The 72,089-nt window shown below is 40.8% G+C and overlaps 3 long non-coding RNA genes across 3 annotated transcripts; all 3 read left to right on the forward strand.

Annotated features, from left to right (window-relative positions):
- The first annotated feature begins 23,742 nt into the window (after positions 1-23,742).
- On the forward strand, positions 23,743-28,464 carry LOC138067152 (uncharacterized). The gene is made up of 3 exons (XR_011140864.1): positions 23,743-24,371; positions 25,314-25,493; positions 28,312-28,464. It is a non-coding gene; the product is annotated as an uncharacterized lncRNA (long non-coding RNA).
- Positions 28,465-30,437: 1,973 nt separating this feature from the next.
- Positions 30,438-41,850, forward strand: LOC138067153 (uncharacterized). Its single transcript, XR_011140865.1, has 3 exons — positions 30,438-30,512; positions 32,188-32,302; positions 41,736-41,850. It is a non-coding gene; the product is annotated as an uncharacterized lncRNA (long non-coding RNA).
- Positions 41,851-47,844: 5,994 nt separating this feature from the next.
- On the forward strand, positions 47,845-52,822 carry LOC138067151 (uncharacterized). The gene is made up of 3 exons (XR_011140863.1): positions 47,845-47,932; positions 50,006-50,144; positions 52,761-52,822. It is a non-coding gene; the product is annotated as an uncharacterized lncRNA (long non-coding RNA).
- Positions 52,823-72,089: the final 19,267 nt, after the last annotated feature.

A 72,089-nucleotide genomic window follows, 5' to 3' on the forward strand; every position in this document is an offset into this window, starting at 1 on the left:
TTTTTATCTTGGCATATTGAATTTGTGGCTCCAGAGGATTTTTCATTCCAGCTGGGCTTCAGTTATTCTCTGATTCCCCCAGGGCTCCATTTTGAGTCCTACTGTGATTAGCATTTGTAGACTTTCAGTGGGTAAACATTATAGCTTCTCAGGCTCTGTACTGCCACGTCCTTTCGGATGGCACTCAGCTCCTGCTGATCCTGTAAAAAAAAAAAAAAAAAAAAAAGCATGATGCTTTGCATAATATTCTGCATGACATTCCATTATGAAGATCTTCACGTTTAAAAAAATGTAATTGAGAGGAGAGCGATTGGCTGCTATTAATTAGCTGCCCAATACACAGGACTCATGTTGATAGTAATGGTTCCCTGTGGTTATGGCTTTATTCATCCATAGGAAAGCATGCCTTTACAGATACTGAGCATTTGTTTTAAAGGAGTACTTCCAGCTTGAAATTTGGAGTTTACTTTTTTAGTTTATTAATGTCTAGCTAGAACAGTTTTAAATAACGAGTTGTACGTTTTAAGGTGTTCATTTCCAGCAAACTTTAAGATAGCCTGTTCATATGTTTGCCAGTGCGTATTTGTGCACACCAGGACTGGAATGAATAACGTGTGAGGTCCGTTGCACCTATTTCTGACTGCCTCACGTCTGCTGACTGCCTCTTCTTCCTCCTCTCCTTGTGTCATCCTTGTTTTAAAATCCAGATCCATAATTCCCTGATGAGACCCTCTTACCTGCCCTTGTACAGATGGGGCACTACTCTGAAAATGGTGACATCTAGATGGGTAATAAGCAAAATAAACAAACTTGAAGGAGTGAAAACAGTTTTTTTTTTTTAAATCTTTTTGCAAGAGTATTGTATCAACATGGTATGGGAATAACAGAATCAGCTTTTCAACTGGAAACACTCCTTTGAAGTTATGCTGTATATCAAGAATATACTTACAGAGTGTTTTGGAACACACAAACTATCATCATAGGTCTAACAAAAGATCTTTCTAGGCCTGTGTCTTGCTAAAACTGTCGGTCATGGAAAGACTGGAAGATAAAAAACCAAATTTAGAATCGTCCTCAGCAGAGAGGTAGATCTTTGCTCCAGGTGTTACATTTGAATCTCTTTGCTTCCAAGCAATGAGGATCTCACAGATTCATCCGTTGCCATAAATGCATGCTATTGGTCTCATTTAAGGAGTAACGCAGAGTGCCCGGGTACACAGACCTGAGGGAACTGAAGCCCTGTACTCAGAGGCAAGTGTCCCTTCCTGGCAAGCTTTCAGTGAAGGCTGACTGATAGTGTACTTTTTTGCCCATGCTGATGGGCAAAAGCCATTGTTTTCCAGTATCATCACACATCATCTTTCTTGAAAGAGCAGCAGCATCTACAAGGAATTTCGTGCTGGACTCACAGCTTTAAAAGTGAGCAAATGTGAGAGAGAGCCACAACCCAATAATCTACTAGTCTTCGAAAAGTGGTAATTCATCACAACGCCATCTGTTAAGAAACGTTATAAATCAAATGCCTTCCCTGAACCTATAGCGATGTCTACAGCAGACTGGTGTTTTTAATCCATTAAAAAGAAATTAAGGAAGATAACAATCCAGCAATCTTATCAGTTTCAGAACTGCATTCTCTTAGACACTAAACATCAATTAATTAAATAATACAGGTGCAGTTTGTCATTACTATAATACATTTTTAGTGCAATCAGTGTTTCCTTTTTATACGTTTCTAAGGACTGTGAGGGTTGTTCTTCTAATGATACTGGCCCATTAAGGGCACAAGGAGATGTTTGTCAGAGCACAATATACTGCTACGCTATCACTCTGGTGTTTATTCTACTTTTTTGAAAGAAAATGATTTTTATAGTGATTCATTTTGTGCCACAGCTCAGCTACTATTTTTTCAGATTCTTCTGGCCTTTTTATTTTGTATCTGCCAATTTTCACACCTGCATTTTTGCGTGCTACTAAATGATAAGTAGTTATACTGCTTATGTTCATTAGTTCTAGAAGTACCCTTAATATGTTGGATGTTCTGCATAGGAAGGCAGTTACAGTCGTATATGGGTGATACCCAGGAGTTAGATTTGTAGAAAAAATGTATACATTTATGCTCATTAGTACTCGTGTGAGTTACAAAGACAGAAGCAGTTTCTGAAAATTACTCTCTTAAGTGTTTCTAGATCTCCTACTTCCTTTCCTTCGTGGGCTTGAGCCTGCCATTTTCGGGCAGCCTCCTTCTAAGGGAGACAAAAGGCAGCTTCTTCTGAACCTTGCCAGTGCAGTAACTGTCGTCTTTCTGCCTTGCTCCATCCATTTAGCAGGAGTCAAATCGGTCCGTTCTCGAACATGGTTTTGTCTGAGTTCATGATTTTTCCTTCCTTTCTTTAAGCTTTGGTCTAAGAAATATCTTTTACTTAAAATTTAACAAAATGATGATACTGTCCAGGTATTGACAGTTTATCTCAAAGGTCAGTCTAGCTGGCAAACTTTAGTTTTCAAGTCGAACTCTCCCTACGTTTGGGATAATTAAACCTGAGACTTTGATTTTTAATGATTTTCGATTACTTGGAAGCCAACTGGAAAATTCAGATATAAGCTTTCCTAAATGTGGGAGTTTCCAGCTATAGTGTTCTCATTCAAGCAAGTTTGAAGTGAGTAAACTTTCTTCAACAAACCTCACACTCTCACTGACTTTCCCGCGTTCAGTACATTTGTGTCATATTGTACTGAAACACCTTTAACGCGTTTTATTCTGGAATTCAGGTATGAAAGTTTGGGACTTTCCCAGTGTGGATGAGAAAACAGCAAACATCCATATTTGAAATGCAGTAAATTGAAATACCTCCTGATATGTCAAAAAATAAAAATAGACACTGACAGTGAGGTCCTGAAGATCTTGTTAAGGCTGTTACATACTTTGCCTGATTTTTGAAGAATGGAAAGTGCTTGACAGCTTGTGTGGAATGACATTTAACAAAAGAATGATGGAAAGCGGTAGAAAGCCAGTGATTTTCTGAAACGCAAATGGTGATTGCTTCTAACTGTATATTTTGAGAAACTGGAGGGAGTCACTCTTTGCATTTCATTTTCTGAAATATGACATTGATTTTAAATGTTAGATACAGAAGAGAGTTGTAGAATTTTCTTGTTTCAAACTTAAAGATGCTCTGTTGCTTTTTAATTAAATGCAGTGCTAAACTGCTTTTGTTCCAAAATACCTGTTCTACCAAGAGGGCAGCAGCAGCTACGTTTTCTTTAGTTTACATTGAGCAACCTAGCTGAGAACAGGAGAAGGCTTTGTGCACGAGACACAAAGATGGGTCAAAAAGGCGAAGAGTAGCCTGCCCCTGCAGTAATTTCTGTAGAGATGAAATTTGGAAGACTTGAAAATATTTTTCAGAAGTGATGGCCGTGATCGTTTCTCAAAAGCAAATGCGTGCAGTTTTGCTGTGGTCGAAAGGAAAGGAGTCTGTCTAGCTGCTGGGTTTTAGGGAGAGGGTTAGGAAGGGTGTGAGGTTGTTTTTTCGTTTTTAAATGAGGATGTGCTGTTTAAATAATGGAGAGTATGAGGCACCGTTCTGTACTTTTCCATCTGTGCCAGCTGGTATCTGTTTCTGGGAGGGGAGTGGGAAAGATGTTTCTTTAGTCTAGCATCGCATGCGGTGTTATAGATTGGGAGAAACACAGCCTCATTATAGCAATGAATGAAAGCAGACATTGAGTGTACCTGTGAATGTTGGGTGTTCTCTCACTAACCGAAACAAGTGGCAAATTTTTCACAGTTGTCTCATCTTCTGTTTTTGAAAGCACTTTTTTGGGAAATTAAAAGTGAAAAGCAGTCTAGATTGATGCCTCTTTGGCGTTTACAGTAGAGAAGACAAAGAGTGGGGCCAAATCCTGCGCACCATCCTTGGAGAATTACTGCTCTGCAGCTTGGCCATGCAAGGCATGTCCTAGTATATGTTCCTCCACCTATAGCACCGTTTTCTTCTCCTAACAGTTCAGCCTGGGTAGGTGTTCAAAGTGGACTCAGGGCCCAAGAGCTGGCTTGTTAGCAGAGCTGGGTGTGTGGCTCCCCCTTACTTAAAGTTAAATTTTTCATTTAAAATAGAAAAAAAAGCAGTAACCCTTTCCTCACGGCCTGAGGGCCTCTGAAGTTCCAGAAGTAGGTGATATACTCCATGGTGTATTGCAGGCTATATACATTGTTTTCTCCTCTTTGTTTCTAGCAGATAAAATGTATTAAGAGGCATCTAAATAATCTGCTGAGAGACTTTCCTGTGTGATGACTCGCTACATACTTGCCCTGGGGATTGCCTTTTGCTTATGTGAAAAGCAGAAGCACTTTGAAATGACAGATAGGAAAGCTGAAGTCTCTTGAGTGCATATCCTGAGATAGCCTCTCTCCAGCTTAGGCGATGGGACCATAGAAGTTAAGCGTGGTGCTGGTCGGCGAGGACGAGCAAAGATCATTGCTCTCGAGGTCTGCAAGCAGTCCTGCAGGTTTCATTAGCACTGCTTGCCAAGCAGGGCAGAATTCAAAACAAGGCTGTGAAAATATACAACAGTCATGCCAAGAAGAAACGCCTGTCAGTAGTTCATTAACATGTTGTGGAAAATGCATTTGAATCCAGGCTCTGTGTTGGAAAACGAGAAAGCACGAAAGTGAGAGACTACGAGATTTAGGAGTGGGATGAGGAATGCAGAATTATCATCATCGTCGTTGTTTTGTAAAAGCGGAAGAGCTGATGGGCTTTTGGAGAGAAAATGGAGAACATTTACGTGGGGGATGCTCTGTGAGCTGCTATTTGACGTACACAGCAAAAATCAAAAAATGGGCTTGTGTTTGTCAAACTCGTGAAGCTTTTGTGACACAGCCTTACTAATTAAAAGACCTAAGAGAAACTAAATGAGGTAGAGTGCTAAGGCTACTGATCATAATTCACATGCAATCTGATGCCCTACAGTCAGTAAGCTACAGATGAAAAACTGCTGTGCTCTGTGCAGAACTTTCGTATGGAAACAATGAAAATGAGGCAATGTTTCTGCTATTTGTGAAAACTTGTTTGTGGGAGTTATCCACGAACACTTATGTGTTCTTTGCATATAATTACTCTCATAATTCGAAGTGTCTTGCATTAAGTATAGTTTAATAGTTGAATTCCCCCTGCAACTCCATACAGACGTTTTGGGGGCAGGAACATACACTTCACGAGACAGCTTAAGTTTCATCCTCTTCGTTTCCTGTAATACTTGATTTGCTTTCTTTTTCAGTGTTCACTTTTTATCCTTTTCATTGCAGTACTTAAGAATTAATTCTTAATTAATTCTTACTTATCCTTAATACTTAAGAATACTTTGGAAGTACTGCAGAGATAATAGTGTTCCAGTGGCACAAAAGAGTTCCAAAGGAAAGGAGATGAACTTTGTATACTTAGAGCATCACTGCATGATCCACCCTCTGGTTATTTGATTATTGTGAAGTTCTTATTATGGTGGAAGGCTGGTTCGTGGCACTGGCTTCCTACTGCTGCACTGAAACGGATGGGAGAATTTGCAAAGTGTGCTGATACTCCAAGATGCACTCCTTGGAGGAGTTTTCCTATTAAGAAAACTTGGAGTGTTTCAAAATCTATGGAAGCTGAAGTTTTATGCTAAGGTTAGGCTTACACTAAGAGCTGTAATACCAGCTCAAATTTGAACAAGTGAAATATCTATCCATAGCTAAGTTAACACCTAATATATTTCCTTTCATTAACTTTACATATTATATGGATTGAGACCCAAATCTTTAAAATTTCTCTATCTGAAGAGAAAGCAGACAAAAAGATCATTTGTGCAATCTGTTTGAGAAAGGTACAATAATTCTTTCCAGCTTTTCTCTCCCTACCTCTTGTTTCTCATTCTTCATTTAAAAATCAGTAATAGAGTGGAAAAATTGGTTCTCCACTTCAGATCTTTTTGATGCTTTAGCGTTCGTTGCGTACAGGCATTATTTGGGTTAAGGTTCTAGCAGCTATTTGCCTCCATGAACATTCTCTCCTTCCTGCCTTCATATTAAATATTGAATTCAAAACTGAATATTTTGTGAAGTACTGAAGCAAAGGAGGGAAAGGATATTTGTGAATCTAAAGACCTGAATTCTTGGGCAAGTCTTTACCATAAGTCAACATAAAATCAAAATACTTAGTCTAGACGCATCAAATTCTTGGTGAAGACGTGATGCCTTTGATGTGTTCTAAGATATTTTTTTCTGTAATTCTGAGAGGGTTATTTATTTTTTTACTGTATTGATCCTAATTGCTTCAGGACTTCCTTGGGATTTTCGTGTCTACCTCCAACTTGGGCAAGACCTTAATGTCATGTGCATCCGATAAAATACTCTAAGAAAGTCCCTTTTCGCTCTGTTCGCTCACCATTTAAAAACCTCTCTTGAGCCTCCAAATTCCTCTGACTGTCCTGTCTCTGGCCACTCTGAAAGGTTACAGCAGTGCCTCAGAAACTGGGAAGTTACTGACTGAGGTAATTTATCTTTGTTTAACACTATAGTGCTGGATCTATTGTTGTTTTCAAATGGCTGTGCAAGCTTGTCAGATGAATCCAAGGAACTCGTACAATGCCAGCGTGATGGTCTGAGCTGTTGTCCTCTGCTCAGGCAGAAGGAAGCTCCAGAGCGTCATGTCCTTCCTTCATGGCCTCTCCGCAGCCCCAGGGAAGTCCTGAGCAGGAGCTGTATAGGAAAGTGCATCGTGGAAGCCGTGATGGAAAGCATGCCACTCTGAGGAGCTCGTCAACATGATAATATAAATAATCTTGAAAGCGTAAAGCTACAAGAAGCACAAGTTAAAAGAGCCAGTATTTTCTGCTCTAGAAGACAGATTCATTTCTGATTCCTTCTACTAACTGTAGGTGCAGAAAATCTTTTTTCTTTGGCAGCTGGTCAGAAGTCCCTTGCTGTAATCCTGCTGCGTTTGTTCATTTCACCTAATTCTGGCTGTGGAATGTGATACCTTCACGGCCCAAAAGCTCCTGTCTTCACTACAGTTTGTCTCCCAGGTGACTGGGAGGGGTGTATCTTCAAAGACTGATCTCTTCTAGCAGGGACACAGAGCAGAGAAGTGTCAAGCTGCATTTAGTAACAGAGCAAAGCAACTGTTTTGCAGATACTGGCTGGTCACTGATTACCCCACAGTGCTGGCTGTAAGGAAGAACCAGAAAAGCAGGAAGAACCAGAAAAGCGGGAAGAACAGGAGCAGTTAAAAATCCCCAACCAGTGATACCTTCTGCAGTGTGAAAGAGTGAGTGACGGTTGTACCAGGCCGGGAGTGGGGAGGCACCAGGATTTAGGCCTTTTTGGGCGGAGAGTTTCAGACAGCAAACCGAGGCAAAGCACTGTGGACCTGCTGCTGCAGCCCTCTTCCACGTACCTTACACAGCAAGTGATCCATTAAGAACTGTCGGAAATGGATTATGTGTATTCCATTAAAAACATCAGTTGGGTTTACTCTTTAGAGAAAAGCAGAAGCAATAGAACTCTATTTTCTTTCAATCCAGCGGCAAAATGCTCGTTGGCCTCCTTGTGAGCAACATCAAGCCCCTTTTCTTCAAATATTGAATCATGGCATTGCAACACAGAGCATCTGTGTGTCTGATGTATTTCGTGGAGAGAGACATTCTAATTTCTGGGGTAAGCACCTAACCCTTTCTGTGAGAAGCTGAATAATGCTGCCTGTCAGGAGCATATCCCGGTTAAGCACTCATCGTGCTGGCAAGAGCACTGAGTCTCTCTGGATGTCAGTAACTTGTGTAACGCATTTCCTCACACTGCTGCTTTGACTAAGTAATGCATTATATATATCTTCAGGTATGATGGTTAGTGTAATGTTTATGCATACAGGTATCGGTGAGAGTAGCCTTGAGCACGACACAGTCTGCGAAGAGCAGATAAGCAGCATTAGTGCCTACAATGAGTGCAGCACGCTTAGAGGCACTTTACTGCAATTCAGCATCTAGACTTTATGTAAGAAGGTATGAATGGTGTAAACTCATTCAGCAGTTGGTTTCCTGATGGTTCTTCTAATAAGTAAGTGAATTGGAAGGAAGAAAACATGTATTGTGGAGTCTCACCTAAAATGCATACTTCTAGACTTGAGCAGAAGTAGGTCTGCTAGAGACATGAATGTGATTATTTGAACCACTTGAACTCTCTTCACCTCCTAGCAGTCAAGAAGAGTGGTAAAATGGCATACAAAACCAGTGCTGATAAATGTTTTTTCACACTTAGCAATCCTAGCTATGCATACACAGTGGAGAGCTCTGAACTGGCTGTTACCACTCAGGAAAGACATCTTGAAGTTTTAATTGGTATTCTGTGCAAACATTAGCTCAGTAGCAGTCAGAAAAACAAATCGGCGCTTGGAAATTGTTGGCAGAGCGATAGAGAACAAACAGAGGATATTTTTATGCCACAAGTGCATGGTGCTTGCACGTAACAAGTGCTGTACGCAGTTCTGGTTTCCTCTCTTTGCCATTTTGAGGAAAAAGGTATAGACAGGTAGGATAAATGTGGTCAAAAGCATGGTGGGCTTCCCTATGAGCAAAGAGTAAGCGCTAGGATTTTTCACTCTGAAAAAAAGAGCTAACGGGGGTGGGAGGGTGGTGTTTAAGAGTGGTGGAGGGAGCGGGGGTAAAATGGAGTTCTACAGTTCTGAAAGTGTCATGGAAATTTAACAATTTAACATTTTTCTTTGTTTTTCATTTCATAAGGACTACAAGGCATCAAATGAAATAATTAGAAGGCTCTTTGAAAACCAGCCAAAACATGCAATCCTTTTTTTCACATGTAGCTTAACAGTAAATTCTTTGCCGCAGGGCCTTGTGGATGCCCAAACTCTATATGGTTAAAAATTGGTTAGATAATTTATGAAAGAAAAGAATGTTTATTAAACAAAAAATTCCACCTCAAGTTCAGGATGTCCCTGTCTTGCAGATTGCTGCAGGTTGGGACAACACTGGGGAAAGCGTCATACGGTAGCCTTCATAAATTCCTCCAGAAACCTCAGTTCCCGGCCACAGTTGGAGACGGGACACTCGGCTTTGGTCTGGCCCTGTACGTCGTTCACGTGCTCTTGCGTAATTACCCTGGCCGTAGCGCTGAGGGTCAGCTGCCAGCAAATCCTATTTTTGGACCCCCTGCTGAAGACGCAGGCCTGTGAGTCCATAGGAGCAGCTGCCTAGTGATTGCCGCTGCTCCCCTGAGCCACAGCGTGGGAGGGAGGGAGGGATTGTTGCGAATGATGAGGAAGACCAGGAACCTGAACAGCAGAGGTGGAGCAGCAGCGAGCTCAGAGCAAGCTTAGCTCTGCCCTTTATTCAGGGCCGCAAGGACGGTTTGCGATCTGAGCTGAGCCCCTCTCTTAGGACCACCTGAGCTGGCTAGAGCGGGTATAGCTGTACGCAGAGACACAGCTGCTGCCGTCCCTTTGACCGTTCGGACTTGATGAGAAATGGAGTTCGCTGCGATGCTGCAGGAGGGTAGGCAGAGAAAGACATGGTGTCATGCAGTTCATTCGCTACCCCTTCACTGCTTTATTTAATTACTTAATTCCAGAAATCTTTCTTCAAAATGTAGGCTGAGCATTGTCAGGATACAGGGATGTTCTTACAGTGGCATTTGTAATGACAATAAGCGTTCCAGTCCTTTGAAAACTCACCTCCAGCAACAAAGTGCACCAAGGCACTGAACAGCATGTGGCGTATCGATTTAGAGCTGAGGCACCTCCATGGCTCCTTCAGCTCCTCAGGCTTTTTCTGAAGTCTTCTGTGCAGATAATGAAGAGGTCCAGCCCTCCTGAGCTTATGAGTCCTGGTGATTTTATGGTATGAGTCAAACCTAGCTTAAGGCTCAGCCTTGCTATTCCAGCTTCATTATTGCTATGTATTTTGGTGTGCATGTAAAAGACCTAATCTTCAGCTGTGTTGTTCTCAGGGTAGAATCAATACTGGCTTGATCCTGTTTAGTAGAACAAGGGTCAGCACTTCTGATGTGAATGAAGCAAAAAGAGACTTGCCCTTTTAGTTAAAGAAATGAAAAGAGGGTAGGTTTGCTTTTAAAAGTGGGGGGGGGGGGTTGTGCGTTTATACCAACTCCCGAGGTTAGTGCTTTTTTTCTTTCATAACACAGAGCAGTTTTTCTTCCCGATCCATAGCACAGAAAATAAAAGAGGATCACTGGCTATAAGATGGGTGGTTACCTGCCTGCCTTCAGCCGTTTTCTATACAAATATCCTATCGCTGCGCCTTAATGCAATGGTAGGAGGGAATCCTGTTGTCTCATGCGTGGTGAGCTGACAAGCCGTACCTCCTGAAAATCGTCCCACTGAAATCGGGAGATTCACTCACGTCAGTGACGGCCCACCACAATAAGAAAGGCGTTCGGGTGATGGCCCATGATAATTATTGCCATCTATCCACTTGTTAGCCAAGTAATTTTTGATTTCACAGTGTTCTTTTTCTTACTACTAGTTTTAGCCTAGCAACCATCTTGTTGCAACAGTTTTCTCCTATTTTTGCTGTACGTTCTACAGTCTCCTGCAATCAGGTGGGACTGCGTTTAGGCACTGACGTTGCGATCACAAGTGGTTTTTGCTAACAAGGAGTAGCGGTCGTTCAGTCTGCTGTCTGCTTAATGCTGGTGGTGCTTCTTTCATTGTCTCCTCGGCTCTTTCCTGCGCCGCAACGGTGCCGTTATTAGCTTGGGCAGATAGAGAGGTATACAATTGTCTGTGACGGTGGGCAAGAAAAGGCTGCTTTTCCCTTTCTCAGAAGTGACTGTTTTCCATATGAACGGGTGTAAAAATCCCAGAGGCCTGTTGAAGAGCAGGAGGCAGGCGCAGTGACCACGTTCTGTGGCTGGGCCTGCAAGAATACACCGCTCTTAGCAGGATGAGTGTTTAACAAAGTATTATATAGAGATTCAGAGAGCAGGGGATGTTTTAGGAGTGGGCCATTAAACACTGCCAATAATTGGGCTTTCTGAGCCTGCACACCATTACGCTGGCTTAATGGTGGTGAGACCCCAGTGAATACCTATAACAACACTGGCATCAAGCAAGTAACAGTGCTGGCGTGGGCCTTAGAGTTGAAATCTGGCATTCACTGAGGTTAGTGGGGGTCTTGCCATTAATATCAATGGGATGGGGACTTCAGGAAGACTTTTTTCACCCTGAAGCACTATGCTGCTTTTTTCCTTTCCCTCCACATCTGCCTTTGATATTTTTCTCTCCTTCCTTTGTTGCCTTCCCTACCCTCCCTTTCACTGCCGTTTTCAGGTTTTTTTTCTTCAAGGGTTTACATCTGTTTCTGCAGAGTATGCACTGCTACCTCCTTTCGGCTCTGTGGGGCAGGACTTTAGCTCTCTGCAACCCCGCATCACTGCGGCTTCCCAGAGCGCCCGCTGTGTGCTGCGGAGAGCAGGGAGGTTATCCGCCTCCCCTGGCGTCCAAAATGAGCCTCGCTGAAACGGGCCGCTCTGAGTAGCGCAGGGACTGACATCCTTAGCTTACTCCCAGTGCACCAGTAGCGAGGTTTGCCTGGAAAATCTGTCAGGCAAAATTTGTTAGGTTTTTTGCAGCTCTGATTTCTCTATCCCCGAGAGTGTCTTTGCTAAGAGAAAGCATTGATTTTTGCCATCCAACACACACACGTATGAATATGATTCACTCTATTTCCGAGAATAACTTTTGTGAGCTGTTATCCCTGCTAAAATGAGCCTTTTCACCGTTCTGTATTTCCACCTAGTACACATACGATAAAATTACCGGAAGTGAAAAAACTTTCCTTGACCTGGAGTAAAATGTATGAACTCGCTCTGAAGTAATAACAGTTAACCTTATATTACCTTAATTTATATGTAAAGCTAGCACTGTACTTATTTGGTGTAAATACGGAGTCAATTAAAACAAGCATCCACAATTGGACTGCAAGGTCCATCTCATAGTGTTATAGTATACTAAAGTAAAAAAAAAAATCTATCAAAAGGCCAGATGCTACCACGCTGACTAGAATTTTCAAAATCTGCCTTAAAAACATAAGGGTTTAGTCAATGCTAGTAATACTGTGTTTCTTTGCATTTGGATTTTCCTAAGTTTCTACTCATTTACATTTGGTTGATAGACTAAAGTGCAAGTAACATTTAGGTAGACTTTTTTAAGATGCACATATTTTATGTATTACAGTGGTGATCAGAAACGTACACTAAATAAGTAGGACTTCTGCAAAGCGAAACAAAACCACATCTAAAATTAAGCAGAGGAAGACGAAATAAGGAAATGCGTGTATATTTGTCTGGAAAAAAGTAGGTAGAAGTAAAAATCCCATAGTTTGCAGCCATCCGGAGGTATGTCAGGGTTATGATCCTGCATTAGGAGACCTTACTGTGCGTGCACTGCTTCATTTCTGCTTTCCCTCATTTTCTCAGCTTCAGACTGAAGCGGCTGCAGATTCATGGGAAATGAGAAGTGGCTGGGACCTCAGCTGGAGCCCTACCTTGTTCCCCAAGGCTGGATCAGCTGGATCTGTAGCATCCATTTATCTCACTTTCTTTTAAAGTCTTTCAGTGAGAAGACTCTGAAGCCTTTTTATTTAGTCCTGATACCTCCCTGTCCTTACAATTAGGAAATTTTTCCCTAATGTCTACCCTCAGTCTCCTTTGCTGCATTTTTCCCTGCCTCCGCATATAATGAAAAAATGACTTTGTCTCCTTCTTTGCAGGGGTCTTTTTATATATTTTAAGAGTTTTAGTGCTTTTCTCCGGGTTACACAGACCTGAGTGCACAGGTATTCTTGTAAGCTGTATTACCTAGACATCAGATCATTCTTCTTTGGGCTTTCTCTGTTCATCCACTTCTTTCCTGGAGGAAGGATGTTCAGAACTGAGAGGACTTCTTTCCAGCCAATGCTACAAGTGCTGAGTATACTAGCAGGATTATTCGTTATATATTGCAAGCCACACTATAGAATAACCTGAGTAGCATTTGCCTTTGCAAGAGTAGAACACACTGATTTTGATTGACTGTTTTTCTGAAGACTTGCTGTCTAGCTACCCTGTGTCTATGCACCTTACCTCTACTGCCTAAAATTAGACCTGAGCAGTATATGTATTGATTCATATACAATACCTTCCATATCGCTTCTCCAATTTGTGAAACTGTTCTTGGACCAAGACATTCCAACAACCTGCTAGGCTGATGATTTGAAACGATCGGGACCGCCTAAGTACACTTTAATCTGCTGCTGCTTCATTTGAGATCATGACAATCTTTCCTCTTTTTCACTGTGTTAACAACTTGATCTCAGCTGCCGTTTTGATTAAAAAAAAAAATTAAATATTTTGACTCTCCTCCCATGATTTGTTGATAGCTTTACTGTTTAGTAGTGAACCCATACTGATTTTGGATTTACTTTTATCATGGATACTTCTAAACAATAACGTCTTTTAGATTTGCTTATAATTTGTGCCTTTGGATAACATGCTCTATCGTTTTAAACCTCCCCTTAGTTATGTGGGCTGCTTACCGTGACTTACATGCTTCCTCAGTATTCTGAGGATCCATGAATGGCTCGTGTTTTGGCCAACTTTGTGTCTCATTAGCTTTCATTTCGGGTTTTCAGAATGGATTAAATTGTGTTTGCGCCCTTGATGCGGTTTCTTCAGGAAACTGCCTACCCTCTGTAATTCTCCCTGCTGCTAGATTTCTCTCTTAGGAGATCTCATCTGGTAACGTTTTGGGATTACTGAAGTTTGCGCTCCTGAAGCCAGTTGTTTTGATTTTGCCTTCCTTTCTCTTACCATCCTAAAAAGTATGAATAAGATTATGTCATGGTCATTTTCAGCAAGCTGGCTTCTGCATTGCTGCTCTTAAGCTTCTTTCTACTCGTTAGAAGCATATTGATCAGAGTTTCCGCCCTGTTCTCTTTCGCCATTCTGGAGCAAAAAATCAGAGCTAATCTGATCCTGTAGCCTCCTGGGTAGCTAGTGTCCTTTTGCGCTGTTTTCACAAGAGATGTCCTTTTACAACAAGTTCTGTGCTTGTGTGATTCTGATAATTCACAAAAAGCCTTGTCTACTGTACCTATCTAGTTCAGCACTTTGGTTTTTTATTCCTTTTTTAACGAATCCCTGACTGTGCTATCTGCCAAACCTTTAGAAAGTTGAAATTACAGAGAAGGAAGGCTTTGTGATGTGCGTTTTTAATGCAACTTGTCCAGCAGTACAGAAGACAAATTTTCTTCCATCAGTTCAAATCACAGATACCTAATCTAGCTCAGCTTTTATATAATCGACCCAAGCTTTGCTTAGGTTTTGAATGTTTAATTTCATTTATGTATTCCTGTTGTAAAACTCAAGAAGACACATAACCTTGATTATTCAACAGCATCAGTTCTTGAAGGAGCACACCCTATCTTAAGAACTTACACATTGCACAGCAAGTGGACAGATGAAGCTGGTAGGTTTTTAGTTTTATTTCCCATGTATCACCATTTATGTGAAATTCAGTGTTAAACATGCAAAACCACTCATTCCTACATACTCTTATGTCATCAAGTAGATTTAATTCAAGTTTGCAAATCTTCATTCTCAAGTAATTAATTATTTTGTCTGTGATTGCGAACTACTGGATGCCTCACTATCTTATTGGGAAATTAAGAACTGAAGTCAGGATGTCTCGACACAAGAGAAACGTTTAAGTAGAATTAAAACCAGACAAACCTCACTTCAGATGAGAGACAGCATTCTTGTAGGTTTGACAGTAAGCCTGATATATCAAGACATCCAAGATAGGCAGGGAAGGAAAAGGTGAAATAGCAGATAGGGAATATGTTTGGGCAGGCTAAGAATGGTAACGGGAAGATGTACAGGCTGCAGTCTCTCATTCTGCTTTCTATCTAGAAGTAAGACTTAGGCTGTAATAGGAAAAACTGTTAAAGGCTGAGGAACCTCAGTTCCACCCAGAATAGGCAATGTAAGGCAATGTACAATTTTCTTCTTTTTCATTAGGGAAAACAAATTGTTATTAAGTGAATTATCAGTTATTTAGACATGGGAGTTGCAAGAAAAGGGATGAAACGGGAAGACAGCAGATGAGAATCTGTCTAGCATGAGGGTTGGAAGCCCTGCAGAAATGTCATTAAACCAATAATCCAAAGCTTGCATTACACAGAGGAGAAATAAATAAAATCTACTGTGAAATGCGACAAGCTTTTCTGAACGAACAATTAACCTATAAACAAGCTGTTCTGACAGAGCAGAAATTCAGAGGCAAAGACCGCTAAGGACATGGGCTACTGAAGAAATCCTCTAACACTGATTCTTATACTGGATGGAGACCTGAGTCATGAGATGTGGTCTTATCACAGTATCTCTTATTCTTTCAGCAGAGTTAAACCTGCAAAGGATTTAACTGTAGAGTTTTAATTAGTTTAGAGAGAGCTTCATGTACCAAAGGTGCCTTAAAAGGTGTTTGTTCCGTCAAGCTGGGCTTGCTGTCGTTATTAAAGAAAAAAGTTATGACTCGCTTGATTCAGAAATCTTCAGAGAGAAGGATATTTCTTCAGCGTAAAATCTGAAATGCTAGAATAGAGTATGCGAAAGTGAAGGGGTGAGTCATGAGCAAGGGAAAGAAAAGCAAAATGACTTTGGGCATGTTTTACTGAAAACGTTAGGTTCTGTTAGAAAAGGTAAAGCTAGACTCTCTGTTAGCTTGTTAGAATTATTGATTACATTGGGGTCTTGTTTGGTGAGAAACCTGAAGAAATAAGTTGAAGGAAGACACTTTTTAAAGGTAGATTGATAATTAATTATCAAGGTTTATCTTTCTGAATAATGAATAGAGAGGTAAACAGAAAGGACTGTGGTGGCCCTAAAGCTTGTGTTTTGACTGAGAACAGTATGCCTCAGGATATAAAACAGAAAAATGGTGTCTCTTCACTGGTTAAAAAGCTATGGTATGCAGTATGCAAACTGTGGGCAATATTGCAATGGGTATGGCTGGATAGACACTGGTAGCAAAATAGCAGTGGAGCGGAGGGTAAGAGCAGAGTGGGTCAAGATCTGAGCACTGAAAGAGAGCGCAGCAGAGCTGCTTTTTGCAGTCTGCCAGCTGGAAGCACCAGAAATTATGGAGTGTGATGACAGCTGGGAACATGAGTAGGGAGCTGAAGATTTTGGTAGCATACACACCAATTCTTTTACATATATATTCAAAAAGACAGCGTGAATGAGTATGAACAACAACCCTTGTATTGTATCCTGAAATCCTGAAACATAAACCTGACACCTTGTGATCTTCAATTTCTCTACATAATTTCTAACCTGTTCTGTACTGACAGTTGTGGGAAAGGATAACATCAAATGCTGGCTGTGGGCCCACCTGGTTACAGTAGACCTTTGCGGTGCGAGCCAGCGGAGTAGCTGCAGTGCCCTCCCAGGGAAACGCAGGAGCATACGGCTTGGCAGGGAGCCTGCGCCGCTGACAGCGAGGGAGCATGTTCCAGCAGCATCTGGGGTCTTGTTTTTGAATGACAGTACATATTTCATTTAACTTTTAAGCAGGTGTTGGGAAGAGGTGCTTTCATAAAGGATGACTGCTGCGTTCGGGAGAAACACTATAGATGAAAGCACATTTAAAGGATGAAGCTTTAAGCCATTTGCATTCATAAAAGGTTGATACAAATTATTTAATCAGCTTAACAGTACTTGTCCCCTTAACTTCAGCGCGGTCTGATCAAGATTTTTGTTTGGTGTCACTCCTTTCTACAGAAGAAATGTTTTCTAGGTACAGATTTAGAAGGAAAAAAGGCTGTCTTCTAAATTATAAATAAATGCTGCAATTATCACAAAATAGAAAAGCAGTAGGCCTGTTACAGTAGTTCATGGGACGCATCCAGACATGTAAATATGGAATGAGTGGGTTAGTCTTTTGGATAGTGATGTGAACTCTGATGTCAGATTTTGATTGCAGGTATGTGATTTGTGATCTGACTGCAGCAATTTGAAAAGGCAAAGAAAGGTTGCATGTATCTAAATAAATGGAACGACGCCACACTGATTATCTTCGTCTAACCGCTGCAATACGTTGAGGGTGAATTTCCAGGACCGAACAGTCCTGAATAATGCTCTGGGGAAATAAATCCTCAGTTTGATGGGCATTCCCTGCTAGGGAACATCCATCTTATATCTCCCATGCTTGGCACAGGCAGGGAAACAGGGAGTGGTTATTCTCTTGCAATATAATGTTCACTAAGGCAAGTGTAAGCAGTGGTAGAAGTTGAAATAACTTGCCGGTAGCTCAGACCCTCATGGGAGCTATGAATTTGGGTACAGGTGGAAATCAATCCCAGTGTCTTTTCCTGTATTCAGTTACAGGAATATGAATAGCTCCAACTGAGCTGAAGGTGGACACCCCTCTAGGACTGGGACTCATTTTTTATTCCTGGGTAGAGGGCTGTCTTTGGAGGACTGCTTGGTTAGATGAGGCTCTTGCTGATAAGACGTATGTTTGGTGCTTGGGAGACAGCTGTTCAGTTTTCACATTTGTCATTGAATTTCAGCGTGACTTTGAACCAGTTCATTGTGAGCTCCATCAATGAAATAGCTCATCATCCAAAGTAGGAAAGGGTAAATGATCGTTCAGCAAATTCAGAAGATGGATGCAAATACTCGGATAGACAACGCCAGGCGTTATATTACTACGTTCAGGCAAGATGGGGGATAATACGAAATAACAGCCCATCAGTGATATTTCAAAATCTTACTGTTAGTTTGGTAGAAATGTTTTGTAGGACAGTTTGATAATACATACACCTACCAAGTACCACATAATGAGGTAATACCAAGTGCTGTGATGTGTTGCATAAAAAGAGAAACTGAATCTTACTTATCTGCCTGAAGAAAGTCGAGGGGAAACGAATTGTATCCACAGAAGCCTGGGGGTGTATGTAACTTTGCAAAATCTGTAGCAAGCAGAGTTTTTCCAAGTTTTTTAAGATGAGCAAAAATGAGGTTTAACTCCTGTTGATTTTCAGTAAGATTTACGTTTTCAACTAACATGAGACTCGAATCCAAGAAGAACTTTTCAGTTTATTTTTGCGGTTTTTAAATTACTGGCTTTCAATGTTTCCTCCTTTAGTACCTGAAGGAAAAGGGGCGTAGTATCTTGGAACAACATTCCCTGAAAGGAACCGAATGCGAAACACAGCACAGTGTTGGACATGGAAAAAGCAGAGCCTCCTTTTTTCATATTGCAGGACATGTTTACTACCAAATCCGTTAAATATAATTTAAAAACCTGAAATCAGATTTTCAGCTATGCAGGGCTCTGCCTGAGAGGGATGACGGGGATAAAAATATGGCTCTATATCTGCTGCTGTTGCCTGGTATCTGCACTTTCCTGAGCATGATTCCGACTTAAACTCTGCTGTTGCTCACTGCAGAGTGGTCTAGCCATATTAATGCTGACGTTTTCATTATTTCCCTCTCCAGAATTGCATTATAAGACAGTTAAAATACTAAGATATCAAAAATGCAGATTAAATACCTCAGTAATATAATGCAATCAGTTGCTGCTGCTGTTAAGGTGGGGTGTAATGTATTGCAGAAAGGAATGAGAGACGCTCTAGGAGAGTATTTCCTTGTGAAGCTGTGGTGTGCAAATTTATGAAAAAAAAGACCTGAGAACCACTTATTTCTGGTAATATTGCATTTGCTGATCTCTGTTATCACCCCTTAGCAAAATTGTATTTCTCCTTTTGGTCCTAAGTAAATGGTCCAACCTTATCTGTTTTCCTTACTTGCTACAAAGTATCCCAGATTCAGAACAAGAGATGGTATATCATATATCAGTTGGAATGCTTATCTGTAATCTCCCAAAAGTTGAGACTGGCTCTATGTCGTCATAGATGGAACTTTGGAGAAAGAAAAAGCAAATCGGTTCCTCTCATCCCTGTGAACATGGGATAAAAGGATAGCAAGAAAATCTGGGAACTCCGGTTCGTTTCCCTACTTGGCAAACTCACTAAATATGGCACACAGCAATCAGCAGTCCCAGAGCTGGAGACATCCAAGGTTAAAATGACAGACGCATAGAAAGTTGGGCTTGCTACATCCTGCTAGCGAACAGTGTGCAGCACCTACCCCAGTCACTGTTTTAGTGCTACGCGTTTCTGAATGCTAAAATTCATCAACATATATTTAAGCAGGTATTTGACTGTTTGCCTCTGACGTTTCTAGGAAAAAGGGGTCTTCAGAGGGGCAAATAAGGAGCAGTGAACTCTCACTCAGCAGTCTGGGCAGTGCTGTATTTCATCTATTTTATTTGAGCTCTCATCCGTTTTGACAACCTCTTACATATGCCTGTCTTAAAGGTCAAACCTGCTTCTCAGTAGTGATAACTGACAAATGAAAATATCGGTGGTTTAGAAAAATGACATCCGTAATAGGTTAATCTAATCTTTATCAACTGAACTTGATAGGATGCTCTTGAGAAGTGATTGGGGATATTCACCATAAGCATTTCAGAGTCTGTGAAAAGCTCAGTTTAAGCTTCCCTTATAACAGACTGTAAAACCGATCAATGTGATATCTGAAAAATATTGGTGGCTCGAGGGAGATGCCAAGTTTTCACAGTCATTTAGGCTTACTCTATCAATGAATTTGACTGCATAGCTGAGTCTGCAAAGGTGCCCTCCAGAACAAAACGGAACAGTTTTTCAAGGCCCTCACTGTCAAAGAACTCAGAAGTACAGTGCTGTTTTTCTCATGTGCCTGCCTGGAACTGAATAATACGCAAAGGAATTTGAAAGCATCTTGAAAAAGGCCTGAACAAACTCAGTATGTTTTGTTGATGTCTGTAGTGGCATTGCAGGTTAACGTAGTGTGTTCTGTATAGTGGAATTAATATAGCTACAAAGATTGAAAAGAAGGATGATTGGGATAAGGAACCAGGAGAACTGAATGGGCTAGGAACGTCTGTCTGGGGAAAACAGTGCACTGTTTCCAACAGTGTAAGAAATAAGGGTCGTCAGCTAAAATTATGATGTGAGGAGTTAAAGATCGAGAGGCAGTTGACCCCCAGAACTTGCCACCACAAACCGCTGCCAACGCCAGACGTTGACATGGAGTCAAACAGCGATCAGACATCTTCAGGGGCGGGGAGAGGGGAACTATCAGTACTTGCTAAAGGCAAATCGCCGCTGTGACCCAGTAAATTCTAATAAAAAGGTGCCTGAGGCTTGGAGAGTGCCCTGGCCAATCATTACAACAGGGTGGTTCTAGCCTTACGCTCCCCAGATGTGTCTTACTGGCCGCTGTTGGAGGGGGCGTACTGGGCTGAGGGAGACCCAGCAGTGTGGCTACACTTTTTTTTTTTTTTCCCCCTTGTTTCTTGTGGCTGCATTTCATTGTTACCACTGACTCTTCCAAAGGTAGCTGACGTTTAGGTAATTTACAGCTGTTATGTATGAAAATGTATTTCTTTTATGCTGAGTGGGAAATAGTCTGTCCCTTGGGTCTATTTCCCACTTTAAAAAAACACTTTTTACATAAGCATTTCTGAAGCCTGTCTCCTCTCCAGCATGGTGGTGTGACTTCCAGCAATGACAGCTGTGATCCTCAGTGGCCAAAAGAGTCCGGCAAGCTGCTTACCCCTTGCCATTTTCAGAATGGAACGTGAATCTAATTTTATTTAAACTTTTAAAATCAGCTGATAGACCATCCCTGTCCCTTTCCACAGCCTGACGTTACATGTCTTTTTCACATCCAATTTTTGTAAGAACCTGAGGTGCGATCACAGCGCACCTCAGCAGGCTTTCTTCCTGTGACTGGGAACCAGAGTGGCAAGAGTCAAACGCAAACCAAGAGCGATTTCTCTCAGAATGTCAGCATACTCTTAGAGGTTCCAGAAGAGCAGCATTTTAAAACTACATCCACCCTTGGTATAATCTTTCCCTGATTCAGAAAAATGATGAAGAATACGTTCAATTTGAAACGCGCCCGTTGCTTTTCAGCAAAGAGAAGAAACGGAAGCACCATGAAATGCTAAAGAAGATACCTGCACATACAGTGGTACATTTCTAACTGTCCTGGAATACGTCTACCCTTTTCTTCAGAAACGGTCTTAAAATTGGCCTCAAAAGGGCAGACAGTACTTTTGTATCAAACTGGATTTGGGTTGCCTACAAAGACAATGTGGTGCTGAGTCTTGGGAGTGCCTTATGCTTTACGCTGTTCATAGTTCAGGTCAGCTCAGGGATGATGTAACACAGGATACTGTCCAAAATAGATTGGATTTTAAATTTGAGAAAGAAAATGCAAGATTGAAAAAAATTAGTGAAAGTAATCCAGTTCCCCAAAGGATCAGTTTTAAAAATGGTATGTAGAAAAAATTAGCTATGCCACTACTTCTTGAAATAATATTCAAGAAAGCGTACAGTAACTTGAACTGCTGTCTGAATCTAGTTCAAAAAGAGTTACTGTCAGAGCTGTAGCTTTCTGCTGCAAAAAACAGTCATTGTAAATGCTGTAAAAATGCTGAATAATACAATTTATAGATCCACTTTGATTATGTTAAGGTGACACTGAAGTGATACCATGATAATTAATTACAGCGTAAAAGCCGTCTGTGACTTGGCTTGGCTTTGTTGATAGAAAAGGTGTGTTGAAGGCTGCAGTAATGTATGGGTAGCCTCATTCACCACTATATTACTCCAGTTTTAGATTGATGTAACATCATGTTACAGCAGCATAACTATGAAGTACCACAGTGGGGAGTCAGGCCTCTGGTCTGCATTATTCCAGAGCAATAAGCACATGACATATGGGTAATAGCGTTACGTTCAGTAGGAAAGATGGTAAAATGTAAAATTAGAAACAGCATCTGAGCAATTCCACTAAGTTTAATTTAAAAGGTGTGATCTTACAGCTCTCCAGCAGATGCCCACTAAATATTAGAAAGGCAAAAGGTTGAACTCCAAGTCGCCTTCCTCGTAATTAGATAGTACCTCTGAAGCGAGTTCCTATCCTTGCTTAAGTCAATACCAAAGTAGGGGGCGATTCTGCTGTGAGAATCAGTTCAGCCTCAAAGTACTCTTCTGTGTATTCCCTCACAATTACTCATAGTCTGCCTTTCCATACTGCTTAGATGTGTGCCAAAACTAAAACCTTGAAGAGCAAACCTTAATCTACTTAAATTGGCTTAATCGTCTCCCCCTTCTTTAATTTGTGAGGCTTGGAGAAAATCCTAATGAACTTGGTTTTTACATAACCAGAACTCATCCAGAATAGGTCTCCTCAGGCCACTCTCAGTCCTTGTATAGGTCATTCATACAGCACTTCGGTGCCTGCCCCCCCCGGCCCGATCTCGGCCCCAACTGGTAAAACAAATGAACGGAACAAGAGAGATTGTGAGTGGCTCTCACTGAAGGCCAGTTGCAAACTGCCCCGCAATCACCTTGGAAACAATGAGACAGAAGATTGCTCAAAAGATAAGAGATTGAGCTGATGACGATGCCGTGTGAGGAATGTATAAGGAATTATTATATATAGAAACCAAGAGAGTACTGAGGATGGAACACAAATATTGACTATATAGATTTTCCCAAAACATACAAAGAAGCATTTTCTAGTATTATTAGAGTCTGTTAGCATTGTTATTTTATTATCGCTGTTGTTATAATTTTCACCTCAGGCCACAGGTCAGCCACAACTGCAATCTCTACAAGGGTGTCAGGATTGCTGAACATTGCCTTTTCTGCTCAGTGATGCTGAACGCTTATTTCTGGTCAAAATAATTTCAGTGGAAACTGTGACGCATAAAAATAATGAGCCCAATTTTCATAAAGACAGCTTTCCCTCATGAATGCAATGTGCAGTCACAGCAGCACGGTGGATGCAACTCACCATTTGTGCTTCCAAATCAAAAAGTATTAATGGTGCTGAACAATGGCCTGGTTAAGTTTGGGTACAGTCAGGTCACCCTTGTCCAGGAAAGACGATTTCAAACTAGAATATTTGCAGAGAAGGGCTTCTAGGATTTCAGGTAGAAAAAAACAGTCTGTCATACTAAAAGACACTCAAAACGTGGCACGTTCAGCTTGGTAGAGGAAGGCTAAAAAGGGCTACGCGTGCTTTTTTTACGTATGTTGTAGGAAGAAGTATACAAGATGAAAGACAACCTTGGCAAATGAACAACTAGCTATAAAACACTTTGGGTTGAAAATTAGAAAAAGACTTGCTAGGGTCTGTGTCTTACCCTCTGGACTTCTGATTTCAGTGATGAGGGAGAATATTTTAAGCTAGAGGTTACAAAGTTGCTGACTGGAACGACGTGACGCAGGTGGTGCCTGATACCTGTGGGCTGCCTCTGGCAGCCGAGAAGCTGCTGTCCATTCCTATGTGCTAGAAAACACAACTGGCTGTAAAGATTGAGTAGCTAGACGTGTACATGCTCGGGTAAGTGGCTGTGTTTGACTTCTGGCCAAGCTCCGTAGGGAACCTGGGACCTGGTCCTTCTAAAATGCTTTTTTCAATTAGAAATTGCCAAACAGTACTGTTCTTCAGGAGGTTTTTAAAAGGAACCGTTCTCTTCCTTCCTTTCTCCCAGAGACCTAAACGAGTCTGAGTTTTCGCAAGAAAGGCGTTACAAGAAACTATGTACTTTCTGTCTTTATTGGATTCCCAGCTGTACAAAGAATTAAGCAATGAGGTGAAATAATTGTCTGAAATTACTGAAAACGAATCTTGATCACAACCTCAAAACTGAGACTCGTGATCACTGTATTTGCATTCTCATGAATGTACATGAAGTTATTGTTGTGTACCAGAGTATATATTTGTGTATTAACTTTACCAAATTTAAGTGTTTGTGCTGTCTCAGTGAGCATGAAATGTAGTTACTTGGTTGCACCTGTTCATAATAATTGGATTCAATATTCAGGAATGATTTTCCGGCGACCATGTGCGTGAGCAATGATCATTAAGACAGGCTTCCAGCTTCCCAAATGTTGTACTGCAAGTGAGCTGTGCGCGCTGTGAAAACAAAGGCTTATTAACTGTCAACTGATGCTTGGAAGCGTGTGCACAGGTGATGGTTTCTCTTGGCCATGGTAAACAAATCCCTGCTTGTTTACAGGTGGGAATTCATCCTCGTGTGGCAATTAGGAATGATGCTAAATGGAAAAGGATGCTATTTAAAGTAAAAAGGATGATGCTGTGAACCTAACTTCTAAGTGAGCTGAACCGGAAGCAGCCTGGAAGAGACAGAGGATTAACATATTGAAAGTTACAAGTGCCAAGAACAGCAAAAATCCAAGTAAGTATAAGAAAACATAAGCTATAAAGATTATTTAATGTCGCTTATAGTGGTGAATAAATATAGTGTTTTTCAAGAGACTTCTGTTTATCCTCGAGGTGTTTGCCCTCACCCTGGAGTATTTGAAAGGTCACGGGCCAAACCAAAATACTGTTTGGTCTGGTAGCACCTCCAATTAGATGAGATAATGTAGCTATGGAAAGTGCTCCCCACATCTCTCTCTCTCTAGAGGAGCTGCAGGGTGTGATGTGAAGGTAGGCAAGCATGTTGTGATTCCCATGAATATACATCAAACCATGATATTTATTGGATCAGATTATTAAGATCCGCATACTTGGTACACTGTTCTCCAAACAGTATTTCTGTTTTCAAATTGTCTTGTTCATGGCTGTGATAATGGTAACGGTTCAGATGTAAGTAATTATTTCTTTAAAGATGGGGTTATGCTGTCTTGAGATACTCAGCATCCAGGTTGGAAAGACCACTGTAAAAATGGCATTACTCTAAACAGGTTGCATTTATCAGTATCGTGGGTGTGAAATAAATACTGACTTGTACTGACACGTGAAAGGGTCCCACACCACCTACAGGGAGGGCCTATCCATCACTGTGAGGTGGAGCAGCTATTGCTGATCAGCTAGGCAAGAGCAGACTCCAGCAGGGCCGTACTCCAATCTGTTTGAAATCAGTGAGACGTACAGTCTTTCACTGATTTCAAAAGGCTTTGAGCAGGCACTCAGCTGGTTTACAGTACGGAATAAGGGAAGTCTTCGATCAGCTGGAAATTGGCTTCAAACCTTTGAGTTACAGCAAGGGTAAAACTGAATATCCAGGCTATTACCTAATGGCTTTTACTAGAAACGTAACGGTTATGAGATGGCTTTGTGTAAAGTAAGCATGGCTTCCCGTGAGTAGGTGCGATAACAGCATTACTGTATTTAGGCACTGTGGCCGGCAGGTTTTGCGTCGCTGATGTGTGAACCCTCAGGACGAAGAACAGTCGCTTTCTCCTCTCCTTCCGTCTATACTTACGGCGAGCAGATTTCTATTTGGAGTTGCTGGACAGAAGTACACCTCTAATTCATTGTGTTGCACATGGGCAGTTGGCCCAGTGTTTCTCAGGTACATTGCATTTGCTGCAAAAGAACAAATGACGTCCCGTAAGGTCAGTGTTTCTGGAACGTGGGGAATTTGGTGCATACATTTCTTAAAACTGACCTGTATGGGCAAGGCAAGAGTCACATGTGTCCAGACCGAGAACAGTCTGTAGAGTTCCTGGGGTTTCTGTGAGTAAAATGCCAAAACTTGCTGCCGATAACAGTTCCTATCAGAAGAAAAGAGGATGTAATGAGGGTCCTCCAAATGTAAAAGAACCCTTTCTAGGCCAACAGCATATTGCACAAGTATGCAAACTTGCATTTTCACCTTGCACATGTTAAATTATTACCTGGACAGCTAGCTCTAAATTGTTCCACAGCCTTTAAATGGCCTCTGACTCAAAGCTGCTCTGGCATCAGATGGTACAGTCAACAGTGCTAAGGCAATTCCCAAGGAAGTGAACAGTTTGAAAGTTCATATAAACAGCTGGGGTTTAGCTCACCTCTGCTTTATTCTAACTCCACGTTGCTGTGATTCCCCTGAAATAAGCAGACCTATCAGGAAGATCTAAAATGACACATGGGTTGATTCAAGACCAGTGAAAACTAGAAATAAGATGCTTTAACCCCCTACCCCCTTTCTGATGGATTGCCATTTCCTGTTGAGCTAAGAAAGGGCAAAGTCAATGTAAGTGGCAACTTCAGTTTTCTTGACATTTTTGCAACAATATGCATTTTTTACTGGTGAAGACTGGGAAAAGAAAAGCGCCGTTTTAAAATCTGATAAAGACAAAAGCAGTCAGCCATCTCAGATAAGAAATCTGCCATGTCAGGCCTGTACGTTAGGAAACAGGTATTTTTGAGCTTCTGAGGAAGGCTAAGGACTGTTCTGTGAGGCTTACGCCGAACATCCAACACAGTGGTGATCAGCTACTTATGGATGGAGGAAGCTCTAGAAATATTTAATAGGCAAATTAATTTTACATCAGCAAAGAGAATTTTTTTCCCTCACTCCCCTGCTTTAATGCAACTTCTCCTTAACAAGCGTAGTCAGACCCTCTAGAAATGAACCTCAGAGAAACCAGATTACACTTGTGCTACATAGGTAACTACAGAAAACTGTCACCTTACGCAAAAAAAAAAAAAGGAAAAGGCTTATCGAGAAGAACATCCAAGAAAAAGCTGAAGGCTTTTTACGTAAGTGCCTACATATAGGTCCATGCCCAAAATTGCAGTCTGTTTTTTGTCCCTCACTATCTACACTGTTAGCTCAGAAGCAGAAGTACTGACAAAATATATCTTCTTAAGGAATATAGCTATTTATTGATCCTGAATTCTCAAAACTCAGGAGTTGTTTTTTTAGAGCAGCAGCTAACCGCCGACTCACTGTTCATTATTTAGAAAACTCCCTCAGGAATGGATGTCGTCTTTTTTTTTTACAGCTTCAGCTTGCAAAATTATGAGCTGTAGATCATACTGTTTATTTCAGAAAGAACAGAATATAATTTGTGTTGCCATTACCTATTTCATTAAAATATGTCTCATGCTAAGGTCACGGCAAAGGATGAGGGCAGGCTTTAGCATGGAAGACAAAACAGGTTAGATTTAGGTTAGGCTAATGAGATTATAGGAGACAAAATACAGGATAATACGTTAGGAGGAGACAAAAGACAGGATAATACATTAGGAGATCACATGGTCCTTATTTATATAAAGGGATTTCTGTAATGGAAAGCTAAATATGCAAAGATCAGGCATTGTTTCTAATTGATCACTTTCATCTCCTCCTGCTTTGAAAGCTAGTTAGTAGCATAATGCTAGCCTGGAGATTCAAGGAGAAAAATGTTAACTGTTGTTATTAATCTTAGTTATATGCAATTATATAAAAGCAGTAAAGGGAAACAACTTTGTTTTGAAGCTTGCAGATACTGCCGTTATTTTACATTATGCATATGGGTCTCAGTTGCTGTGTTTTTTTTTTTAAATCAAATAAATATTAAGCCCTTATGGCCAGTGACTTAATGCTGCTTAAAGAACACGGCGTCGGAACTCCGCTTGCCTGAGCAGCACGGCTCACAGGCGGTGCTGCTGCCAGCCCCTTCGGCTCAGCTTAACGTGGCCAATGCCAATCTCGGCGTGGGCTAGTTACATCTGTCTTCCTGGAGGAGCCAGGCTTCTCTTCCCAACGCCCGTCGCCGCACAGCTGCTGCGCTGCAGAGGAAACGCGCCACCAAAAGACTGTGAATATAAGTGCGCAAGATTTTCCTTTGGCTGCTTATCATCAGATCCTTCCGCTGCTCTTGGCCCAAGGAAGACAAATCCTGCAGCAGGTAGCTGAGCGCGGAGCTGATGAGTCCCGTGGTCTGTGCAGCTCAGCTTGTGTCACCTACCTCTGCGAGTCCTTCTGCCATGGCCGACCGGGCAGCAGAGCCACATTTTTGCTGCTTCTGCTTGTTTTTCCTTTTTGAACTAAAGGATCTCTTGGTCAGCTTGTAGCAGCTGAGGCCACAGGAGTTGAAGTACCTTTTAACGTTGACAAGAAAAGGTTTTTTTCAGACTCTTTCAGACAGCCTTACACTTTGAGCTTCTCCATCCAAGTCCTTGTGCACCAGTTCCTCAGTAAAAGAACTGGAATACACTGGTGATACTGGAATGTACTCTATAAATGTAGGATCCATAGCAACTAGGAGCCGGAGGGCTGATGAGTTAAGAGGAAGACACGGTTACCTGGGATTTGAAAAGGGGAAACACGTTATTGCTGTAAGACTTCAGAAAGGTAAACAATTCAAGGTGCCAGATCAAAGAATTTGCTCTTGACCGTCATGCTGTCAACTTTGTCCCAGGTGCAGAGGTTCCTCATCCGCAGTGTGCATCGCTGGCATACGAAGCACGCCGGTGGCGCAGACTAGCAGGCGCTCCAGAGAGGTGAGAGAACGTTTCTACATGAGCCACGACCCGGCTAATTCCAGCTAGAGGAGGAAGCGTTAGTCTGCGAATCCAGCTCTGGGCCAGGTACCTGCACTCAGTGAGCCAGCCCAGGGCCTCTTCCCCTGATACACAGTAGTAAGATGAAGTAGAGCGTCTCATGGGTGAAATGGGTCATCCTGAGGCTGGTAAAAACATGGATTTAAGGGAGCTAATTTGGAGGGGGGGGGGCGGGGGGACTGTGCACTGGAGGGCTGGGAGGGAGGAGGCATAGGCTTTGGTTACCCAAGTGTGCCAGAGGAGTGGAGGAGCAGCATGCCATAGGCCTTGGGGGGTCTGAGTGGTGATCGCAGGCGGGGCTGCTGTATTTCCGGCCAAGATCTTTCAGTTAGAAGCACAAACATGCCATCGCACTATGTAATAGAAAATACGCTTCCCAGATGCACTAAGCTAACTTCACATACAGCCATCGACTGTCTTACACGGACAGATTAGGTCATGTACTTTGGGTAGCACTCGCGTTGTTGTGTGCATCCTTGGAGAAGCCTAAAAAAAATAGGCTTCGGTTCTGCATGGCTGTACTTCTGCCTGAGAAAAGCAGTCATGCCCGAGGAACGCACAAACCTTTTGCCCAGAGATCAGTAAGCCAGGGGCTGCTGTTTCTGCCATCACCACTGATAGTAGCCAGACAAAGCCTGTGAACCTCAGATTAGCCTACTGCACATGTTGGGAATGTATAGCCGCCTGATGCTAACCTCCCGAGTTCTTATTGCCCATATATATTTTCTTGCCTGTATTGATTCAAAACCAGCTCTTTGCCAAAGAAATATTACGGAAACGAGTGACTCTCGCGATTGTATTTAAAACCATTGTAAGAAAGTAGGAGCGAGAATGCCACGTGACCAGCTGCCTTTTGAAGCGTCTTGCAGTGACTGCAAGACCGTGTTTCTTGTTTCTCAACTGTAGTGTAGTAACGGCTAACCTACTTGTGGGTGTCTGTTTCAAAAAGCGTGCTGACGTTTTGCGGTGAAAAGAGAGCTATTGCGCACTATATTGTTTTCCTGAAAAGCTTAGGAAAGGGAAAGACTTTGGGGGGGGGGGGGAATTCTGTTTTTTTTAATGTAGCTATATAAATCTTGTTTATGTAAAGCTCTGCAAGGTGTATTTCTTTTGCACGGTAATGCTCTAAATGGTAGGGAAAATTGCTTTGTAGCGTTCCAGTGCTGTTGAATCCCAAATTAATTCTTGTCATTGTTTCTTTTACTTCTAGATGTTTTGATGAAAGCATTTAAGACTAAGCTTATTTTTCCTTTCCTGATAAAGGGTATGTTTTCAGCTAGAGGAAGCTAGCAAGGTCTATAAGTTATATTCATTTTGGCATCCATTCAGATTTCTTCGACTGCTTCTACTACCGCTTCAAGAATTTTCTCATTTATGGGTACTGTGATAAATTAAATGCTGAAATGCCTTCCCAGTTGCTCATACAGAAATTCAAATGCTGATTTTGAGCAGTAAACATCCGATCTTTTTAGATGTTGGAAGTAACAGCCCCTCTTAAAACTGTTCCATCTGGGTTATTTTGAACTTTTTCTCTGGCACCTCATCTCACACTGGCTTGCAGAAGTCTCGCACTCCTCATCGTACTGGAAACAATAAATTCAGTGCGACTTTGTGAGAAAATTTGATAGCCTGATTATAGCGCGCCAGCTCAAAATTTTGAAATAAATCAGTTTTCATCGCACCATCACTTGCTTAAGGGAGGCATGCACACACAGGAAAACTTAAGATAGATAACTTAATATAACATGCAAACTTTAAATATTCTCTCCTATGCTTTCTTAGTAGTACTCTCTAACATAGCAGTGTTTACATTAGATATAGGCTTGAGCTACTAATAACATACAGATTCTGGTTTCATCAAGAATCTTGTAAAAATTGAAAAGGATAGATAAACTTACATCACAATCCAAAACAGCCTTTGTGGTGGAAGAAACATCCCACTGAGGAAAGACAATACGGTTTTTCAGCATTATGCTGGGTGCAGGTCTGGACTAACAAACGGCCATCTTACACATGGTGAAACCGTGAGGATTATAATTTATCATCTTATGACTTTTAAGTAATGTTTCTCAGTAGTACTGCTTGTTTCCACTTATGCCAAAAGCTCTGCATTTCTCTTCAGCTTTCTGTGCGTGCTGGATATTTTGAAGGATTTCAAATTAAATGAAATGTAGGTTGCTATCACTTGGCAGACCCTTAGGCTGGGAAAAATATGGAAAGAGCAGACTGGTGAACTCGAGCAGAAATTGCCCTAACAGGAAGACAGCTGATTCCTCAAGGTTTTAAAAGCATCTGTCTCAGTGTATATCTGCCAGACGGAGTCATTGCAATGCCGTGGGACACTGCAGAGGAATGGAGAGCTCTGAAAAACCACTAAATGGGAGGGAAAGATGGAAGAAAAGCAGATTTGGGGTTTTCTGTGGTGTGGGAAGGGAATCATAGGTCACACTGGTCAGATTAAATACAAGATTTCCGTAATAGGCGACAGAAATAAGGACCTATGCATTTCATGTTTGTATGAAGATTAAAAACATCTTAAAGGATGAAAACTAGTGAAATAGACTGCCTGAAAAGTCGCATAGAATTAAGGAAAATAGAGGAGTCTTACTGACTTTCTTTATTTGCAGTTGGGAGGTTTGCTGCAGTGCTGGCAACAGAGGTAATTTACAGATCTTTCTGACATCTAGAGAATGCCTAGAGCGCTAGTAAAAGCTCAGCCTGCGTTGTCTGCCCAGGTAAAGCCGTGGAGTTCAGGGAGGGAAGAAACGTGCAGGGAGATGGCATCCTCCCTCCATGCCATTTTGGAATAGTTAAATTTCAAAGCCTGAAAAACCTTTTAGTACTTTTGTGCTCATTTTTGAGTGAATGTGTTTGAGAAAGGTGTGGGAAACTATATTCAGTCAACCCCCCCCCCCACCTCGTTATTGGCTGTTTGTATTACTCACTTTGGCTCAAAGAGTGTGTAAGTATTGGTGACTAAGTGTAGTCACCAGACCCTCTCAGAGTGAAGCTGTTGCATAAAATTACAAAACCACAGCACTGATTTAGAAGGGGTTTTGTTTTTTTTTTTTTTTCCCTCAGTAAGGAACCACTGTGATAATTATTTACATTCAGAAAATTCAAATGTGGTCATGTCTCATCAGAGTGTCACATAATTACTCTGCAGCTACTTGGTTTCCAAATGTGACATAATCCAATCTAACTTCAGCAAGATAAGCATCTCCTCTGAAATACGGCATTATGCATTAATGTAGTCTTTTACATATATGGTACACATGCTGTATAGGCAAAACCGTGGTGAATTTTCACTGCTTCAGCAGTGGCAGGGCGGCATGAAGACAGTTTTGCTCAGCTTCTACACAGTGGAAGCCTTAAATGTTCTGCTACGACATAGAATAAATACCACTGTTAGTTTCGCCTTCAATTTTTCTTCATATTGTTATCAAAATAGCAAGAAGAACATACTGAAAGCATGCCAAGTTCATTTTCAAACATTGCGGAAAAAGCGACATCACAGAAGCATCCGTGAGTAATTGAAAATACACAAGCATGTTCTGTGCGATCAGTGCTCTGCAAACATGCACCTGTAGCGTTTCAACTCTTAAAGAAGATAAAATAGCCCGCACTCTCTAATGTTTACTCTGCCAATATTTAATCTAGGTGATAGCTCCCATTCTTCTTCCCTTATTAAATACCGTCCTGAATCTTAATCATTGTTGTATGCTTTAAAATAGGCTGAGTTCAAGATTCCTGATAGTGATGGACGACTTTTGGGCTTCAGTTGTACGTCCCTAGCATGAGATTTCCTTAACAAGATCTGGCTGTCCATTTGCTGAACGCTTGACCTTTGTAAGTATTTTGCAGGTATTTGCAGCTTAGTTCCCTCAGGTATGTGCCAAATCACTACTGCTTTTTTAAACATAATGGTAAATAGGGCTAACAGTATACCTACCAACAGCCCCCCCCTCCCCCCCCGAGTTGAAAAAACATATGTACATATATATATATATATATATATTTTTTTTTTTTTTAAAGTGTGTAATCCTTCCAGCGTAATATCACAAGTGACATGGGGAGCTGCCTTAGCTTAGCTTTGTGGTATTATATTTAAAGTATTGAGAATGACCTTTTACCTCAGTTAAATTATATGTGATCTGGTTTCTCAACAGGGCAATTTATGATCATTTAGCTTAGATTTTATGTATCGCTTTTCATTGTCCATCTCGTAAATTGTCTTATTTGCACAAAATAAGAAGTGACAACAAGTGATGGAGTATGTTAGTAGAAACACTTTGAAGATTCTTGATTTCAGAAATGTTAGTTTATGATGAGTCTCAGTCCCTCTCCCAATTGAGAGCTGCATTAAAGCAGGGCCAGCCCAGGTTGGGGGGACCGGCGGCAAGCAGAGGCCAGCCCTGGCCCGTCCCTCCACGCACACTGCCCCCCACCGCATGAGGCCTCTCTCCCGCAGCCCTCGGCCACCAGAAAAAACTCCTCATCATCAGGGCAATTGGTCACTGCCCAGGTTAAGTTAGCTTTAAGGCCGCCTTGAAGCGCCACAACCGTTTCCGAAGAGCAGCTCGTGCACAACTTACTTAGCTCTGCTCGTTGCTAGTTGGTAATCTATAGGCAGGGCCCTAGTGCAGTAGGGAACGTTCTCCTTGTGTTTGGCTGATAAACGGTCATAAGAAGGAAAGGAAAAAAGAAAAAGCTTTACTGGCATTGCTTTCCAATGAAGACAATGCTGCTAGACCTGAAAAGAGAACGGCGGTCACAAAAAGAAAAGGAAGATGTCTTGTAAGTGAGAAGCACGTAAAAACCATACAATAGAGAAGAGTTGGGGGGGGAGAGGGGGATTTTCAAGGAAGGCTGCTCAAAGCTGGTTTAACCTTGTGACACAGCGCTGTATTCACGATTTAGTCACATTCTGGAAATGCTTGATAACTGCAAAAGGTAGTGAGTACCACAGAAGAAGTAACTCATACCGACTCTTTTGCTAGTCCCGTCTCTGAATGGACGTGCATTACAAAACCCTGTTTAAGAAAGGGGCTGGTGTTTCATCCTTAATAACAAGATAAATTACAATGTTACCGTAAAGCATAGATAGAGGAACGTGGGTCCTCGTGAGAGGACAAAAATAAGCCTCACAACCTAGTTTTAATGTGACTACTATTGCTAGTTTAAACTGTATTGCAGGGACCTGGCACAGCTGATGTTGGGACTCCAAAATGTTTTTCAGTTTATCCCTGCGTTTGCTGAGGACTCAAAGGTGGAGATGATTCACCAGCAGTCAAACTCTTGCTTCCGTTATGTCACTGATAAAGATCAGGATAAATTAAGAGATTTGCATAGTCCACACTGTTACGGTTAGGCAGTCCAGAGCCACAGCAGAGCCTCAGTAAGGTCTAGCTCAGGGCCTGTGCAGTGCACAAGCCTCACAGGGCTACTCCTCTACGCTTTAAAACCTAAGGAATGAGGTGCCCCAGGCTCTATGGGTGCTATTTCACGCACACGTTTTAGGTTTGAATGTCTTCCAAGTAGCTTAGACTTTCTCTGGCCTCATGCAGAGAAAAGAATTTTATGCTGCAAAGCAATCAATCAGCTGCAAAGACTCTTGCTCCCTGCCCAGCCTAGGTCCTTAACTTGGCTGATGCATTCAGGTGCCTGAGCCTATTTGTATTTTTTGTCTTGTCATTTCTAGTAGCCCCATCGTATCCATTTATTGGAAAGCGGTATTGAGAATTGCCCGCCTTCACATTTTAGTGATAGCTTGAAAAAAAAACCCACTGGCTTTCTCTTCCTCACAACAACTTGGCTATGTTTTTCTGTGCCTGACAACTCCATGTGTTAATGTTCAAGAGGGACCATGTGTAGAGCACATGTGGCAGTGGGCAAGTGGCATTTTTCCCTTTCAGTGTGCGCTTTAGTTCTTAGCTTCAGTAAACTGCGTGAGCCCGAATACGCAGAAAGTATTTTTTCTCCTGCAGGTTGATCAGTTTATTAAGCAGTTGAGTCTGTTACTTGACTTTGTTCTTCTTTGCCCCAGCCATGAACAGGAGACGGTACAGGGACTTTGGGTCCCTGCGTAGTCCATAGTGGTACGGTTGGGCAGTCCAGAGTACTCTCAGAGCGCCCTAACATATTAGCACAACCAGGGCAGATAAATCCAAAAGTACGTCTGGGGCTCATCTAATTTTTCAAGGATCAGTGAAAAATGCGTGAGTGTCATTTCTCATAGTCTGTGACATTTGTTTGCTGCTGTCCTACCTGAGACTGTCTCTTATTATTTCTCAACCCATACGAAAGCAGAATTAAATATGTCCAGAAAAAAACACAATACAGCAGAAGAACTCAAGAGGTTGTCAAGAGAAACGAAACCTGCACCACTGGTTGTTCAGTTGTACATAATTAACGTAAACATGAATAACAGTTTACCTCAGTATTTCGTACGCCACATCAGCTTTTCTTTAGGGAGAAAAAGTATTCTCTGGTGCTTGAAATGCAAATGTTTTAGATGTGCAGCTATGCACATCTAAATGCAAATGTTTTAGATGTGCAGCTATGCATATACCCACTGAACCATGATTAAGTTCAGATTTTTTACTTTTGCCAGGAATGACTGCATAGTCAATGTTTGCTCTATTTCTGTAATAGCTAGCCCCGGTTATGGAGCATTGTCTCTGCCTCTTCTCATTCAAAGCCAATTGGCCCTCGCTTCCCCATTTGAAATCTTCATTCAGCAATTAAATACCTGATTAAATTAGAGCCTAAGAGATGTCCAACGTGCATCCAGGAGACACAGGCACACGCTTACGCAAGGAAAAGGAGAGGGCGTTTTTGCCTATCAGCTGTAAGGGACCACCGGGTAGCTTTTGTTGTTGTTGTCGTCAGCCCAGCGGACATAGCTGATCTGAGATGAGTAGGTTTAGTGCTAATGTTATCACTGCCTATCTCACTGTGTGTACACAGTAAAATATTTTCCCTCTCGAGCAATCTGGCCTTTCACCAACCTCCCGATGGCCATGAAAATAAACTGCAGTGCAAATTATGCTAAAAAATGTAAAGGGTGAAAGTAAAATTCGTATCTGCAGAATTCTTAATCTGTGCTTATGGCCATCTGGTGTTGTTTTCCCTTGAGCTACTGACCTTGCTCTCTTCTCGCTCTCTCAGGATTTCATTCAGTCACCTCTTCAGTTAGCACACACTTACAGGAAATATGCTTTTTTTCCCCCTCTGTCTAGCGCGCGCGCTCTCTCGCTCTCTCTCTGGCTCTCTCTCTTTTTTCCTTCTTCTTATATGGAATTACATGCCTTGTATTTGATAGAAAAGAAGCTTTCAGAACTGTTGTCCTATTAGGGAAAATACAACGCTCTCTTGCTTACTAAGCGCTCAGTACGGTCAAGTACCTTAAGCTCCTATGAGCAGAGAGTGGGGGAAGAGAGGAGCAGATGTGCCCTTAGATGCAGCTTCGGGCACGCTAAACCAACATGTTCGCAGTTGCCTGGGACCAAACCCTAGCTCTTCACAGTCTGCAGAAAAGAAAAGTGTTTGCTTAAGCTCAAAGGGCCAAATTTATAACATCTGCATTTAAAAATTCCTCCAGGGTTGAGGTGACGCTTTTTTGAGCCGATAAGAAAAAAACCAAAAAGCTACACCCCCCCATTCCCCACAGATGAAGCAAACAAAACCATAGGTTCACCAGTGGAGGCTGGAGCACGGATGGCCCCGTACCCTGGAGGAAATCCTCAGCTCTCAGGCACAGAAGTTACAGGCTAGTGCATTCATATTTCCACTTCACAGAGCAGTTCATCAAAGCTAACCGACCTGGCTCAAGTTACACATAAAAAACTAAACTACCTTGTCCTTTCCTAAATATACTTTGAAAGGAAAGAAAAAATTGACAGCTGCCTTCTAAAGGTCACAGTAAACAGGGGAAAGTTCGCACCATTTTTTTTTTTTCCTGCTTTTATCAATTGGCTTAAGTGCTGTTTTTGTTCCAGTCCCTACCATGGAGAACAAGCATTTGGTCAGTTATAAATCATGAGGTTATCCGTCCCCCTATCGAGAAAGGTTTAGAAATTGCTATTGTCAGCCCTAAGCGTGAAAATCCAGATTGCCAAGCCAACGTGACCAAATGCAGCCTTGTGTGCAGCAGGGTGGAAGTGTCCTTCCGGAGGTATCCCACTGATGATTTTGTGAACTCGTTGCCGGTACAAATAAGCTTGGTGCCTTCCATGAGCGTTTACCAAAAGCAGCAAACAAATCACTGCTTGGCTTTTCACTATTCCGGAGAACAGCTGTACTTGCTGATAACTCAGACTGCCTCAACTTTCTCTGCTGCTTTCAGCTCCACTGAACATAATAGTAGTTCTTGTTCTGTGTCACTGAGTGGAAGGGAGCAAGAACTTGCCCCTCTCTACCATCCACAGATACGCACACTGGTGATGGTTACTCTCACTCTCTTGGTCCTATCCTTCCACGTTTTTGGTAGCTTATTGATACTGCTTTTGATATTTGTTTGGAAAAAAAACCACATTTCTTGTCCCAGTTGTTCCTTCAAAACAACCATCCATACATGCTTGGGACGGTGCAGGCATTGAGTTGATCAACAGACACGTAATAAGCATAATAGTGCAGTAAATGCACACAGTAAACCCGATGTCCGGGCAGTGAAAACGGGTATGGTTTCATTACAGTTGACGGTATTTCTGATTCCTGAGGACTTGTTAACCCCAATTAAAAGTTAAATCTTTGTCCAGATAAACATAATAAATGCAAGGAAAAAAAAAAAAATCCTCTTTATACATGAAGACTCTACACATTCCTCCATACATGGCCCATGATCCTGTACACACAATATTATCCTGGGTCAAATCCTGATCCTGCTGAAATCAACAGAGCGCCTTTGATTACCTGTAATTGTTACCTGCAACTCAGGTTTCTTCACCGACAATTATGTGGCCCTATTACAATAGAAAGGCAAGACATTACAGATTGCTTAAATGGGGTCGTGCATGCCATGACTAAATGTTATATAATGAATCTCTCTCAAAGTAAGTTTTTGGGAAACTTTTTAAAATTCAGGGCAATGCATGGAAAGTAACCTAAGGAAGTCAACAGAAAAGCTCCCGACTTGACTAGAGCTCAGCTTTGCCCCATTTAATTTAACTCAATACTGTACCGATAGCAGAAGAAGGTTAAAGTCGTCAGCTGAATTTCATTCTGACTGATTGTCATTCATTAAAAGCGGTACTCTACCAGCAAAACTCAGGACTTGCTACAAAGTCAGGAAACAAAACCAGAAAAGGTTTTGATGCTGCAAAGCCATCGAAAGTCCAAAGATTCTGTTGCAGGGACAGCAAAGCTGGCTGGTGGCCTTGGTCATATTGTGGTGGCCTTGGTTAAACTGTATAAAGACGTAAACTTTGTCTCCTCATGGACTCACTTACTCTACTCTGTTTGTTGATCCTTTGCACTCTTGCGAACTTGAGAAGAAAATGATTAAAGGAATTTTAAAGAGAGCGCTGTAACACGTAGGTGCAACTAATTTACTTGTGTTATGCTTCTGGGCATTTGCAATGTGAGGAAAGATGTGTCCAGAAGAAGAAGAAGAAGCTGTTTTGATTTGGATAGATAGTTGTAAAGTTAATCACAATGTTTTGTGCATATTTCTGAGTGCTTACTGAATCTAGGCTAATTGAACTGCAGCCTATTCAGATCCCTCCATGCATTTTGATACAAGCGTATATAAAATATATAACAAAACCGATTGATCTGGATTTTGCTATGGTCAGAAAAAAACAAATAAGCAGTATATGAAAATGCAAATGGGTTTTGTTAATGCTGATATCCATCAGTGAAGCATTTCATTGCATTTTAATTTAGAGAAGACATTTATATGGACCTGCCATTAAGCTCAGTCCTGAGGCAACGGACTTGGATTCTTTTAAAAATATGCTAGTTAACCCAAACTACACCTTTTCTGATTTATACCACAGTTTTCCTTTACCATGAACAACCATGTCCTGACAGGGCTGCAGCGCATCCTTAGGAAGAGGCATATCCCTCTGAGAGTCTCAAGGCCACCACAGCTGAAAGTCTAAACTAACTACTGGCGACAGCACTTAGCAATCACTGCAGGGTAGAGACAGGGGTAGCTGCTTGGCTTGATTGCAGCCCATCAGCTAGCCATGCCCAGCACATGGGCATGCGGAGTGGGGCACTGACTGCAGGGCTGAGCAGCAGCTGGTGGCCAGACACCCTTTAAATTCAACCAAAAGGGATCAGTCCTCCCACACTGCAGATGGGTGCTCTGGGCTCAAACGTGTCATGTGGCAGCAAGTGTGTCTGTATGTTCGTGAGACCAGATGGTTCCTGGAGATACGTGTGTAAGGAGTCACAGGAAGCAGGAGACTACTGGGTCTGCATAAGGAGAGAATGGGGTATGTTCCTATATGTTTTGCTGTAATTTGATAAAGCAAAGTTCAGAGTTACTCCACTGAGGTTTGCAAAGGATTTTTTTTTTTAATGCAACGTCCACATTTGGCCGTTTGGCCACATATAGCTCAGAGGCAGTTCCGTGGTAGTCGAGGAAGAAGGTTTTTGAGGAGAATGTCACATTCCCAAACTATCCTACCCAACTTGCACGTTTCTGAGAATCGCATGAATTATATAAATCCAGTGTATTTGAGTATGATGCTAAAAGACAACTATATAAAAAATATTATCCTGTGTATTGCTCCAAGAATAGCAAGTAAAAGAAGTTTCTTCTAGTGGCTCAGAAAACAAAACGTTTTTCAGCTGGATTCCACTCAGTAAGCGTAGGCTTACCAGTTAAACTTGCAAAGGCAAATAACTTGCTCAGCAAGTTTCAAGAAAAAACCTCCATAGGCACTAAACAATTAAGTGAATAAGACACTAGTTTCTATCACTGGACTTGAGTTTTACATTTAATCACGGTGCTAATTGAAATTGCTTTTGCAGCAGCCATGCAATCCTCATTAGAGAATGCAAACCTGCCACATATAATCTGGCACCTGCGATGAAGCCTCTAAAAACCAAGGGCCAAGGCACAGCTAAGTGGGAAGAGAATTACTTCTGAACGCGTGAGACAAAAGTTCTCTTGTCAGTCAAGCAGCGCACGTGATTTTGCATCTATCGATAAATTAATAGCTTCACATCATAAAATCAGTATTCTGCATTGTGTCCATCAAAAAGTGAAAGCTGGGTAATAATTTAAATGTCCTCATGGGTTTATCAATAGGCAGTACAGCGTGTAAATCCCTAGATAAACAGAACTGACCTCTAAGCACCCTGTACTACGGAGAGGCTAAATATATTGTTAAGTCATACACATATTTAAAATCTAAACTGTTTACAAAGAAATGGGGAAACCTGTCACTACTGTCAATACAGATCATAAAACATGAGGAAATAAGCATATACATCTCCTTTGTCAATATCTAAAGACTAAATCTTGAAAATATCCTGTGATTGCTCCTTTAAGGACTTACTGCAGCATGCTGAAGCAAGATACAAGCCCAAGTATATTTTATGCAAAAGAGAAAAGTAACTAAAATTCAAGCTGAACCCTCGATCTACGTACCGGTAAAGCACCATTTCGTGCAGTAGTCCTCATTCTGCAGAATCAGATGTGTTTGGAGGCTGACTAGAAGCTATTCATTCTGGTTTCTGATTAAAAGACCGTACAATGTGCAAAGCAGCAGACAGTTCATCCCAAGATTTCTGAGTTATTTCTCTTCTGCTACAAGATGACGTTACACTGACAGCCATCTCATGCTTGCTTTACGCTTGCAGGTTTTCAGGTTCTCATCTTAGGGACAGTCCAGAGGAATGTGTTCTTCTTCTAGTTTAGGTACTTTGTTGATTTGCAAAAACATTTCTGAGGATGTTTGATATCTTTGTCTCTGTATGGTAGGCACAGTTTTTCTACAAGCGTCATCTCCTCCAAAGCCTGAAAGATGAACTTTTTTTCCTCACTGGATATCTCAGTGGAGGTTGCTTTTCTGCTGCTTGCTTAGACTGCATTTCTGCTAGGTCAGATAAAAGGGAGTGAGGAGGAGGAGGGGCGGGGGGGAAAGAAAGAGAAACAGCACCCAAAGTTGGTACTGTTTGGCACGGTGGGTACTTCCATCTCCCACAGAAAGTAATTCCCTTAACTCCCATTACAGGAACGTCTGAAATGAGAGGCTCATCTAAGCTCCACAGACCGAGAGTAAGCAACAAAAGTTTTCATTTTGATGCAATTTTAGCGTTGAGACTTAAGCTGAGATGATTTGAACTGTATTCAGACTGCCTATGATGCACGGGCCTTGATTCGTCAACTGACATGCAAAATTTAGTTCAGATGTGCTTCTTTATTTTATTCTTTAGCCAATAAAGAACAGATTCCAGAATCATATCTTTTTTCCTTATTTTGAGATCTAGAAAAATAGTCTACAACCTACGACTGCTCAGGAATTACCTTAATACGCAGACAGAGCGAGGAAGAACAAGAATCAAAACGTTCAATCCACAACTTGTCACCTTTTCCAAATTGCCTCGAAAAATGTTAATCCAGCGGCTTGTAATTCACTTGTCTCTGGTTTTTTGTCCCATTCAACATCATGATGTCCCTCAAAGTCTTTTCTGCTTTCTTACTGTTTTATTTTTTTTTTCCTCTTTGCCTGTTCTAATACAGCTCTTCTTGCTCCATCGTTCTCCCCGACAGATTCCTCTCGCTTCAGCTTTGGCAGAACACTTGCTTTTCATTGTAGTTGCTGTGATCTGGTTTTGTGCTTGGAACGTCAGCTTGTTTCTGAAGAGACCTCCCTGCTTGAAAGCCAGGATCTCAGCTCACTGAATTCTTACTATAAATGACTTAAACTTCATTTATGGGGGGACTGGAATCCAAATCTCCTGTCTCCCAGGAAAGCGCCTTAACCACTAGGCTCTACTAGGTTACTGAGTCTCTCTGGACAGATAAATTTTGAATTATTCAAATTTTGATTATGCAAAGTGGAATAGTTTAGTGGACCAGAGCTAATAGGTGCTGCTAGTGGCTTGAGAATACAACGGTCAACTGGAAGAAAATGTGCACGCGTAGCTACTTCCATAGTAATGGCGCACACCGGCAAGATAAGGTTGTGGTGGAGACGGATATTAGATCACGGGAGACGTTTATGGGGCAGGGATTCCTGACAACTGATTCGATATGCAAACCTACCATAAGGAAATGCAGTCCCTTCACTCCATTTCTAACTGTCTGTCTTTGCTTTCACAGTACTGAGAGAAAAGTTCATACAAGCACAAAAGATAAACAAGACGTTCGGAAGACGCTACTCCTATTAAACCATGGATCGGATCCTGTAAAGAAACGTTTTGATACTAAGCATGCTTTCTTTGGTAAGTCTGCAAGTACACAACACCAGTGTCTGTTACTTAACTCTAAATGTGACAAAACATTTAACATAAAGGGCAAAATCCTGTCCGCTCTTTTTATTGCATTAGGGGGAAAAAAAAAAAGTGTGAGCAGATAAAATGTTCAGGCACCAGATGAGAGCAGACAGAACCAATAAAATCAGTAAGATGGTATTGTATTGTGCTCTGGTGGATGGTGAATTACGCCTCTGAAGGATACTTCACCAGCTTACGGTGTACAGGTTTAATGGTAAGTAACCCTTTTTGTAATTGCTGCTCACTGTTTGCCTGGATAGTGCAAGATGCTGTAATGGCAATAATAACCTGTGTAAAACTCTTCAAATGACCACATAAAGACCTGTATTAAGGTCTTTAATAGTGCTGTAATGGCTGAGTAAGGAATTACAGCACATTAAAGATGATCCTACAAAGCACAGTATGCTATCAGGAAAATAAGCCACATGCCAGCCTTTTCTGAGTGCTGATAAAGGAATGACAGAGAAAAAGGTCAAGAATATTATGTAGAGTAAGAGATTTTCAGGGCACAAGATCATTAGATCATTTAGTCTCGCCACCTGCGTAACACATGGTAAATAATTCCACCCAGTGTCCTTGGATTTCAGCCAAATATCTTGTGTTAAGTGTATGCATCTGTAACAAGACATCAAGTCCTGATCTGAAGACACTGAAAGACAGAAAAGGTACTAGTACTTTGGTACAGTGTTTCCGTAATAAAATATATGCATTGTTACATCACTGAACTAATCCAGCCATTTCTGAAGATGCCTGTATCTGTCTTTAGGTGAACGAGTTTACATGTTTAGATCTTGTTGAGGAAAAAAACAAACAAAAAAAAAACATGCGAAACATGGAAGTTAATGAATAAAAAGAAGCAATAGTACTCACTTCAGAATTGATTTTCTCTTTTGTGAGGTCGCTCTTCAAGTGGCGACGCATCACCCCTGGGAAGATGTCCTGCCAAAAAGAGGAAAAAAAAATTACAGATCCTTTTGATACTGACGAAATGATTTCAAATTCAGAAGCGATAACGAAAATTGTAAGAGGATGATCGTGTATTCTTATAGGGACTAATAACAAGAGTATAGGCAATGTCCTGGCTGGAAAAAAGAAAAGATCCTGCATTACAGATCGCAGACTAATACAACAGATCTAGCTACTAAGTTAAGCTGCAACTTCCAGCAGTTTAATTTGCTGCATAGAGGCTGATGTGCATTAAAAAACAGATCTTAGTCCAAAAAAGTAGCTGTCTTGCAAGATGAATACGGCCATGTTGAAATAGTCATGGATCAGCTGTAGTTCCTCTAACTTCAGGGATAACTGCCAGTTTGCAAAGAGTTGGGAATCCTGGCCTGTGTTGAAGTGAGTGCCATGCACAACCTCTTCTGCTCTTAACTAAAGAGGGGGTTGAGGCCTGAAAGAAGTGGAGGATACTGATTTTCCAGAGGCAGCAGTCTCTACCTTTGAGGTTTCTACAAACCCATAGTCAGTGCTTTTCTGTCCTTATAAGGAGGGGTTTCACTGAAGATTCAGGGCTTCCACAGTATATAAGGAACTTACATTTCAGTAGCTACTGCGCAGCTTATTGCGACGACCTGCAAGCAATTGCAAATACAGTACATGCAGGAAAAAAGATACCTTTCAACTTGTAAGAATGCAAAAGTTGGAAGCACAGATAATGCATTATGCACCAGAAAGGGACAGGATTCATAAATTCTTCTCGAAATACCTGGGAAGAAATCCTGGTCTTCACTGGATATAATGAGAAAAATTAAATGCCACTGGGTGAGCTAGGTTTTTCTCTTGCGCTCTTTAGGCCTGTGCTGTCACGCTCCCTAATGCAAGGGCTTGTAACCTCTTAAAGAAGCAAGAAGTTATCAATCAGGGGAGAAACAGTTGGTTTGCCGCTGCGTGAGCCACGGGATCGCAGTGCCTGTTGGATGCCAGAGTGCTTGCAGCCAGCATCCACAGTCTCCTTCAGCATCTGCAGGTGAAGATCTTTTTCCTCTTTTATAGAGAGGTCTCCATTTCAAAATCCAAGACAAGTTCTTTACACTGAGGAAAAAGAAAGTGACATTATTTTCATAAGTCACCAAATAGCATATAACTAAATATGTATTATAAATTCTCACAAACATTAATATACTGAGAATTAAAGGAATAAGAATTGGGGGGAAAATTACACACACATTGTGTATACACACACACACAAACACAAATACATACAGAAGCCACATCCACATTAAAATCTGTATCCTTCAAAATGATTGATTTCACAGTATTTCATTAGTTCCCTTGCCTTTCAGAAGCCAAAAACTTCCCTCCTCCTTAGGGAACACAAAGAGCACAGTGCCTGCAGACTGGCAGAGTAATCTGTGCTGTGCTGTGCTCCACCTTCTCCTTTGAAATGCAAATTCATGCATCATGGGCTACAACGACCTTTCTCTGTTCTGCTCCAGAGGAGTTTTGCATGGAGGCGATGGGCATTCCTAGTAGCCTGAGTGCCGGGAACAGATACCTTCCTGATGGAAAAATCTGCCAAGAGCCCAGCTTTTCAGAGAGTATAGCTACTTCCTCGCTTGCAGCTAATGAGTTCTCCCCTTACAAAAAGATCTCTGAGGAATATGGGGTCTGAGGAATGTAGTAAAAGGGCAGCGCTGCCCACCTTTGACGGGTTTTTCAGGTGTGTCTTGCTGCCATCTGCTTCTGCTACTAGAGGGTAGCATATGGCCGCTTGTTCAGTCTCAACAGGATTTCCTACAACTGCAGCGCTACTCGAGCCATTTAATAACACTGATGGATGTCATGGGGGAAAGTGAGGTAGTTATGGTGTCTGTGTGCTGAATTTTCAGAGAACTAATTAAGAGTCCCCAGAAAATGGTTTTCTAAATTACCATTAGAAAAACAAAAAAACTCCAACTGAAGACCATAACTAAATTGACTCCTGTTATTATTGGGTACATTAAGCACCTAGAAAGAAGAAAACTATCACTAACAGAGGCTGGTATATATGAGGACGTGCTTCTGAATAGCATATTATGCTGCAGAGACAGCGGTGAACGACCATCAGCCACATTGTTATATTATAAATACTAAAATTAAAGCTTTTCTATTCATTTTTTAAATTCCTCTCAAAAAATAAGATCTTCATTTTGGTTAATAGCAAAAGAAATAACTGCTCCTTTCATTGCAAGGCTACAGGCATATACAGAAAAGAATGCTGAGGCAGGGAAAATCGTCACTTAAGCTTTCAGCTTGTGTTCAGAAACGTGCTGTGTGACCACAGCGTTGAAATCAGTGCATATACTGCCATCTTTAATGGGCTTCGATCAAGTCAAAAAGCTATTAGGACACCTCCTTTTTTTTCCTCATTTTTCAATGTAAAAATTAAGAAGCCTTTTGAACACTGCTTGTATTTCATTAGAGGAAAAAGAACAGCAATATATACTGCAGAAGTCATAAAACACGTGGGGGTATGAACATATAGTATATGCATATATATTTTGTAAATACGTTCTAGACCAACATGCAAGAAGCATATGTTAGAAATAAAAAAAATACCCAAAGAGAATTATTTTTAAATATAGCCATGCTACTCTATGTTACTGTATAAAACGAGGATGCCTTATCTACAAATACTGTGATGTTACTGAACAGCACGTTATCTGTATCAACAGAAGCACGACTGGACATTGAGAAGTTGCTCAGTGCACTGATTGGCAGCATCATTCCTCCTCACAGAATGTGCAAACATTAATTTGAAGAACTGTTTATTATCATAGCACCATGTCCTGTCAGCAGTAATGCATCTGTTCATCGCTTCAGCCATTTCTAGAATGTGTGAATGGATTTTCATTCAAGGAAGCACTCATTTTCTAACAAAGGCTTTCTTAAAAAGTTCAATTTTGGATTAATCTTTGGATTTTTTATACACACCAGATCATCGTGTGATAATAATCTATCACCACAGAAATGCCTTGAAGATACCGAAAGACATACAAAAGCCTCATGAAGAATTAGTACTGTCCAGCATAATCCAGTAATTGAGTCTCCAAGTCCTACTTCATCCTAAGCTTATGGCTTTTGGCATTTAATATATCTGATTTGATCCAGCACGAAATCTTTGGCTTCTCTACACCAGAAAAACAGCTTACAGATATATGATATAGACATATATAAGTAATTCCTGTATACCCATATATCTACCCATATAGAGATGTTATACCCGTGTATCTACCCATTGTGTATGAGAAGAAGATAAATTTTGACTGACCATTAAGAGACCATTGATAGCATTTATGCAGTGTTATCCGTAGATCCACGAAACAAACGTAACAGCTGTACAGAATAAACAGTTAAAAGACTGACAAAGGTTAAGCCTCAAAGGTCCTCTAAAAGCTGGGCTGACAAGCGTTCAGATCAGAAACCAAAGATCTAAACGTTTTGCTGGTTCTGTAACACTACCTGAACTTAATTCAGAGGGTATTGCACTACGAATGACTGTCCTGTTTGCTACCGCGTGCAGGAGCAAAGCTCAGATGGTTAAGGCTCTGATGTGCAGACTGATAACTTGATTCGCTTGGGCAGTTCTCCTGTAATAGCACTGAATAAAAGGGAACTGTTTGCCAAAGAAGCAATGTAAAGTGGTTTCCTAACTTAGCAAAAAGTAGAGATAGCGTTCCATACGCAGTTGTTTTTTTTTTAAAGGAACTGCCTTATTACTAGCTTATAACGTTAAACAATTACATTAAATCAATATAAGTATGTTTATCCCGGATACAGATTTGAGCCTGTTATTCATCATTTGGCAGCTCGTCATGAATTATTCACATTGTAATGGCAAAGTTAACAGAAAAGCACATTAGTAATACTTCAGAGACCTACTGGCTTGTGTAGAACTCCACTGTACCTTGACAGGACCTGACCCATTTGACATTGCATAGGACCAGGGCTATATCAAACAATAAAAAGCACATTAAACAAACAACTTCCAGAGGAATAGCTTAATGTCAAAATGCTGGAGCTGCCTCTTGAGTCAGGGGCTGTATTGTATTGCTGAAAAGTAACACAATTAATGCTCTTAATTATTTATTCCTGCTAATCTTTAGAGGTAGACAGTTGAGTTCCTTGGAGCTTACTGCTTTTTTATTTTTTACAGTTAGAGAGGGAACTAAGGTTTATTACTAATCTAGCTAAAGTACTAGTTTTAGAAGAGAAAATTAGGAAAGTTGACTTTGTTGTGTTTGCTCGCTTGCATGCTGCAGGTAGCAATCAGTTACCACCATTAAGTATGTTTCAGCACCCTGCTTACCGATTCTTTTTTGAATATCCCAACTTGTAGCGGTTTTGGATGATGTTTATTCTGGCAGACCTGAATAACTGGAGAATATTTCAGTGGGAATGGTTCCGTCAATTTCCAAATCTGAGATGAGGCCTAAATATCCATTTTTCACCATTGTAAAAAGTGTTTGGGATCTTTGCTAATTGTCTGAATACCGAAACTTGGAAAACTCTTTGCTAAATCTCACGTTCATGCAACGAGGAAAGCATGCATTTCTGGGTTTTAACAAATAATTGACAGATGCAAGGCTCTCCATTCACAGGACTCTGAAATGCAGAAGTCAGGTTTGGTGGCTTGATTTAAAAAAATACTAACATTGAAGCAGAACATCAACTTGCTTATGCTTTTGAAACTGTCGGACAAAAAAGAAAGAGAAAAGTTTACTGAGGTCTACTGAAATAATATATTTTGACCGTTTGAAAACAAACATCTTTGTTTTTATAAAGGTGGACAGATTTTGAAACAAAAACTTAGATGGTTTGATAGTTTTCAGTCTAATACTCAGAAATTTTTCACTTAGAAATACGCATAAAAATCAAAGATTTCCTAGTCATGAGTTAAAAGATGTGGCGTTTTTCATAAAGTCTCTACTCTTTTTTTTTTTAAAACCCAGCTCAACTGCAACAGCCATGGAGACTGCCATGAGGGCAAAAGATCTTTTTTTCTGTGCGTGTGAATAGCACTATAGTATTCCACAAAAGGTAAGACACTTTCCAGAAGTCTTTGGGCGTGGGCATTTTTGTCCCCAGCATTAATATAAACACATATGAAAAGACATAGCTACGTGTCTAGGAACTGTTGTGCAACTCTTGCTTTGCACAGACAGGCACAGTGCATTTTGAGACCTTGCAAGTCCATTTTAAGCAGGACATCCTGTTGGGCCTCTCTTCTGTCTTATACACTTGTGTCCAAATTGTGTCAAAACGTGAAACAAAACATGAACAAGTAAGAGATGAGAACAGACGAAACTAAAACGTTCCTTGAAACGTTCCTGCAACAAACGGGCATCGCCTTCGGCTACTCGATTATTTTCTCGTCAGAGGATACACTGAGAACGAGAAACCGATCTGGACCGTATCTTACTTTTGAGATCGCTGAATGATCTGAAATTTAGAGTGGAAGCTCCCAAACTGGGAAGGTTATTCAGGCAATCTGTGTTAGCAAGAATATGGTGTAACTTCAGCATCTGATTCAGTCCTACGGACACGTGTGGAACTTCAGACCATTTCCAGGACTGAAAATCTTCCCTGGCAGAAAAGGTATTGAGTGCTATAAAAAATACTCGTTGTCAAAGTTGCTGCTTTTCTGAAAGGATGCCAGGGAAATTCAATACACTGTAGACAGAAAATGAACGAGAAGTACCCGCGCTGCTCATTGTGGGTTTGATTCTCCTGGATGGGTTCCAAAGAAAAATAAAAAAACACACCAGAGTGTGTGTGTATATATATATATACATCAGCCTACTGCATTTGACAGGTTTTGCATTGAATAATTAAAAAGCAAGCTCTTACAAACTACATAGCCAGAGATTTCTATTGAAGGAACGAAAAGACTAGGTATACTCATGCGATTTTACATACTGTTATAATCTTTGCTTTCCTACTAAATTCCAATGACAATAAATACAACTAATTAGGAAAATTTGGGTAAGGTGTATTGTAAAGCCTACTGCAAACTTTTCTGACCTTGATGTCCTCAGGGCCCTCATGGAATTTTAACATTCATTGTCCAGAGGGGCTGGGGGGATAACGTGGAAATTCTTGCAACTGCATGGCCTGGTTGGGCCCTTGGTGGGGCAGGTATGACGGGAGGACTGAGGACGCGGGGAGACCCTCCAGCCCTGATGCTTTGAGAGGCCAGTTGCAGCTCAAAGCAGGGTGAGGGCTGTAAACATCCACAAGCTCCACACTAGCCTGAGTGCTGGCCCTCTGGAAGAGGCAGTCACTAACATCTCTGAAAGGTTTTGCAGCAGGTGCTGCTCCTGGAGCCGTGGCACAGTGCTACGAACTGCACAGAAAGGACGCACTTTGTCAGTGCCAATATAGGCCTGCCCAGTGCCGCAAATAAATTTTCATGTGCATTTTTAGTAGCTGGAGATTTTAAACCTCAGTAGCTTGTTGTGATTAGACATACAAAGTCTCCCCTGCCATCTCTTTTATATCAGTGTAACGATACAAACTTTGTGATAGTATGCCTGAGTTATACAGAAAGAAGTATGACAAGAACCACGCGCTGGGAGTAAAATACCAGTTTAAGTGACTTATATAGCAACTTACTCTATTTATGTGTAGTGACTTACTCACATAAATTATAAGAAAGTCATGGGCACTCTGGGTGTAAACCCAGGGGGAACTGAGCCACTAATTTATGAATACATTGCACTCCTGCGAGAAAGAAAAACAAACCTGGAGATCTGACAGCCTTACGAAAGCATTCCCATTGTGGCATAATCTTTTAGAAAGACAATAAATCACACCCCATCTTTTTGTAAATTGACCTGTAAGTTACTGGCAGCAAATCAATAGGATACAAATGAAAAATAATAATGCAATAACAATGCTGTGTATTATCCTGGACCCCAGATGAAAACTTGTAAAGCGATCAATATGATAAAGATTCAGGGCTGTTACTCTTTTACAAAGAAATGACAAAATAGCATACTGTTTTTAAAAGGTTGCTGAAAGAAAACTAAACCGAAAAATGCCAAAAAATGAAAAGATAAACCCCAATATAAAGCATTTTCTTGTTTGTTCTCTCTCTTTCCTTTCCCCCAGCATTCCATTAAATTGAACTGCAATAAAAGGGAGCACATTTTTTTCTGTTTGGAGAAAAAGTGAACAAGGTACAGAAGTCAGTCATTTCCGCATCAGCCTGCTAAGCTCAGTGGAGGAGAAAAGTACTCACTTGCATCCAGTAAGTATATGAAAACGTGTGCTTTTCATGAAATAGTATGTGTGCTAATTACATTTGCTCTTTAGTTTTCTGTGCTCCAGTGCTACTTACCGTTCTGCTGCAGAAAACTGAGCGGCTCCAAAAAAATGCTAGCAAAGCATTTGTTCATTGGAACAAGTTCAGAACTCCTTATATTGGTGCTTAGCATAGCCGGCTGACTGGCACGTCGTGCTTGGTCAAATTGTAACACACTTGATGTCTTTGTGCGCATCTCCAAATCTCGTCTGGATCCCAGCATCAAGAAGTGTCATCCGTCTCCTTTGATAAAAACTAAGCAATACAACCTACTGCAAAATGTTTTTTTTCCACGGACTTGGAACGGTGTTCAAAGTTAAGTCAAACTCTTTGAACGGTTCATACCAAAAAGAGGTGGGCAGATTTTGAGACTTCAAAAAATTAGAGTATTTCAGCATTTACTGTCAAAATGATTGGAGTTTCTGTTTGGTTTCTTTTTTCCTATTTCAGCCATTGAATAAGCTTATTCATAATTTACAAGAAGGAGAAAAATGCTACCGTAAAACAAATAGTTTACATGGGGAAATTAATAAAGAATAACATCAGCTTTGAAATATCTCTATGTTGAGATATCAGTCACTGCAAACAGGAGTGGGAGAAACAGACCCTTAATGTCGGTAAAGCATTCCGAGATGCTCAGAAGAGAAATAAGATATAATTACAAATGATCAGTCATTATTAAATGCATTTTTAGTGCTGCGTTTATTGCTTGTGCTTTGTGTTTTGGAAAAGAACAGCAGCCTAGGAAAACACTGCAAGTGGCATTGACTAACAGAGGGAAATCCTGTCTCTACTGAAGTGAGGAGAACTGGCAAGAAAGGTAGAGAAGAACAGGAATTTCTTAGTCATCCCAACGCTTACTTATCTGCGCTGCTTTTTCGGGCAATCTTCTCTCTCCCTCCGCTTTGCCATCCCTTTTTTTCCTTTGTTTAGTTTTGTTTTGTTTTTATAGCCTTTTGCTTCATGCTGCTCTTTCCTCCTGCCATATCTTGTTTATCAACTCCAGTGGCAGCTAGGATGACTCAGAATAAACTAACAAGTCTGGGAGACTCTTTGGCCCTAAGACAGAACTGGTGAAAGCCTCGGCTCTGCCGTGCTGTTTGGTTTAGCTACAGGGTCCGGAGGCCTCCGGGAAGGATCCCTTGCCCTTGTGTGAATGTCCAGAGGGGCTGGGAAAGCTTCATGGAGTGTAGCATAAATCACAAACACAGTATTAACCTTAAAAGGTCTTACTACTGACCAGTCTTAAGGAAATAATGAGAGGGTGAGAAAAATGCAGGTTTTCATTGCTTCACCCCTCTGGGAATCAATCCAGAATGTCAAGTGCACTGTAGAAATAACTTTGTATAATTTGTTTTGTGCAAATATGTTTTTCTATAATGGATTATAAGATTTACTTGCAATTAACAAGAAGTCACTGTTTGTCAGTGGAGAGCTACTTGTGCAAAATACAGCTTATTGCATATACTCAATGCTAAAATGTTTAGGCATTATTTTGTTGAGGAAGTCAAGTGCATAAAATTAGGAAGCATCATTACTCATGCAAGCTTAGTTTGGACTTTTTATGGGTTTTTATGATACTATTTTCAGTGACCTTATCATGTGTAATTGTATTTATTTATGTTTTGATGATACGATCTCTGTCTTTGGATGGTCGATGCTCAGAAAATTAAGGAAGGTAGTGCTTTGAACGAGGCTAGTCGTGCTTCCTTAAGAACTTGCCTCATCTCTAGAGTGAGCACGGTGACGGAGGTAGAAACCTACAGGTAGAAAAAGTCCACCTGGAGCTGTTATCCTAGTCTGACAGAGGAACTGCTGTGCAACACGTGAATGCTATATCAACAGTGCTGATGGCACAGTCTTCCTGTTAAAATACATTAAGTCCTTTGCTGAATCGGGGCTGTAAGTGTTGCTAATACTCAAAGGTTAAATCAAATACAAATAGTGGCAGCAGGGTTAAGAGATATTTTAGAAAACCACTCTTAGCTGTTTTGTGATTTAACCGTCTTGACCAGTTCTTGTCCTCTCACGAACCTGGACAAAGTTCCTGTGAACTTGCCGTGAACTGAGGAATGAAACTTACGAAGGCAGAGGGAGGATTACATCAAGGATTCATTATTCAAAAAATAAGGCTGGCCATAAGCTTCACTGAACGAAAGCTAAAATGAGTAAATTCATTTCCAGTATGTGATTTCCACAGTCATGGTACAGAATAAAAAAAAGAGAACAGCAAAAGGAAACAAGAACTCAAGAGGTAAGAAATACATGAAGAGAGAAGACAAGACTCACAGCCTGGCTGTCGCAGAGGAAACAAAGATTTCCATCGCTGACACGTTCAGAAGCGACAGCGAATACAGTCATTGCAGGAACCTAGGAGAAACATGAGGAAGATGGGCACACGGCTTAGGGAGAGATGGTCAGGTTTAAGAGGACTAGCTGAATCTCTTGAATTCATTCATTCATTATGTCATACACGTTTCTACAGGCAGAAGGGAAGGACGTTCTGTTTGAAAGCCTGCAGAAAGAAAACTGACAGCATAAACTGGTTGACTCTGCCCACAGGTCATAACAAACATACCCATGTGTCCCTGTTTTACACATACCATGCGTGACACCGCTCCAAGGTCCCAGAGGAAGTAACTTCCAACAGCAGCTTCACGGCAGGTATGTGCACAAGCCAGCGGAGTTCACATTCAGGCTGAGAAATACAAGGAAAGTAACTAAACATTCATCACTAACGTTATGGATTTCTCCCCCTCGGTTTGCATGGCGCTTTTCAGATGAGCAGAAATTTAAGGACTTCCCCTTGGAGGTTTTAAAATGAGTCACGATAATCAGAAAATAAAGAGGGGAAACGAAGGCAGAATTGAAACAGAAGGGGTCATCTCAAATGAGGGCATCATTTACATGAAAGAATTTTGCCATTTCAGCTTGTTTTCTTGCAAGTACAAAGTAAACAGTTATCTCACTCGTTATTCTCAGTATCTACCAGCTGCTTTATTGTGCAATAAGTTCATAAATAAAAGCATAAAAAACTGTGGCAACTTGTGCATTCCCAGAACTGTGTAAAATAATTTGGACAATCAGTGCAACGTGGCAAATAGCAATTACCTTTCAGTCTGACTTATATTTACATTCTGGATTAGTAACTGCAGCGTGAAAATAAAATGCCTTTCTTGAAAGGCAGCCAAAAGCTACAGTTTTCAAATTTCCGTTCTTGTTCAGCTTTATCACAATTTCATGTGAATAAGTTCTTAGCTTAGAGATTTACAGAATTGCCTTAAGGTGCATTTAAAATCCTTTATCTCCATGTAGCTGCATCGCTGTACAAGTTTTAAAAGTTATTTCATAATTAATCCACAATTTGTTGTTAGGAGTACAGATCAGAGGTCCACACGCAGCTCCAGGCCCAAGATAGGCCATCACCGATGGAGTCGTCCTTTATTTATTTTCAGTTGGTGACAAGGAGAATCCCCTGTTTCTCCCAGTAACAACCCACACTTCTAATTTATTGGCACCTTGAAATAATACATGAAACACACACTGTCTGTGAAGATACATTAATTTGAGGCCCATCAGCCTCTACCTTAATTCTGTTCTTCAGAAATCCATGTTTTCAGTTAACTTTTTTTTTTTCCCTACAGTATCTGTCTTTCCCTTTGTAGATGGCATTTGTTGGAAATCAGGACCACCGCAAAACTGAAAAGTCTCAATTAGCGTTTTGGGTCTCTTGAAAAAAAAAGATAAAAATTCTAAACAGAAATCTTCCCCAGACAGAAAGTTGAGGTGCGTGCATATTTTAAGATTTGGATCTCTATACTGTCTTTCCTTTCAGGGAACTTAAGAAGTGAATTTTCTGGACGTATTTACAGACCGTTTAATAAACACTGTAAGACAGATGCCTTAGACACAGAGTTCCATAAAATTCACATTGGCCTACTACCTCTGAATATGGGCAAAGGTCTCCTGCAGGCATGGCCCATAACTTCCTAAAATACCGAAATGACTGACTAAAACTCTCAGTGAGATTTTTGTGCCAGACTGTCACTGTTAAACAAAACAAAGTACTTATTTCTTTTACTTTTTTTTAAACTCCTTTTTTTTAGCTGCTGTGTACGTTTCCGTATGACGCACGCTGCATACGAACAACCTAAGCTGAGGAGTTACTCGGTGAAATAGGCCGTGCCAAAAACTGCCCTGTGCTAACAAAGAAGAAATGCAAATAATTTTGAAGTCTTTGATAGGCTGCATAAATACCAGCACGTAAATTCTACAGCGGCGGTATCTGACTATTTCAGCAGTCTGGCATAATGCTTTAAGTCACATGGAGCAGTTCCTTAATTTTAAGATGATGTGCTCACATGTTATTATTTAGTCAATAGACAGAAGACTTGGAGGATTTTGTTTGTTGTTTTTACTATGAAACGGGCAAGCGTCCAAATCACAAAACACTACTTAAAACGTGAAGCAAAACAGCGACAATTCACACAAAATCCCCACAGCAAAGCAAGCCAGGGACAAGGAAAAGGAAAAAAAAAAGGCAAAACCAACTTTCTATGGAAGATCTGAAAATAGTCATTAGCCTTCATAATTATTGGAAAAGTCTCAAGAACGTAGTGGGGGGAAAGTCACTTGTGTAAACCAAAAGGGTTGCCTGCTCCAGTTAAGCAGTACTTCAGGAAACGTTCTCTTACCTCATATATAACAAACATACATATCAGTATGTTAAATCATATAACATAGTGATAGCTTGGAGATTTTGAAAGACCATGCAGTGATTTGCTAGATCAAATCACTTCAGAAGTAGAACTCGGACTACTGTCTGTTTTAAAAATAAACGTCAGTGTTTTTACCTGCAGCCTCTGTGTGGGAAAAAAAATATGAGGACATTTTAAATGGATTTTGCTGACCTCATGCTTAGAAATAAACCCCTATAACTCACTCACAGAACAGAAATTTAATTAATCTATTTCAGACTTCTAGATGCAGAAGAGCTTGCAAAGGCCACAGATTATTTGGCTCTGAAAACCAGTAAGGACAATTTTAAGCTGTGTTATCAGGTACGTTTACATAATAACGAGTCACATAGTGCTTTGAAGTATTTTCCAGAAGTCGTAGGAGATGATTGTAAAAACCATTCATTAAGTTTTGCATGCAAAAATGACAAACTAATCAGTACCAATTAGATTTCCCTTTTAAAAAAACTTCTATCAGAGAATTAAAGTATGTGATAGATCTCCTGAGGAGAACTGGGAACTGGAAGTGCAGCCGCCCAGTGGACAAGTTCAGTTGCAATAGATCTGCTTCAAAATTCTCATGCTGTTAGGAAAAAACGTCCACGTTTAGATTAAGACATAAAAAAGAACAGAACATATGTTTTCTGAAAACGTTTTACATTTTATCTTCAGCTGTACTTAAGCACCATTACTTTGCCTAATGCTGGCTGGATAAAACAAACAGGCTGTACAAAAGTCATAGTCTGAAATGAGCACACGAAAAGAACTAAAGGCAGAGCCCACTTGCACTGAATTTATTTACAGAGTTATTGAGAACGAAGGCACTTAATCTCTAATGTAAACCTGTGGGGAAGATTATTTATCTTTAAGATGCCATGAAGGCTAATGAACTGCAGACTGAAAATTTTGTCCTTTCATTGTGGAAGTGAGAAGAGCTGGATTAAATCATTTTCTTTAAAAAGCAACAGATAAGTTAAAGAGTTGGTATAACTTTGCTGACATAACAGGTGCTTTAGCAAAGTTTAAATTATTTGAGATATATATATATATATATATATATATATATGCACGTACAACATCTGCAGTCGGGACTCAGGATGACGTTTAAGTTTTAAAGCTGCAGAAGTGCATGATCAAAGTAGCTTTAACAGATTTTTCAACAATCTTTCCACAGAAAAATTAAATTAAAAACACCAACTGGGAGGACTGCAGCTTCAAACAATTTTTGCTTCTAATCAAGGACATAACCATTGTTTGACTGGTGCTGGCACCTCGCCCTCTCCTGGGTAAGCCCTGACAATTTCTAAAACAATCCAGTGTCATCTCACAAGATTTCCTCAACCAACCTGTAGAATCGCAGGTCCAGCCGACAGCTGAGGAGGGCCTGCCTGATCACCTTGCCTTTAGCACAAGGAGGTAAATAATCCAGTGGGACTCGAAGATAATGTTCACTTGTGCACTTACCACCCTTGGACATACCGTTTTGCTTAGCTGGAAGAGTAGTTTCCTCTGTCTTTCCTAAAACGTTGGGACATCTGCTCGTGAATCAGAAGCCACAGATCAACACAGCTCTCAATCTGTGACCCTCTCCAAATCCTCTGTGCTGCTTTGCCTGCTGTCACTGCGGACAACAGCACACTGTGCGTAAACTGGCCTTCATCTTCAGCCTCAATTAGATTCGCCCCTTCAGCTACTTTTAAGGCTGGAAGTTTGTTTTCCTTTTAATAACTGTAAAATACAGCCTTTCACGAACATAGAGGAAGGGCTTGGTTTCAGGCTCCTACCCTCTCTCTACTCGTGGTCCTTGCTGTGCCCACATCTTGATACACGTTATCTTTCCCTGTTTGCTCATTATGAGGGTTGCTGCCAGAATCATTTTCCATGCTAGTTCCCTCTTTGTTTTCTCCTTTGCTGGGTGCAGCTTCTCTACTGCATTGTCTGCTGCAAACAAAAGTGATTTGTCTTCACGTTCAAAGCTCACTATAATTTACTCCCTACTTACTACGTCTCATTTACTCTCCAGGGATTGACTTTCTCCTCTGATGAGTGCTCAGTGCCAGTTTCACGCGCCCATATCTAACAGAGTTACATGTAGCTGACCGTTTCTTTCTGCTGATTTTCATTCTCCTCTGCGTCTTTGGCAGAGGGGAGTGCACAGGGTGAATCTCCCAGTTCCCTCTAAGGCAGTAAACCCCTTGGAGTGGACAGTCTTTTGTTACAGGTTTGAGAAGTGATTTGCACAAAGTACCCGCAGTCCTTCCAAGCTAACGCCATGCAAATAAGTAACACTGAAATAAAGGAGCGTAACGGACATACAGCACGTATGTACTTTCTTAATAGCGTTGCTCTACGTAAACTAGCACCCTCAAGACATTATGTACTGAAGAATGACGTAGAGACCACAGGGCTGCAAGTGGAGGTAGGGGGAACTGCAAAGATGTCTCTAATGAAAAGGAGTCCTGCAGTGTGAAAACATTTGAGAATCTCTGCCACATATTAAGCCATTAACGTATTTGAGGCAATCACGGTTTCACAGCATCTTGAGCCAACAGGAATCCTTCTGTTAATTTCAGGATGGATTGGATAAGGCCACAAAGACTTAGGCATTCATTGTCTTGGAGGAATTTCGAAAATGACATATTGCAAAGCAAAAGACAAACCAAAACGTTTTCTCCAAATGTTTGTCAGCAGTCAGTTTTATAGGAGTATGAGGGTTGAACTCAAATTAACACACTTGAAATAGTGTATCAAGCAAGGCTTTCCGAGATACTAATACAGAAGATGAATTCTCAAACACCAGACACAGGTGACAAGCTAAGAAGCCTAGCCCATCATATGTAAGATATAAATGCATCCATCTGTCAGCAGTCACTTTATAAGTGAATTGCTTTCAATTATGTTAGAAACAGTATTTAATGAAATACGATTTTAAAGTACTACATAGAGGAAGAAATTGTGCAAAGTAAATTCCTGATGCAATGAAAATTGAAAGCAGTGATGGATTCTGCTATTATAATTGGCAAACAGAATAGAGGATTTGGATAGAGGTGACAGTAGAACAGCTCTTGGGGTATCATTTGGCTGGGATAGCAATCCTCTGATCATACGTCCAACTCTTCTTCAGAGGTCATTTTCAAGGCGCATGTTCAGATGAGAAATAGTAGTGTTATATGACAGTTTCACTGGTGGCTGCAAAGAAACGTTCATTATGTTGCCCTTCTTGCCACATGAGAAGGGACCAGTCATGTATCAAATGGTGGAACAGGTGTCAATGAAAAACAAGTTTACGTATTCTGCATTTAGGTCCTTCCTTCAATCTACATGCAGTCCTTTCTCCTAGGGCAGGAAGTCAATGACTCAACATTAAGTGCAAGACGAACAGTGTTTTTTTTTCCATTTTCTTCTGGGTTTTGGATTTTTTTTCCTTGAACCTTTTATTATCTCGGTCTGAGATAATCATGAGACATAGTCTTTATTATCATGAGAGAATAGTCTGGAGAGAGCGCACCAGTTGAAAAGGGAAGCTGCAGATAGACCTAGCTTTAAGAGCAGTACAGATCTCAAACCACTAAAGAAAATGGTATTGGTGGGGAAAATCTAAACTGTAAGCACCAACAAATTATTCTGAGATTAGAAATATTTAAATTGCAAACATACATACACTGCGTGATCTTACTACAGGTGGAAAGAAAGTTGCTTAGATGCCTCATCTGTGACTTAGCACACAATAACAAACATGCTTGTGGATATATTTTAAGCTTACGTTAATTACGAACTTCTTAGGAGTATTTTTGCACAATAAACATAATGTATTTTACCCTGAGTTAACGATGCATCCTCTCAAACTGAATTTCATCCTCACAGCGTTTTTGCCTTAGTGTGATAGAGACAAAGATTGCACACGTTGCCCCACACGGTCTGAATTTATATCCGGGGGGTGTGACATATTCTTGCAGGTTACCTCTTAAACTATTCTTACCGTAGCCCAGCAGATGGAAACCTACCATATTTTTCTGAAATGCAGGCACCAGTGTGTTGTAGTCTTACAGACAAAATTTAATAATGTTGAATTTAAAGTTATTAGAAATACCATGGCTTTCACAAGTACACAAACATTGATTTAATTACTACATCTATTTGAGATCAGCTGAATTATGAGTAGCACTTCAGTGACTGATTTATGTTGGAAATTCACATTTAGAAATTATATTTACTAATAAAGTAGGCTTAGCGATGACAGAGAAGTTATTTCTATTACTCATGAAATGCTTTTCCACTTTGCTTTTTGTTCTTGGGAATGCTATGCACCGAACGATATATTTCCCTGTACGAGATGGCTTTCCTGAAACATCTGCTGCCAAAAAGTTTGTGTGGAACGTGCAATGATGGATGAATTTTTGACAGGTAATTGCAATTCAGATCAGATGCAGACAGATTTAGTACCTAGAGGCTCCCAGTTTATTAAAATCACCATTGATTTATTTAAGCACCCCCTCTCTTTTCACCGCCATTCAGAAATTAATCACTTGGGTATGGCGTTCAGGGCTCATCCAGCTGCTCGTAATATGAAATGCATCAGTTTAGCCTAACTTTATCTATCCATCAGCACTTCTGAAGTATTTATCACCACAGTATCTGGGCGCCACCAAAACCAGCACGTAAAATTAGTAGAAGCCTTTCATAAAAGCCAGAAGAAACGCTAAGATTCATTAGTTACAAGGTTTCAACTCTTCAGGCTTACTAAAGCAACTTAAGTGTCACCACTAACCGTTATGTCTATGAAAACTATATTTTTCTTATGCAGTAGTTGAAAAGATCGAAAGGAACCCTTAGTTTGGTCCCAGCCAGTACCACTTCTTCCTGTTCGTAATGTATTACAAGTTCATTACTGAATGTAACGTCTGCCACTTATATATATATATATATTTGTATATATAAATTAAAAGTGTGCGTGTGTGTGTGTGTGCACACACAGCGCGTTACGAAGAATTTTCTAGAACTCCACTGAATTTATGTAATTGATAGGATTACAGTAACAATGGTCAACATGAAAGAAGGACTCTATCCAGCCACGAGCAATACAGGACAATTTCTTGAGCTACACTGATCTCCAAGTTACATGAAGTGAGGTGGTTGTACTTGTTCTTGGATACCTAGACCACCATTCTGAATTGCTCGATTTGGTTTTCCACATTAGTTTAGCTGAGACTTTAAAACTGCATTAATATCATCTGATTCTGTAATTAATTCTTGCCTAACTTACAGAACTACAGTTTATCACCGTTTAACGTTGCTAAACGTGAGATAAATGACATCACGGCTCTCCACTCATCCACCAATTCAGTCAGTTTATACCAGAAGGATCTGGGTCAGGCAAGATTTACCCTTGCTAAATCCACGCTGACTGTTCCTAGTCCCCTTCTCCTTCACGTGCCGGGATGCGTTCCCAGAGGATTCACTCTGTGATTTTTGCAGGGCCTGAAGTGAGGCTGCCTGACCTGTCGTTCCCAGGATCGTCGCCTTTGGCCTTTTTAGGAGATGGATGGGCTTTTGGAAAGGTGACGGACAATTCTTTGCCCGTTCTACCTTTTGTTGCTGTCTTACAGCTTTGGTAGTCGATCTGCCTGGTCTTTCCTTCAAGGTAACTGTATCTCCTTCATATCTATTCCACGGGGAGCCAAACTCAAGTGAGCGCTAGCTATTTTATTTGAGGACCAGGTATATCACCTCAGTGCACTCAGAAGATACAGCACAGAAACAATGGACAACATGGGGCAGAAATATCTGTATTACCTAGGGATGTAGACTGCAATACAAGTCATTCAGATCGTGCCAGATTTAGACAAAGAAAAGTTGCATCGATCTCCTTGGATTCGAGACTGAAAGGAGAGATCAAACCTAGATCTCAGATTTGATTAAATTTGTATTGATTTGAATAACGGTATTGGCATAGACTACTTCCAGCAATTCACAGTCAAGTAGGCAAAGACATTTCATTTCAGTGCAGATACTTCGCTCAGTTCTGACTGTTTCAAGACGGACTACCATCAAGCTTTAAGTAAGGACAATTTTAATTTTCTTTGCAATTTACATCTGTCCTGGTAAAGGACAGCGATGTATGGCTAGTAGCCATGTGACCTTCAGCTATTTTGCTAGTACCTTTCCCAAGCTAAACAGAGAGGGGAAAGTGTAAGACATGCTGGGAGAAAGTCCACAGAAGGCTGAAGACGTTGAGGTGAACTGAGCCCCGGAAAAGTGGTCAGCTAAAGCATTTCTATTTGATTTAACCCAGTTCTAGAACAGACGTGAAAATGACTCAAAGAGAAGAATGATGGAAGATAATAGGTGATATCCTCTCTTGAGCATAATCTAGAAATATAAGAATACGTGTACCTGGTCAGATACTCCAGTAGTCTCCCTCCAGTCGTACGCACCAGCAGATGCTAAAGGAAAGGTAAGAACAGAGTAAGCATGTGCTAGTTCTCCCTGGTACTATTCCTAACCTTCCAGTTACTTCCAGCTCAAAGGGACTTTCCAAGTCAGATGTAATTTTGTGCATTTACTGTCAAAACTAAGTATGGTTTGGATCATCTGGGCATAAATGCCTGCTCCAGTTGGTTTCTCATTCTAAGCCTACTTTGGATGCTGGTCTTGCCCTAAACCATTGACTTTTTCCTTTTATTATTCCATATGCCAGTAACCGCACTGCAAGAATAAACATAAAGGTATGTCCACATTTGTACAGATACCATGATCTCTTGCTGAAAAAAACAGTTAAGGCTTGTTTTAACAATGACTTTTAAACTGGAATAATTGTTTTAGTGAGGGGAATGACCACTGCATGTATGTTCTTCTTGTACATGCAATACTAAATTACAAACATCTTAATGCCTGTAGTTTATACCCACCTCTCACACTAACAACTATTCTTGTAAAAAGAAGCATCCAGTAAGAGATTTAGGATAAGCTTATGCTTCTCGAATCGTAACAGCTTAGCCAGGTTTTTAGAGGCCATATGTAGTATGCTATTTTGTCAGTAGACTGAGTTTGTTGTGCCGACCTTTAAGACAGAAGTGAGCTTAGGCATACCTCAGTCTTAGGCAGTTACGTCATTTCTTGCTCCTTTTTTCTCTATCAGTAGTGAAAATGTCTTGTGAATGCTATATATATTTCTCAGGCAGCCTGTTCTTTCCATATCGCTTCTCCCATCTAGAAAGCCATTACTTGTTTTATACGATCCCGTTTTTATTCTATCCATGCCTCTCAGAGGCCAATTCTGTCACATTAAATGTGTATAATTGGCTGAGATTACTCCAGCTGACCATGCACAGACCCAGCAGCCAATTATTGCTCTTAGAGGTGTTAGTTCTTCTAAGCTGCACTTTGATGCTTTCTTAGCTCCTTTCTAGTCCGTTCGGTACTAAGTCCGCAAGGTCACTGTCCAGTAGGTTTAAGTATTAAATCTTAAACGTTAAGAGCCACAGAATGATCAGCGGTACAGAAAACATGAGATGTGAGGAATGATTGAAAAAAATGAAGTAATTTAATACAGACTGGAGAAGACTGAGAAAGGGATACGACGGTGTGTTCCCTGACATGCAAACTCGTAAAAGGTAGCTCTGAAGAGAAAGAGAAACGGGTATTTCTCATGGCCTCAGTTAAAAGGGCTTAGATCACAGTAAAGGAGATTTAGGTTAGACGTGCTGAAAAATCCCAGAGGTATGACGCTAACCACAGACCCAAGCTACATTTCCAGATGCAGTACAGAATAAAGCAATTGCGATTCAAATGCTTCACGTTAGTTGCTGCTAAGAAGCCAGATACATCTGACAAAACAAGTTTTGGAGGCTCAGGACCCAAAGGAGAAATTCCTTTTGCCACTGTTGAAAAAATATTTTCCTTCCATTTTCAGGCACGTACCCAAATCTTATTTAGGTGTTACTGTCTCCATGGCAAGTGCAGAGGGGCACGCATGTGTATAAAACCACTATTTACCTCCTGATGAGAAGTACCCTTGTGTGGTTACTGCTACTTCAGTCACCTCTAGATCAAAAGGAGGCTAGAAAACGCACCTCTGGATCCCTTTGTCTGAGTTTGACTGTCCTAGCCCCCTGGTTTGTGATTTCATGCAAGTGACCGCAGCAAATAAAACCAAGACAGGAGAGGGAAATACAGTTCTGTAAGCTGTGATCCATCTCCAGTTGCTGGAAGAAGAAAGGAGGGAGTCATGTTTTCACCAATACTCACATCATCCCTTAGTTACACAGGATGCTGCAGAGAAATTCTTCATCTGTTAAGATGAATGCTCATCAATCTTTTAATGGTCTTAAATGTAACAGGCAGATTCCGCCTCCCTTGCTTTTAAAGAGCAGTTTGAATTTTTAGTAAACTAATATTTTAAGAAAGAAAGGCCTGCAATGTTTCTGGCAAAGCTGATGATAGAACATCAAAATGACAGTACACCTCTATTTTAAAAATGCTTTATAAGGTATGAAGATTTATAGAGGTGTTCTGCTGATTCATGAAGACTAGATATGGAAATTAATTTCCAGAAGCCACTCAGTGACGAAGCATGTACCATACAATGCATTTGTCTGTAAGACAAATAGGTACGTTGGCTGATTAAAGGAGATAATACGAATTTCTAAAAAAGGAAAAGGAAATTATTCTCAGGTACAAAACAGCTAATTGTAAAATAAACAGGAAATGAAATGTCTAATATTGAATAAAGACCATGCTGTCCAGTGTTTCCTAAACATGAAACCTTTGTATTAATTCATAACATACCACATATGCCGCCTCAACTCAAATGTCAGTTTTTCCACATACATGCCTAAGTTCTTCACATATACCTAAAGTGTGCCTAACTTTCAGTTATATTTAATTAAGTCGCTTTTGGTCTTTATTTCTCTTTAATTATGTCGTTTCTTACTATTGTTTTCTGTAAAGAAATGTAACAAATACCAGGACTACTCTTCTTTGCTTTCAACAGTGGATCTCATGTGAATTTGGAATATGTTTATCAAATAACAGTAACCAAAACAAAACGGAAGCATAAATAGTCAGATTAGAAATCCTATTCATTCTCCAGTGCTTAGGTTTCACTCTTTTGACTGGTATTCTCTTCTGCTTCCGCTCCATTTCCAGAGAGAACAGAGTACTCAAAGACATCCAAAATATTTGGAGATCTTTCCACATAATAAATATGGGAACAGAACAAAAACTAACCACTGACTTCAAAAATTATTCAGTTGGATGCACCAACTGAAGCTGAAGAGAACGCCATGGTTTCTCAGAAGCTGTGGCGCCCTATAAAACCTGTTTACATACAATAGGACCCTTACGGCAAATGAAACTGGTCTATAAAAAGTGAAAAAAAAATTTGAGCAAGAGCAAAAATGGTAATTTATCCAAAAGGATTATTCAGTCTTGTAAGAAAAAAAAAAAAAAAGTTTTTGTAAAAAAACTAAACTACTAAACCTGAGAAAAAACTTCTTCACTGTGAGGGTGACAGAGCACTGGAACAGGTTGCCCAGAGAGGTGGTGGAGTCTCCTTCGCTGGAGATACTCAAAACCCGTCTGGATGTGATCCTGGGAAATACGCTCTAGAGGACCCTGCTTGAGCAGGGAGGTTGGACTAGATGATCTCCAGAGGTCCCTTCCAACCTCAACCATTCTGCGATTCTGTATATTTTACAAAATCATTTAAGCCTTGAAGAGTTGCAGATGCATTTTTTTCCCCACAAATACCTTAGGGATACGTATTTCAGTGTTTAATTGGCTAGTAGTTCAATTCGTTTCTTTTGCTGGGTTTATCGTCCAGCAATATAGAAATTATTTTGCAATTTGAAAGAATTTGAAAGAATTGGCTGTAAGATCACAGCAAGATACTGGTTTTATTCGTCTGCTCCTGAGGGAATTCTAGAAGTGTTTTCATTAAGTTTTCTCACAGTCCCAGTTTTGTAACAGATATTCCAGAAACGGCAGTGTAAGCTGCAAATCTTGTTACACCAACAGTCGATTAGCTGATAGTGCACTAAGGGAAGAAAACACAATGAATTCCTTCGTGAAGCCAAAGCAGAGCCTTAGTTTCTGCCTAGTACAGAAAATCACGCCAGTTACAGAATTGGTTAGAACAAACAAACCAGCAAATCAAAAACCAGTGCGCGCACCAGGGAGAGCAACTCCCAGACAGGAGGAGGAGGAGGAGGAGGAGGAGATTGCGGCAGCGGCCACTTTCTGGTGAGAACTGGATGTTGCGCTCGATGGCAGCGCGCTGTGCCGGCAGGGGCACGAGCTCGGCTGGCGGAGCGCGGCCGTGCCCTGCAGCATCCCGGGGCCCGGCCTACTGGGGAACGGCATGTGCCAGTCGCTCTCACCAGGATACAGCTACCTGTTGAAGACCAAACTGCCACAGTAAGCGAACCATGGCAATGAGCTCACTCACTAGAAAAGGGATAAGGTAAAATTCAGTTGGACCAACACCTCCCGCATCGTGTTGGCCTTCATGACACAAGCCAGTTAGCAAGGATGGACTGCACAATTAATCCAGTACTAAAAATAAATCCAGATTTCCTTGTGTACACTACGTGCTGTTCATCCTATGAGACCAAAGATAAAGGCACTGAAAGGCCTACAGATAATTCAAATGCACAGGTATTAGTGAATCTAAGTCTACAAGCCAACTAATGAAAAGCTACATTTTCAACATACATTTGAAGTTTTCATACAGAAAATATGTAGCTCCTTTCATAGCAGCAACGGCAATATATATGTTTTTTAAATTCACCTAAGAATATGTCAATGTAAGAAACTCTTTTTGAGAAAAAGCAGTGTGGCTCCAGGCATTCAACAAGTGATAAATGAAGTGATTTTCTATTCAAAAATAGAAGTGCTTACAGGTGTTGATGAGACAGTATGTGAACACTAGTGAATAAATATGATCTGCCTACGGAGGCTAAACTTCAGTTTGTCCTCACATGTAAGTTATTTGCATTTCTATAGATGCATTGATTTTACGTGCCTTATGGACAAGAAAATGGAAGTTTTAAAAAACAGCTTTTCCTTGTTTATATTTAGAAAATTGCCCAGCTTTTTCCTGTCAGGTTCAGAGATTTGAAGCAATTGATATTGTAGGAATAAAAATCTCATCGAGCTTAGCACCTACGCTTTCTCAAGTCCTTTTGCAGAAATGAGAACAAATTGTGCATGAGGCCCAGGCACACACAGACTAAGGTTTTGAGAGCTGTAGATTTCCCTGGGACATAATGGCTCCAAACACACTGTCGTAAGTGTCAGCTTTGCTAAAAGAAGGCACGTTAGGTCTATATATGTCTCTCAATGCAAGAAGGAAGATTGCGCGAGTGTCAGAACTGCCAGTTGTTCTGACATTTTTTACTTTTTTTCCCTACTGGATTTGGTAGAATGAAGAGTGTTCAAAACATACTTCCTTTTTCCTCACTTTTCTTCTCCATTTTTCCTTCCGTCCCATAAGAAAAGGGAAGGGAAAAAAACATGCAGGCATCAATATTATTGCTCAGTGGCATACAAAATAAACAGAAGAGGGAAGAAAAAAAGGAAAATTGAGATTTCTAAAGCTAATAATAACAGGAGAAAAGATGTTTTAAAGTTCTGTGAAATGGAAGCAATTATGAAAAAGTAGAACGTGTAGCCTCGTTGGGCGTTTTCCATTTTAACAAGTCCTTATCAAGCACGGTATCTGTCTTGCTTTCTGCACGTAATAAGGCTTCCTAAAACCACTCAGAGCTGTCCTGTTACTGTGATGATGGCAAGCAGGTATCTTCTGCTGCTGTTTTTACAGCTACACTATAAATTAGTAGTACACCCTTGTCTGAACTACTCATGCATCTTTTCTAAGCCTAGACAATCTCTGGCTTTTGAGCGCCTGCTTCAGTTATCACCTGAAATAAATCTAATCCAGTACCCAGTCTGCATGTACATAGCTTTCCTGCTGTTCAAGGACAGGATATTAAAAACAGTGGTAGCCAAAAATACAGAATTACAAAGCAGCTGCATTTCAGTCTCACTTCTAAATGAAGAAATAAGACATTTTCAACATACAGTCGCATTTTCTTCTTTAAAGGCCTCAGTCAGGCTAATGATACTCTGTATGCGTCCTTTCAAAGAGTTTTGGAGAGTTCACTCGGAGCATTAAGAACCAACGTGGGACAAAAAGGAAGGGGTCACAATTCTTACAAACCCAGTTAAGGCCTATGCTACCTTTGTCTCGTCCTGCGTTCATCCCGACTCGACCCTACCCAGAACGTTCTCCGCTTCAGGAAGCGACGAGAAGAAAAAAATCCAGCCTGTAGCCTGGTCTACAGACAGAAAGGGACTGAAATTTGTCTGTAGCTGTACCGAAGTCCAGTCATATACTGATGTACAAATGTCGACAGGCTTTGATGCCTGCAGATAGGGAAACCAGTTTTGAGACCGGCAGCTATAGATGCCTGACGAGATAGAAAGTTATCAATGCTTGCACGTATCTAGTGATACCTACAGATATGAATCCCTATTGATACGCATGGATATCAAGAGCTGTGGATGTCGACTGGCACCGATGCCTGACCGACAGCAAAATTGGTCCGAGACCAAAAGCTATCTGTGCCTGTGCAGATCGAGAGGTATTGGTGCGTAATGGTAAGCATGGAAATCCACAGGCATCAATGCCTCTCGGTGTCAAGAGCTATTGATGTTGAGAGGTGCTAACGACTGACCGGTAACTATCAATTCCTACCAGTATCGATCCCTCCTGAGAGGTATGGGAATCGATAGCTGTCAATGCTCTTGATAGCAAGAGCTCGGGATGTTGATGCCTGATTGACAGCAAAATCCAAAAGCTACCTATGCCTGTGGAGATTGAGGAACTGATGCCTACTGATAGCCATCAATACCTAACAGTAGGCATGGAAATTGATAAGCATCAATGCCTCTTGATATTGAGAGCTCTGGATGTCAATGCCTGACTGACAGGAAAATCGGTCCAAGAGCGAAAGCATATATGCCTGTGGAGGTCGAGAGTTATTGATGCCTATCAATACACAGGGATCGATATCTATAGACTTCATTCCCTAGTGATGCAAATCAGAACATCACAGGGGTCTTTCACATAATTAACTGAGAATCTTCCAGAATCTAAGATTTGCTTGCTTCATAAGCCCTGAAGGCTGCTGATCACTTCCACCAGTTGGTTACAAGGTACCTTTTTGCTTCAAGATGCTTGGATGTTTACTACTTCAGTAACACTTGCAACGGCTTTAGCCTTGTAAGTCCCAACTGACAAAGATAAATTTAAGAGTACATCTACGATGAGTGCTGGGTATGGCAAGGGAGGGATCTTAAAGAAGGAATGCAAATAACTTCTATATCCCAAATTCTATTTTAAATACTACTTCACTTAAAACTTTGACTTAACTGTGAAATGCTTTTTTCACGTGGAAATACATAATTTAACAAGTGTTCTGACTGAGAAGACAGTTTGTTGGCTGTAAAGATCCTGCTATAATTCCACAATGCTGATTTACAGAAAATAGGATTCCTAAAAAAAAAAAAAAACCAACTCATTACAAAATGACAGGATGGAAAGCAGAAAAATGGGTCATTTCTCATAAGGAAGTGATGCATTCCTGAGTCTAAAGCTGTTTAAAAAAAAAATAGCTTGCTTATTTCTGTTGCCATCCTAGCCTGACAGATTAATATCATTGTCATTGTTCCACCTGTGTCTCCATTTCGCAACTCGTGCTGAAGAACATCCCGTTTCTCTTCTAATTGGTTCCTGCTTATGTGCCACCACCCAGGGGAGATCAATACAGTGATAACAACAGTGTCTGTGTACATCTATACCTACTGTTTCATTCAGTGAAGAGACAATTTTAATTTACGCCTAGACAGTCATGAAGACAATACGAGACAAGTGCGATTCAGGCAAATTATACAGGACTTGCTGGATAATTTGCTACTTGCATGGAGTTCTTTAGTTGCTCGAATACCCAAGACGACAAAAATAGTAAGGAGCAAGCTTAACTCTACCTCAGTAAAGATACTATGGGTCTGTAATAGAGGTTTGGTATCATAACTTTTGGGTTAAAAGGTGAACTAGGTAATAGAACACCAAACTATGAATAATAATCCAGAGCAAGATGAAAAAAATCTGTTATTTCTTCATTACCTTAAAATTCTGAGACTCACTTCACATATAATAATAATAAAGATTTGATCAGTTGTGAGTAACCTGCAGTCTATGAACCAGATCCTGCAAGGTGTTCCCTGCTCCTATAGAAAAAAGCTCTTCAGAACTTAATGTATAAGTGTAAGCAACTGTGGAAAAGAATTAAATTATCCTAACACAAGCTATATATTTCTGTCTTTAACAAATTTGACTTCTTCCAGGCTCTTAATCTACTAGTGGGCATGGAAGCGTAAGGATTTTATGAACATTTTAACAAGGGACTTCTGGAAACAGGGGGGGGCGGGGGGGGGGGGGGAAATCTATGAGGACTGATCCTACCAAAGTGAAAGGGAGCAACAGAGCAGGAATCAAAAATTCTGGCCACGTCCTTGATACTATCCATGAATTTTCAGCAAGTCTATCCATACCTTTAACCTTAAAGGAAGCTAAAGCAAAGATGAGAGGCGTAGTGGAGCCACAACAGTACCCTCCCGTGAGCTATTTTGCTAAACAGAGTTTTTAAAACAGCAATTATAACCCACAGAAGCTCCAGTGCCAGGAGAGCATTGCCTACATTTCACTAGCCAACTACGGTGGGAATTGGTTCTGGGATAGGCAATCAATGGAAGTAAAAAAAGGTAAGATGGTTAGAGGAAGAAAGATTTTTTTTTTTTAAATGGGTAGGTCCACTGCAGTCAGCTCAGAAACAGACTAGAAAAATGACATAAACGGCTAATGGAATATATGACGTCATTTTAGCTCCCTCATGCTGACTCCAGCTACATCTTTTGAAGTATAGCTGCATCTTAGATTTGCGATACAAGGGGGGAAAAAAAAGTATAGTTGCTTCTCCCACTTGACTTATTTTCTTTGCACTGACCCGATGAGAGGTGGTCAGGCTAGAAAAAGAAAGAAAAGAGCATAAGATCATTATTAGAGCACTTGGAGAATATAGGCTTTTTCCATTAAAAACAAACAATGGATACTTTGAAAGAGAAAATACACCTGAAGAAGAACAAAGCTTAATCTGAAAGAAGACTCTGCATTTTCTGTGCGTACTTAAAGGAGGAAGGAACGCAGCAGAGAGCATTTGGGTTGATAAAGACGTGTAGTAAGAATAAATGACCCAGGGCAGCTAAGGTCTGCTCTGGTGAGTGTGCACTGAACACTACTTGAGACGGGAGAAAGCCACATACTCTTTCTCTCTAATAAGGATTCTGCAAGCCTGAAGATTAATTTTCCCCTCTCACTGTGAACTTGTTCACCAGGCAAGTATTTCTCCTCTACTAAAAATTCATACATGCTAAATCTGCAGTGATTGCAGTTAAACATGATACATTACAATTAATACACCACCCCTCACTCAATAATGTCACTGAAACCAAACTTCAGCATTTATTAATGAAATTTAAATAAGCAATCAACAGCATATGGTAATGATAAATGCAGGAGATGAGTCACCATATAAAATTTTTTTTTTTTCCTTTACCCAAGGAAGGAAAAAAGCAAGCACGTCTGATGATGGAATCGTATGAATAAAAATCACCAAGTTTAAACAAAGTCCAAATACATTAGGGATGCACAACTCAACAAGACGGATGATTCAGAGGACAATATGGGGAAATACCCTGCAAGGGGGACACCGTAAAGGCATTAGGCTGTCGAGCCCTGGGAGCGGCCCCCAGCTCTGGGTTTCTCCCAAAGGCAGCGCTCGGGCACCAGTGACTCCCAGGCTCACCCCCTTCCCCACGGGTGGGCACAAGGGCTGTACCCTCCCCTCCTCAGCTGCCCTGCCCCAGCTTGGGCTGTTGGCACCTGGGCATGCCTCAGTGCGGAGGGAAGTAAGTGGCTGCAAGGAGAATATAACATGCCGGAACATCTCTCCTTTATATCCAAAAAGGAAACAGGAGTAGTAAGAATGATGCAGTTCAACTTGAGACATAAGAGATTAAACGATACAAAGAAACATTACACAACAGTTTAGAAGCAAATGAGTAACAGGATACCCTTAATGACAGCCATCAGTAGCAAATCAGAGAGCTTGGTAGTTATGATATGATATGATCATATATGATATGTGATATGTATGCAAAAGAAACAGATTTTTGTATAGAGAAAATTGAAATTAGAAAAAGAACTGTTCATCATCGTTAGCAAGTATTTGCACAGGAGTTTGAGGAGAAAAAGCAAAAACCTAAAGAAAGCTATTGATATAGGATAAGAACTACCGGATCCTAGGCCTACTGAAAGATTTGAGACGGAGCAAATGTCGCATGCTTCCCTTTCTTACATCACTGCCTCACAACTACGTTTTTCCAATTTGTTCCCTCCTGTCACGGTGTAATATCTTGTCATAACTAGGCTTGAGGCATTACAAAGTGCACATAGGCAAACAAGTACCCTGTACTTGTTTAGGCTTTGCATCATTTACATTTTGTAGAATAGTCACATATTATGTCCACAAATTATTTTTTCCTCCTGGCAACACTTCATTATGGACAATTCAATCTTCTCCATGTTGGCCACTGAAGTACTGTACCTGGATAGTTGACAAGGATTCAGTGTGGTAGGTAACCCACCCCTCAATTTAGGGTTTACGATTGTCTCCAATATATTATCTTTTCCCTCCTTTTTTAATAAGGAACAGAAAACTAAAAACTAGAACATTTGAAGAATGACCAAAATTTAACTGGTTCTACTATGAGCAAATGAGAAACCTTATTGCTCTTAAGAATCAGTAACTGCTCTTCAGTGCTGAGCCAGGTGGGCAGCGGTTTGGAGGAGGACGGGGCAAACCACACGCCTTGGGCTTCACAGCTACTCAAGTCAATTTGCTGGGGAGAGGGAGAAGGAAACCAAGGCACCTCCTACACAGTTCTGCAGGCACAGGAAGCAGATCAGAGGCACAACCTGAAACGGTAACCTGCGAGGTGTTCAGGTAATTGCTGTCAGCTTTCTCCGGAAGAA

Source organism: Struthio camelus, chromosome 4, assembly GCF_040807025.1.
Source record: "Struthio camelus isolate bStrCam1 chromosome 4, bStrCam1.hap1, whole genome shotgun sequence".
Classification (NCBI taxonomy): Eukaryota; Metazoa; Chordata; class Aves; order Struthioniformes; family Struthionidae; genus Struthio; species Struthio camelus.